Source organism: Macaca mulatta, chromosome 3 (genome assembly GCF_049350105.2).
Source record: "Macaca mulatta isolate MMU2019108-1 chromosome 3, T2T-MMU8v2.0, whole genome shotgun sequence".
In the NCBI taxonomy this organism is placed as follows: Eukaryota; Metazoa; Chordata; class Mammalia; order Primates; family Cercopithecidae; genus Macaca; species Macaca mulatta.
Genome location: NC_133408.1, coordinates 40,364,514 through 40,436,086, shown reverse-complemented (window position 1 = coordinate 40,436,086; position 71,573 = coordinate 40,364,514). Strand labels below are relative to the sequence as shown.

Sequence of the window (71,573 nt, the reverse complement as noted above, 5' to 3'; positions counted from 1 at the left end):
AATGACCCAGCTTTAATGGCATTATGTTGTATTGTCCATTCATTTTAATGTCCTAAAAGTTTAATAACCCTAAGGGGTCACCATTTTAGATGAAACTATACCAGGAGATTCCTCTAAGGCCAAGAGCATCCAACTGCTCCCCTGAGAGACTCTACCCCCTACCTCAGGCTGTCCTTGGCGATGAGATGACCCCGGGGCTGATACTCACTAGACCCTCCAATAGACATGGCCACAGTGGGTATCCTGGGTCATCCCCAGATCGTTCTAAAATGCCAGGACTAGGAAAAGACAGGAGGGTGGCTGAGGACACAACATTCTGTAATGTTTTCACAAGGGGACCTCAACTTAAAGATATTTTGGTAATATGTACACTTAGGAAAGATGGAAAGAAGAGAGGCACAAAGTTTTTTTTACAGTAGAATGACAGATGATTTATTCTCCGCTTTCCTCTCATGTAAAATGTTTGGAAACAGAAAAATATTTTGGCCAAAGTGGCTCACGCCTGTATTCCCAGCGCTTTAGGAGGCCGAGGTGGGCGATCAGTTAAGGTCAGGAGTTCGAAACCAACCTAACCAACATGCCAAAACCCTGTCTCTACGAAAAATACAAAAATTAGCTGGTCGTGGTGGTGGGCGCTTATTAGCCCAGCTACTTGGGAGGCTGAGGCAGGAGAATCGCTTGAACCCGGGAGTCAGAGGTTGCAGTGAGCAGAGACTATGCCATTGCACTCCAGCCTGGCGACAGGGCGAGACTCCGTCTCAACAACAACAACAACAAAAAAAAATATATATAATATACATTTAAAATTATTATATGTAGATAGTATTTGAAGTCATGGGACTGACTGTAGGTAGAAACAAGGGAAGGCAAGGAAAATTTTTATATTTATATTTATATATGATTATATAAAATTAATATACATAATTATAATATATAAACATATCATATAGGCTGGGCACAGTGGCTTACACCTGTAATCCCAGCAATTTGGGAGGCCACGGTGGGCAGATCACCTGAGGTCAGGAGTTCGAGACTAGCCTGACAAACATGGAGAAATCCCATCTCTACTAAAGATACAAAAATTAGCCAGGCGTGGTGGTGCGTGTCTGTCATTCCAGCTACTCAGGAGACTGAAGCAGGAAAATCACTTGAATCCGGGAGGTGGAGGTTTCGGTGAGCCCAGATTGTATCATTCCACTCCAGCCTGGGTGACAAGGGTTAAAATCCATCTCAAAATAAATAAATACATAAATAAAACAAGAAATACATATTTATGTCTAAGTATATAATTATAATAAATAAATGTGTATATGTATACATTTATTATAAATTTATTAATATATGAAATATGTTTATTTCTGAGCCAGGGTCTGGCTCTGTCACCCAGGCTGGAGTGCAGTGGCACTATCATAGCTCATTGGGGCCTTGAACAGATGGCTCAAGCGATCCTCCTACCTCAGCCTCCTGAGTGGCTAGGATTGCATGCACACACCACCATGTGTAGCTAATTTTCAAATTTTTTGTAGAAACAGGGTCTTCCTTTTTTGCCTAAGCTGGTCTTGAACTCCTGGGCTCAAGTGATCTTCCTGTCTCAGGCTTCCAATGTGTTAGATGTGGGCCACTGCATCTGGTCTAATGCATTTTTTAATTTGCGAGTTTATATTATTTAACATTTTGAAGTACTGAATGTGTTGAACAACCAACTTGCAGAATTCCCGAACAATGGACGGTCAGCTGTCATGTCCTGGTTCAAATCGTCCCAGCACACCACGGCTAGAAACCTTTCAGCCAACTTCCACTTATGTCTCCCGGGGCAGGACAATGTCACTTGGCCAATCCCCACTAAGAGGGACTCTGGAAAGGCAAGAAACTATTCTGTTCTCTATAATGGAATGTGACCAGGAAGAAGGCAGTTGGGAGGGCCAGTTGGGCCCTCTAACCAGCAGCCTCCACCATCGACTACCTTCCCTAGACTATACCACGCTGGGCATTTGGGACAGTTATGAGCAAGAGTTCCCATTTTTCTTCTCATGGGACTTTCATGCTAGTGGCAAGAGACAATTTTTTTTTTTTTTTTTTGAGACAGAGTTTTGTTCTTGTCACTCAGGCTGGAGTGCAATGGTGTCATCTCGGCTCACTGCAACCTCTGCCTCCTGGATTCAAGCAATTCTCCTGCCTCAGCCTTCAGAGTAGCTAAAATTACAGGATTGCACCACCACGTCTAGCTAATTTTTGTATTTTTAGTTGAGATGGGGTTTCACCATGTTGGCCAGGCTGGTCTGGAATTCCTGAGCCACTGCACCCAGTCAAGAGGGAGATTTTAAATCAATAAGTAGAATTGTGATGAATGCCAGAAGGAAGAATGTGTGTGATGGGGAGGACACCTAAGTTATTGTCTCATATTTTAACACTTTCACAGGCAATAACTGGAAACTTAGAAGCTTAAAACAACACACACCTTTAAGCTAATTTTGGCAAGCTAGGAGTTGAGCACATTTTAGCGAGTCCTGTGCTTGGGATCTCACTCTAAGCAGCTGGGCTGCATCCTCATCTGAGGCTCCACCAGGGCAGAATCCATTTCCAGGTCCGCCGAGGTTATTGGCAGAATTCATTTGCTCGGACCCGCTTGGCAAGGGCCTAGCTTTTTGCTTCCTTGCCTACGGGGCCCCTCTAAAGGTCCTTTCTCAGCAGAGCATCTCCCTCCTGGAGCGCCTGCAGGTGGAACCTTTCTCTCTAGTGTGCGAAGGTGATGCACTGTGACAGTGACATCCCATTGCTTTTGCCAGGCTCTATGGGTTAGAAGCCAGTCACCGGTTTTGCTCATACCCAAGGTCAGGAAGACTATGCAAGGGCATAGGTCATTGGGGGGTCAGTCACTTAAGGGTGTGGCTGCCACCACTGAACTTGGTGAGACTTTAAGGGCTGGTAGGAGCTGGCCAGGTACAGGGGTGAGGGTGTGTCAGGCAGGGGTGAGGGCATGGAAGGGGATGCAGAGGCCTGCACCCTGGAATGTCCTTTCACTCCCTGAGGTTTTGTTCTCCTTATCCCTGAGTACATCCCAGAACACGGTGGGGCCCTAGCAGGGGAGAGGTAGGGAAGCCTGTGTTGTTCATCTGGGGATATTTTTAGGCAAATCAGATTAGGGGCCAGGCTTTCTGTGACGGGTGCGAGCATCGGAGTGATGAGTGTGCAGGTGTGTGTGGGAAGAGCGATGGGGATGGGGTCAGCCCCAGCCACCATGAAGACCTTAACTGTGCATCCGCCCATCCCAGCAGCCTCCCTGAGTGAGTGCATTCAGGGTGCAGGTCCTGTTTTACACATGGAAGTGAATCAGAGTGGGACACTGCCTTGCCTTAGAGAGGTCACACTTCTCCTACTTCTTCTTCTTCTTCGTTTTTTTTTTTCTTTAAATTTGCAACAGAGTCTCACTCTGTTGCCCAGCCTGGAATGCAGTGCTGTGATGGTGGCTCACTGCCACCTCTGCCTCCCAGGTTCAAGCAATTTTTCTGCCTCAGCCTCCTGGGTAGGGGAGCTGGGACCATAGGCACGCATTACCATGCCTGGCTAATCGTTGTATTTTAGTTTCACCATATTGACCAGGCTGGTCCCAGTCTCCTGGCCTCAAGCGATCTGCCCACCTCAGCCTCCCAAAGTGCTGTGACCACAGGCGTAAGCCACCACAGTGGGAGAGAGGTCACACTTCATGCCAAGTGGGTGGCAGTGACTGAGACAGCACCCCAGCTGGTGCTGGAAGTGAGGGGTGCTCAGTGTCCTAGGAAGGCAGAGGGCTGCATGAGAGGTTTGGGGAGGAAGGACTGGAGGAGGATTTGAGATTTTCACCTGAGCAGCTGGGTGGATAGAGGGGCTGTTTACAATCACAAGAATGTAGATGAGCAGGTTAGGGCACTAATAAAGCACTCTGTTTTGGCCCACGGAAAATTTGAGATGCTTCCCTGTGTCCAGCTGGGGCTTTGGGAAAGGTCAGGGCTGGGCATCTGACTGGGATGGATGTCTCTAGCAGGCAGCAGAGCATGTGGATGGTTTGTGAAGCCCGGAAAGGCATCAGATTTCCTGTGGCAGTGCCCACTGCAAATGGAAGGGCATTTGGCCTGAGCCCAGATAAACACAAGTTTGGCAGAGCAGCTATGGAGGTACAGGAAAACCAAGGGTGTGGGGGCACATGAAGTAGGAAGCTCAAATAAGATGAGGAAAGAGGTTTTAAAGATAATCAGGGCTGGGGACAGTGGTTCATGGCTGTAATCCCAACACTTTGGGAGGCTGAGACGAGAGGATAGCTTGAGGCCAGGAGTTTGAGACCAGCCTGGGCAACATAGGGAGACCCCATTTCTATAAATAAATAAATACCATTGGTACTTGGCATTTCAGGTGGGGAACAGCAAACACATGAAAGCTCTGAGGCAGGAAAGGGAAGTGATTAGTGCTCGCTCCTGGTTCCTTTATCAGACCTTAAAGAGATGCAGAGACATTTCAGGTACTCCTTGGCCGAGCTCCTTCAGGGAAGGTCTAAGTTCGCTTCTACTTCCCATCTATTAATTTTTTTTTTTTTTTTGGAGACAGAGTCTCACTCTGTCGCCCAGGCTGGAGCGCATGCAGTGGCACCATCTCAGCTCACTGCAACCTCCACCTCCCGGGTTCAAACGATTCTCCTGCCTCAGCCTTCCCAGTCGCTGGGATCACAGGTACGCGCCACCACGATCGGCTAAGTTTTTGTATTTTTAGCAGAGATGGGGTTTCATCTTGTTGGCCAGGCTGATTTCGAACTCCTGGCCTCAAGTGATCCACCTGCCTCGGCCCCACAAAGTGCTGGGATTACAGGCGGGAGCCACCGCGCCCGGCCCTACTTCACTCCTAACGCCCACCATACGTGCTTCCAAATGTTTGCTGAATGACAAGGTGAACGAGTGAATGGGACTACGTGACTTCGGGCAGCAGGCAATCCTATTCCTTGGACCTCAGTTTCACTTTTTGTAAAGCAAGCCTGTCTCTCGCTCTCTGCCCTAAAAGCCTGAGTTCTGGGCTTGAGATGAGCGCGTCCTGTAGACCAGACTGCAGTGGACGTTGAGCTGGGTGTTCTAGGAGGCCAGAATCCGGCCAGCTCTTGGGTTCGGTCCTCCCGCGGGATCCGGTACGCCCAGTCCCAGCGCCGCCCCGCCCAACCTCCATTTGCTCCCCCAATCCCCGCCCTCTCAGCGCGGCTCGCTCTCCATTGGCCGGGGGTCGGGCCCTGGGCGCCCAGCTCCGCTGGGGACGGGGCGGCGGGCGGCGGGCGGGGCCGTGTGCATCTGCAGGGTGTGTGTCCCGGTCGCAGCCCCGCGCCAGCTGCAGCTCCTTGATCCGAGCCGGATCCTGAGCGGGAAACACGGGCTGAAGCGGCGGCGGCGGCCCCGCCCCGGGACTCCATTGTTGAGGCTGCCTCGGCTCTGTTGGCTGCTCAGCTGCGCTCCAATCACCCCAAGCGCCGCGGCGAGGAGCGAGTGCTGCGAGCCGGTGGCCTGAGGTGAGACCGGGCGACGGGGTCTCCGGAACGGGCGGGGGTCTCTGCCCCGGGTGTGGCGCCTCTGAGCTGGGTTCCGCAGGGTTCGAGGTCGGGATCTGAGGTTCCTGCGCCTGGGCTTTGTCTCGGCCTCGGGTGGCACCGGGGGCTTCGCGCCTGCTGCGATACCGCTTGGGCCCGCGCGGTGGTCCCGGTCGCCCTGCGGGTGGGGGCCGGTCCCCACTGCTCCCCGGCTCCCCGCGTCTGCCGCGGAGGGGACTGCATGGACCCGGGCGCTGGCTTCTGAGCCGAGATGGCGTCACTGCACTGTAGCGTGGGCGACCGAGTGAAACTCCGTCTCAAAAAAAAAAAAAAAAAAAAAAAAACCAAAAAAACCCTGGTACAGTATTTTACCCAGACTAGGTACGTGTAGTAGAGCCGAATGAAAGCTTAGAAAAAGATGACTTGAGAACTAGCCCAGCAGAGGAATCAGGTGGGATGTGTTGCTACTGAGTAAGTGAAATTTGCACCTGCTTTCTCCCAGGCCTCGTTGAGTTGTGTACAACAGAGAGCTCAGGTGTTGGGGGCAGTTGACCGGTTGAAGAATGCATTGCTATTATGTGAGGAACATTGGGCTTTGAAAAAGCAGAACTGGATCCACGTTCTTGCCTGGTAACTCTAACTATCATCTAGTTTGTAAAGGGGAATGCAGTTCACTGAAAAATTCTTATGACAGTGGGGAAAGGATTGGGGCGTCTGCATTGGTTTGTGTAATATAGGTCATATGAAAGAGCATTTAGGCTGGAGGGAGGCTTTTCATCTCTATAACTTTACTTTCACAGGACAATTCCATCATGATTTGAAGATTTTGGAGTCAAAACTACATTATTCTGCTATGTGTTTTGGGGCAAATTTATACATACAATTTGCTTAAATATTTCAGATGATACAAGAATGTATGTGTGGGGTAAAAAGCTGAAATTTGCATTCCCCCTTCTCTAGAAGTAGCCATTGTGAATAGTTAAGTCTGTATTCCAGCTATTTTGTATACTATAAATACACTGTGAACATTTGAGTGTATATAGACATGTATGTTACACACAGTTTTAGAGATGGAATATTGCTCTGTTGCCCATGCTAGTCTCAAACTCCTGGGCTCAAGTCACCCTCTCGCCTCAGCCTCCCAGAGTTTTGGAATTACAGGCATGAGCCACCGCGCCTGACCTGCATGAGTATATTTACTAATTGCTAAGTTACTCTGTTCAATATGTGTTTATTGAACTCCCCCATGTGCCAAGCATTGTTCTGAATACCTTATATGCACTAATTCGCTTAATTTTTAGAGCAGCTCTATTATTGTGGCCCTTTTACAGTGAGGAACCTGAACCACAGAGAGGCTGGGGACGTTGTCTAACATCACACAGCCAGTGCTGTTGGAATTCAGGTTTGAACCCAGACAGCTGGCTTCAGATCTCTTAGCTGGTATCATAGATGGCACACCCAAACCTTAGGGCCGCCTCCCAAGCCTTGCCTCTGATATGAGCTTGCCTGAGCTCTGCGAGAGCCGTGTATGTGAGGTTTCTTTCCTCTTTAAGAACACAAGTCTTGAAATTGTCCCAGACCCTGGTAGGACCTCTTGAGGACCAAAAACAGGGATTCTTCAAGCCTGCCCCAAGGGCCAGATCTCTGATTTAGCTACTTGGAAGGTAGACGTGGAAGAGAGTAATTTTGCCAGAACAAAGTCAGGATGGCTGGGCTGACTCGGCCAGATGCAGTGGCTTATGCCTGTAATCCCAGCACTTTGAGAGGCCGAGGCAGGTGGATCACCTGAGGTCGGGAGGTCGAGAGCAGCCTGACCAACAAGTTGAAACTCCGTCTCTACTAAAAATATGAAAATTAGCTGGGCGTGGTGGTGCGTGCCTGTAATCCCAGGTACTTGGGAGGCTGAGGCAGGAGAATTGCTTGAACCCGGTTGGTAGAGGTGGCAGAGAGCTAATATTACGCCACTGCACTCCAGCTTGTGTGACAGAGTGAGACTCCATCTCAAAAAAAAAAAAAAAAAAAAAGAAGAATGGGGAAGGGGAATGGCTGGGCTGACTCATAGGGAAGAGGCCCTACAGCAGCCGTAGGACCTTGGCCACTTGGGTGGAAAAGAAGGAAGGAAGAGCTTCACCCATGGCGGTGACCTAGACTGCAGAAACCACACTAAACATCCACATCCTGGAGCCTGGCCACCCCATTTGCTTCTCTTCTCCTTGGGTAGAGGGTGTGGGGAGCTTTCTACCCTGGAGGCTGAGCAGCGCGGCTTCTAACCAGGGTAGGCGTTGGTCTGTCCCTGGGAATACAGACAGCATTCTCATAAGCAGCCCAAATACTCCTGAACAGCTTTTTGTAGGGTGGGGCGGGGCGGGGCAGAGGGTGATTTTGACTCATAGGTACCTTTTCCACTTTCACTGTTGATAACTGTGTTACAGATTAAAGTTTTGTTTTTGATACTGAAGAGGGCTTAAGAGAGTGAGCTATTATGGCACATCTAAGTCTGCTAAAATAGAACCACGGGGTAGTGTAGGAAAATCTCTTCTAAATTATGGATGATATATGGTGAACGTTAGAAGCCATGTGTACCTAAGTTGAAAAATCAAAACATGTCTTGTATTTGGGTGACCCCGGTAAGTCTGGATGCCACTGCGCCTTGTGTGAACACAGGATGCTGAGGTGTAGGGATCAACAGGCTTTTTCTGGACGTCTTGCGCTTCTCCCTTGGGGTAAAGTGGGGTGGCAGTAGGAGCGCACAGCTGTTGGGCCCCTGATATTTGTCAGCTGGTTTACATGTGTGATTCCGTTTAATGCAATCTTGGAGGGAAAACTGTTTTATTGAAGAAGAAGATAGAGGCTTAGAGAAGTTAAGAAAATTGTTCAAGGTCACGTCATTTGTTTTGTTTTGTTTTGAGACAGAGTTTTGCTCTTATTGCGCAGGCTGGAGTGCAATGGCGTGATCTCGGCTCACCACAACCTCTGCTTCCCAGGTTCAAGTGATTCTCCTGCCTCAGCCTCCAGAGTATCTGGGATGTCAGGCATGTGCCACCACGCCAGGCTGATTTTGTATTTTTTTTTTTTTTTTTGAGACGGAGTCTTGCTCTGTGGCCCAGGCTGGAGTGCAGTGGCCAGATCTCAGCTCACTGCAAGCTCTGCCTCCCGGGTTCACACCATTCTCCTGCCTCAGCCTCCCGAGTAGCTGGGACTACAGGCGCCCGCCACCTCGCCCGGCTAGTTTTTTGTATTTTTTAGTAGAGACGGGGTTTCACCGTGTTAGCCAGGATGGTCTCGATCTCCTGACCTCGTGATCCACCTGTTTCGGCCTCCCAAAGTGCTGGGATTACAGGCTTGAGCCACCGCGCCCTGCCTGATTTTGTATTTTTAGTAGGGATGGGGTTTTTCCATGTTGGTTAGGCTGGCCTTGAACTCCCATCCTTGGGTGATCCATCCAACTTGGCCTCCTCAAGTGTTGGGATTACAGGTGTGAGCCACCACGCCTGGCCAAGGCCATGTAATTTCTTAAGTGGAAAGATGAAGTATTTGATGAACTCAGAAGTTTGACTTCAAGGCCCTTCATCTTTCCATAACACGTGGTTCCTTCCCTGGTTTGTGGGGAGTGACTGAAGAACTCAAGGAAGCTGTGTTTTGTGGAAAGAGGACCTGAGGGGTGTATGGTCTTTCCAGGCTTGGAATCTGCCATGCTGGGCTTCTGAATTGTATAGTTTGGCCATATAGAGAGAAGCCCCTCATTTAAGACTTATTCTTTGGGGGAAATAAAGGAAGGCCACCCGCATGAGACAGGCAGAGGCGACTTTCTCAGAGCTGCTGTGGCAAGGGAGTGGGCACCGTCACTTGCGTGTGGCAGAGACTGACATGCAAGTGAGTGGCGGATGAGGAGTGGGGAAACTTCAGGATGGAAAAGAACGGCTCCCATTGGAGGCTGTTGTGGGGGCTGGAGGCAGCTGTGCAGAAGTGGGGTGTCCTATATGATTGGTTAGGGGCATATTTGGCTTTCTCTGGATTATCCTAACTGGAAACAGGGGCCAAAATTAGGGTGGCTGTCAGTTTTGAGTCAAGTCCTGGCCACGTGGGACAGAGTTGTGGTTTAGTTTCTGGGTTGTGGAGAGAGAGCAGTCTGGCTTCCTGTCTGATGTGCTAGCCTGGCTGGCCTCCTGGCTGTTGACTGTAGATAGGGGATTGGTTTCCTGGGTGGGCAGCTACAGGTTGTGGTCTGAGTTCTGTCTTTATACATATGATCAGGCATGGTCTGTTTGTATATTCAGTCCCGCATTCTTCTTGTCAGTAAAAATATCAAATGACAAATTGGATACATTGGGAAGTTTTTAGATGTCTGTGTCCCCTGGAGGAAGTTTTCACGTTCACATTTAATCAGAATGAATATAAACAATTGGGCCATTGATCTTGAAGATTTAAAATAGGAAATCCTCAACAATACTACCTCGGCGCCATTGCCTCTCTGTCCACCGTTAGGGAATGTGTTTTCATCCACCGCCGGCTCATCGTCCACCAGTTTTGTGGTTGATCCAGTTCTCTATACGTCTTGTCTTGTGTGCATCTCATTGTTTGCTAGTGTTAGCTTTCCCCTTCGTCAGTGTAGTTTATTTGTGTAGCATCTGTTGGTAGGAAGTTATTTGTGGAATTTGTGAATGGAAGGGACCTTGGAGGTCTGCTAGGTCAGCCCAGTGATTTTCAAGATAAACGGAAATACAGGGAAATGTTCCATCTTTTTTGGTGGCAAAACCAGGAATAGAAAGCAGTGTCCTTTGTGCCACAATGTCATTGGAAGACAGCTCAATGCGGGCCTAAAATGCAGAGTAACTAACTTTCATTTATCTCTGCTTCTGACTCTTGTTATCAGATATTTTGAATTGACCTTAATGTGTTAGCAGAAATATGAAAAGTCCTGACTTGCTTACGTATAAGGTACTTCTTTGCCTACTCATTTGGTTGTTTTTTTCAACAGGATTGAAAAGACATTGTTCTAAACTGAATGTTTATGTCTCCCCCAGATTCTTGTACTGGAGCCCTAACTGCCAGTGTGATGGTATTAGGGGTTAGGACCTTTGGGAAGTCATTAGGGTTAGATGAGATCATGAGCGTGGGCCCTGGTCTGACAGGATTAGTGCCCTTAGAAGAAGAGAAACCAGGCCGGGTGTGGTGGCTCACACCTGTAATCCCAGCACTTTGGGAGGCCAAGGTGGGCAGATCACGAGGTCAGGAGATTGAGACCATCCTGAAACCCTGTTTCTACTAAAAATACAAAAATTAGTTGGGTGTGGTGGCACGTGCCTGTAATCCCAGCTACTCGGGCGGCTGAGGCAGGAGAGTTGCTTGAACCAGAGAGTCAGGTTGCAGTGAGCTGAGATTGTGCCACTGCACTCCAGCCTGGTGACAGAGCGAGACTCTGTCTCAAAAAAAAAAAAAAAAAAAAAAAAAAAAGAGAAAGCAGAGAGCTCCCACTGCCCTGGTGTGAGGAAACAAGAAGAAAGGTGGCTGTCTGCAAGCCAGGAAGAGGTTTCTGTCCTGGAACTGAGTTGGCCAACACTTTGATCTTGGACTTCCAGCCTCCAGAGCTGTGAGAAATAAACTAATGTTTAAACCACACAGCCTATGGTGTTTTTTCTGGTATTTGCCTACGGTATTATGGCCATCTGATTTGACTGATATAGAGATGGTTCCAGAATACTGTAGCCTGTATCTAAGTTGGTGATGCCATGAAAATAAATGTGGTAGTTCATTCCTTTATATAAAGATAGCGCTGTGATCCCAGGGCCTTTGCTCATGTCTTAGTTGAGCCTTGTTTTCTTATAATAGCTTCCTAATTTCTCTTTTCCCCCTCTAATTTATATTATATATCTTGATTAAATCATATATGGTATGAGTTTATACTTTATGTCTATACAAACTTTTAGTGATTTTATTTCATTTGATTTGATTTTTGAGACATGCCCTTGCTCTGTTGCTCAGGCTGGAATGTAGGCATGCCATGACAGCTCACTGTAACCCTAAATTCCTGGGCTCAAGTGATCCTCCCGCCTCAGCCTCCTGAGTAGCTGGGACTACAGGTGTGCTATCCTGCCTAGCTAATTTTTAAAGTTTTTGTAAGAACAGAGTCTTGCTGTGTTGTCCAGAGTGGTTTCAGACTCCTGGCCTCAAGCAGTCCTCTCGCCTCAGCCTCTGAAAGGACTGGATTACAGGCATGAGCTGCCACACCCGGCCCAGTGATTTTTCATTGTTAAGATCAAGGACGGGTTCCCTGGCTTGGCATTCAAGGCTCATGATCAGGGCGTGATATGCAAGTTTGGGTTTCAGTGTTTCCATTCCCGCCATCAGCCTTGCACTCCAGCTTGTTGCCTAAGCCCTGTTCTGAGGCCCAGCCTGAGAGCTGCACTTAGAATTTATACCTTCTCATCTCTTCATCGTCTTCGCCTATGTTCTTATCTCCATCTGGGACATCATCTCCACACTTCTGCCTCTTTAAATCTTCTCCATCCTTCAAGACTTGAAATACTCACTTCCTTTACATGATCCCCACTCTGACATCCAAGCTAGAATTAATCTTTCTTCCTTTGAACTCTGATAGTGCTTAATGTTTTTCATCCTTTAATTATACAGCAGTCCTATGTGTTAGATATTATTATTCTCCCAGTTTTTCATAGTTACTTTGAAAATATTTGCTGTAGTCATATATTTTGAATATGTAATATGACTGACATTCAAAAGGTCCTGGAGAGTGAAAGGCAGTCCTACTCCCATCACTGCCCTGTGACCACTGTTGCCAGTTTTTGTTTGTTTGTTTGTTTGTTTTTCCAAGGCAGTCTTGCTCTGTCACCAGGGTGGCGTGATGTCAGCTCACTGCAACCTTCGCCTCCCGGGTTCAAGCGGTTCTCCTGCCTCAACCTCCTGAGTAGCTGGGACTACAGGTGTGCGCCACCACGCCCAGATAAGTTTTGTATTTTTAGTAGAGACGGGGTTTCACCATGTTGGCCAGGATGGTCTGGATATCTTGGCCTCGTGATCCACCTGTCTCAGCTTCTCAAAGTGCTAGGATTACACACGTGAGCCACTGCGCCCAGCCTATGTGTCTTGTTTTTAAAAACACAGATGTTGGCATAAGATAAACACGGTTGTCCACCGGTAAGTATTTAGGTTGTTCCCAACCGTTTCTATTAATCAATGCTGAGTTGTGCATAATTCTTGCATATTTGCGTAAATATGTTCATAGGATGCATTACTAGAAATGCAATTGTGGGATCCAGGGTTCTGCACATTTTAAATATTGATGGGTGTTGCTGGATTCCATTCCGTTAGGTCCATACCGTTATCTCACTGTCAATGTGTAAGGGTGCCTATTTCTATTTCCTTGCCAACAGTTTCTTCTCAGCTGTTTTCTTTGACATCACACACACACAAATAGCCTCCTTGTTCCAAAAACATGGACATTTTACGTTTCTACTTAAAGTGTGCGCACACTGACTGAAGCTCTGTGTTGCAGTGATGTGTGCTGCTAGGACTGTGGCTCTGTTTCGAATAAGCTACGCAGGCTATGGCTTTCCAGTCAGGTGTTTTTTGTTTTGTTCATGCTGTTGCTGCTGTTGGGCTGTGTGAATTTCCCTCCACTGACCAGCCAGATTTCCTTTCCGGTGGATGGGCTTAGTGTCTCATCTGACGGACCTGTTTCCTGGTGATCTGGGCCGAGTGTCTCCATGAGAAGTTGCACCCATCTTCTCCAGTAGTGCATCTTTTCACAGCAAGCAAAACATTTTCACCACGTTTCCAGTGGGACAGGCACTAGCTCTTTTCTGCGCATCAGGAGACCTGGCTTTGTTCTGGTTCAAACAACAGCTGGTGAGTTACCAAAGACAAGTCGCATCTGGCCCCTGGTCCTTTGCTTTATAAGTAGAATCACAGTCCGAGTGGGCATCACTGCCCTGGTCTCTATGCGGTGCTGAGTGTTGTGGGGATGATGGCTAAGTGTCAGGGTGCATTTCCACCACTAGGGGATTACAGGCCAGCCAAAGACACAGGAGGAAAGCTAACAGCCCCGGGCAAGTACACACAACCAGGTACATTTTACCTTCTGTTTCCACCTTTTTCATGCTCCTACTTGTTTCTCCAGAAAAAAATGCAATAAATTCCTTTCAAAAACTTTACAAAAGCCATAGATGCTTATTGAAAATAGTTCAAATGACATGGAAGGCAGAAAGATACTGAGTGATTTTCTGTTGTGTGTTTGGATGAATGTGTCTTTGGGGTAGTCACTATTAACACTGGGTGTATTTCCTTCTAGATCTTTTCCAGTGTACCTACAAATATATATGTACACATTGTAAAAAACAAAATAGTACCTGATCAACATTGAGTCCCCCTACTCCCACTGCGCAGTCTACATGGACATCCTTTCATGGTGATACGGTGAGGCCTGATCGACTCCTTTTGTTCGCTGGAGTGGCAGGTTATAATAGCTAGAGGTAACTCACCTTCAGTGGGCATTTACCACGTGACAGAGTCTGTGCTCCAGACAGGCTACATGAAGTGGGTCTTAAGGCTTTTTATAAGAATGCTATGGGTGAACACAATATTTGTTAATATTTTGCAAATGATAGAATTGCAGTAGAGAGAAGCAAAGCTGCTTGCTCAAACTCATGGCACGATTCCTGAGAGAGAGAGAGAGAGCACTTTTAAAACAGTTGTTGTTATAATCAGTTGATTTACGATCATTCCAAGAAATAGTGCATTCAGTGAATACATTTCAGGGTCTGGTACAGTCTGGGAGTTGTTCCTGAAAATGCTCTGCGCTAGAGGTAAGGGAGTGGTCCATTGTCCCTGGGCTCCTAGTGCAAGGAGGGAAGTCCCGGGGAGAGGGGGCATGGAGAGGAGGTCTCTGAACAAACCTTGCAACATCCATTTCTGCTGAGTCTGGTCCGAGGTCTGGTTCTTGACATGTACACTTTTCAGAGATACTTGGTTTTGGTTTTTATCATGGCTCAGCTGAGCAACCATGGTTTCAAACTGCCTGGAGATGTGGTCTGACAGGCCAGTGCTATGCCCATCCCTCCCGCTCCTGCAGGAGGGGAGTCATCCTGGGACTAGAGGGCTTCGCCTGTAATCAGCTCTCTCATAATAAGTGGATTTGATGCTGGTTTCGCTAGGTCAGGAAATTTCCCACTTGGAAGGAAAACTGATACTTGCTTTTGGGTTTCGCTGAGCAGCCACAGGGTTTAGAGCAGGGACTGGAAGTTTGTTGAGACACACGTGAGTGCACTCAAATATCTTCCATGAAACGTGGAAATAAAGACAGTGTTCCAGAGAGGTCCCTGGCTTTGGGATATAAATATTTCTGTAACAGAATGGCACTGGCTCTCTGCTGTATTTTTTTCTCTGCTACTTTGGCAAGTTTTATTTGGGTGTGTGTCTCCTGTACAGAAGGTATGACATCAGTTTTTGCCACCAAGTATTTACAGCCGTTGGTGCCTCCATGTGGGTCACTTTTGTGCTGTGATTTCCTTCGGGAAAATTGTAGGTCTCCTACCCAAAGCACATTGCCCATTTCAAGGTGCTCCTGGTTTCTGAACACCTGTGGCAGTGCCTTCCATGTGGGTGAAGCCAGCCGAGAAAGTACCCCTCCCCAGGAGGTGGGGACTGGTGATTTCCTGAGTGAGGAGGCCAGGGATGAGCCCTGGACTAGAACTTGTGATCGACTGCTTTTCCTTCCTCTCCTCTCCCTCCTATTTTGCCACCACCCCCACTTTTTAAAAATTTCTTATTAAAAATTAAGCAAGTATTTTGGTTTCCTTTATTCACTATTCTTTGCTAATCGTATGCAGAGTGAGCCTGGGACAGTGGAAAGGAAAGTTGTACTTAGCTTCAGATGATCCTACCAGCCCCGCATTGAGGGGCTCCTGCCAGGTGGCATTGTCAAGTGGCGTTGTGGAGGTTCTCATTTCAGTCCTCAGCGTTAACCAGCAGAGGCAGGTGGTACTTATTCCTGGTTAATGTTGAGGAGGTTGAGCTCAAAGTGGCTAAGGGAACTTCCCAAAGTCACATAGGAAGTAGCAGAGTAGAACCAAACACAGATTGTCTCTGAATCAGGCAGGTCGTCAGATTCCAAAATGGGCTCTTAATTTTTGGAGGTCAAAAAGCTGAACAGACACAGGTATTTCTTTCTTCTTCTTCTTCTTCTTTCTTCTTTCTTCTTTCTTCTTTCTCCTTTCTCCTTTCTCCTTTCTCCTTTCTCCTTTCTCCTTTCTCCTTTCTTCTTCTTCTTTCTTCTTCTTTCTTCTTCTTTTTTTGAGCTAGGGTTTCACTATGCTGCCTAGGCTGGTCTGGGCTCAAGCTGTCCTCCTGCCTTAGCGTTCTGAGTGCTGGGCTTACAGGTTTGTGTCACCACACCCAACCGAACAGACATTTCTTTAAAGAAGATGTACAAATGGCCAAAAAATATGTGAAAAAAAATGCTCAGTATCACTTATAATCAGAGAAATGCAAATCAAAACCACAGTGAGGTATCATCTCACCTGTTAGGATGGGTATTATCAAAAAGACAAAAAATAACAAGTGCTGGTGAGGCTATGGAGACAAGGGAGCTCTTACACACTGTAGTGGGGTGTACACTAGAGCAGCTGGCTGGGCGCGGGGCGCACGCTGACATCGCAGCACTTTGGGAGGCCGAGGCGGGCAGATCACCTGAGGTCAGGAGTTTGAAACCAGCCTGGCCAACATGGTGAAACCCCGTCTCTACTAAAAACACAAAAATTGGCTGGGAGCGGTGGATCACACCTGTAATCCCAGCACCGTTGGGCGGCTGAGGTGGGCGGGTCACTTGAGCCCAGGAGTTCAAGACCAGCCTGGCCAACGTGGTGAAACCCCATCTCTACTAAAAAATACAAAAATTTGCCGGGTGCTGTGGTGAGTGCCCGTAATCCCAGCTACTCTGGAAGCCGAGGCATGAGAACCCTGGAACCCGGGAGGCGGATGCTACAGTGAGCAAGCCGAGATTACACCATAGTACTCCAGCCTGGGCAACAGTGAGACTCTGTCTATAAGAGAAAAAAGAAAAAGAGTAAGAGTAAGCTAGGGCACCCACTATGGCAAACAGTATGGAGGGTCCCCAGAAAACTGCAAATGAAATTACAGACTGATCCAGCAGTCCCACTACAGTGTAGATACCCAAAGAAAAGGAAATCAGTGTCGGAGGGGCATCCGCACCTCTGTTTCCTACAGCACTGTTCACCATAGCCAAGATATGGAATCAACCTCGGTGTCCAACAGCAGATGATGGATAGAGAAAATGTGGTGTTTATACACAGTGGAGTACTATTCAGCCATAACACAGGATGAAGTCCTGTTATTCTCAGCAACGTGGATGGAACTGGAAGATATTATGTGAAATAAGCCAGGGACAGAAAGTTACACACCACATGTTCTCTTATGTGGAAGGTAAAAAGGAGTGGATCTCATGGAAGTTGAAAGTAGACAGAGGATCCTAGAGCGTGAGAAGGGTGGGGGAAGAGGGAGATAGGGAGAAATTTGTTAAAGGATACAAAATTATACTTGGATAAGAATAAATTCTAGTGTTCTATAACATAGGATGACTATAGTTAACAAGAATATATAGTTTCAGGCTGGGAGCGGTGGCTCATGCCTGTAATCCTAGCACTTTGGGAGGCTGAGGTGGGTGGATCACCTGAGGTCAGGAGTTTGAGACCAGCCTGGCCAACGTGGTGAAACCTCGTCTCTACTAAAAATACAAAAATTAGCCGGGCATGGTGCTGGGTGCCTGTAACCCTAGCTATAAGGGAGGTCGAGGCAGGAGAATAGCTTCAACCTGGGAAGCAGATGTTGCAGTGAGCCGAGATGGCACCACTGCACTCCAGCCTGGGCAACAGAACATGACTTTGTCTCAAAAAAGTATATATTTATAGAATATATAGTTCCAGATAATTAGAGGAAGGATATTGAACGTTACCAACACAAAGAAATGATAAATGTTTGAGATGGTGGATATGCTAATTATGCTGATCACATACATTACATGTATTATAACATCACTATGTGTACTCCATACATATGTACAATACACAATTATGTATCAATTAAAAAAGAAAAAGCTGAACTTAGATTGGAATGGTTATGAAGTAGCTAGCTTTTTCATATTTTTGATATAGATCCTAGGCATTTATTTTAAGTAAACTACCCTTGGCTTCAGGAAATGTGTAGTATTTGAATTTTAGCCTTGCATTTTATAATACAGAGAAGTAAAACAGTAGGCTTGCTTTAGATACAGTCACAGGGGTTTGCAGTGATGACTTTTTTATGTAATAAGGGGGAAATATCCTTTTGTAGGCATACATGCTCATTTTTCTCCCTCTTACACATTTTTAGTTGTTGTCCAGGTATTATGATACTTATGTAAACAGTATGTGATATCTTAGGTAGGAATCAGAATTTTAAGGTAAGAGTACTTAGAGTTATGTATTTTTCAATCTTTCAAACTGGATATTTTACATGTCCATTATATAACTGAAATTAAATTTTCAAAAAGACAATGCCTGTCTTTAATATGGGTGATGCTCTAGCATTTTTTTTTTTTTTTGCTTTTTTTTTTTTTTTGGAACAGCATCTCACTTTCTCCCAGGCTGGAGTGTGGTGGTGTGATCATGGCTCACTGCAGCCTCAGCCCCATAGGCTTGAGAGATCCTCCCACCTCAGCCTCCCAAGTAGCTGGGACCACAGGTGTGCAACACCATGCCCAGCTAATGTTTAAAATTTTTTGCAGTGATAGGGCCTCCCTCTGTTGCTCAGGCTGGTCTGGAATTCCTGGGTTCAAGTGTATCTCCTGTTTCATCCTCCCAAAGTGCTGTGATTACAGGCATGTGCCACTGCCTGGTCCCATATAAGTGGGATGATGACTTGAGCCTAGGAGTTCCACACCAGCCTGGGTAACATGGCACAAGACCCTGTCTCTACAAAAACTAACAAAATTAACTGGGCATGGTGGCACCTGCCTGTGGTCCCAGCTACTCTAGGAGGCAGAGGCAGGAGGATAACTTGAGCCCAGGAGTCGAGGCTGGAGGATAACTTGAGCCCAGGAGTCGAGGCTGCAGTGAGCTCTGATCTTGTCATTGCATTCCAGTCTGGGTGACAGAGTGAGACCTTGTCTCTTAAAAAAAGTTACTGGCTACCTGATTATTCCTAGGAAAAAAACCTGAACTCTGATCTAAACCTCATACCTCATACAAAAATTAACTCAAAATGGATCATGGACTAAAATGTAAAATGCAAAATGAAGATGAAAAGAGGAGCTAGAGACTGGGAGAAACTATTTGCAAACCACATGTCTGATAAAGGACTCATGTCTATAATATATAAAGAACTATCCAAATTCAGCTGTGAAACCAAATCATCTACTTTGAAAATGAATAAAACACCTGAAGAGACATTTCAGATAACATATAAGCACATGAAAAGATGTTCAACATCATGAGCCATCAGAAAAATGCACACTAAAGCCACGTCACTACACACCTATCAGAATGCCTAAAATAAAAAGTAGTAACAAGAGCAATGCTGGTGAGGATGCGGGGAAACGGAATCACTCACACTTGGCTGGTGGGAATGGAAGATGGTACAGCCATTCTGGAAAACAGCTTGACAGTTTCTTAAAAAACTCAATGTGCAATTGCTGTAGGAGGCAGCACTCACATTCATGGGCAGTTATCCCAGAGAAATGAAGACTTATGTTCACACAAAAGCCTATATGTATCTGTTTATAGCAGCATTATTTATAGAGGCTAGAAACTGGAAACAGCCCAGAGACTGCTCAGCAGGTGAATGGTTAAACAAACTGGTGAACCTAGGCCCCAGATACCACTCTGCAGTAGTTAATGACATCCTTGTTCATCAGCCTTTCAAACTAGAAACCACCATCATGCTTAATCCCCTTTTATCCATCCTGGGTCTGAGTGGGTTTCATTTTGCATTTCTTTCCAGTGCATTTTGCCTCTGTCCTTTCTGGTTGCGCCTCAAGCCTCATTTGAACTGTTGTAAGAGCCACCGAATTGTTTCTCTGCCTCATCATGGAATCCTTTCTTCACTTCATGCCCCGCATTGCCATTGGAACAATCTTTCCAAAACATGAACAAACTAACTTAAAAGAAATATCCCAGGTAGCCTTCCAAATAAGTATAAGCTTTCTGTTAGAAGTTTGACTTCTTGTCTATAGGGAACCTCAGGACTGTAGAGAGATGGATTTGCTGTCTGCATTTTAAGATCAGGCAGAAATCCCTGGAGGCGCCCATGTGGAATAGTGGCACAAATACTGGTTCTAGAATCAGAAGCCCTCATCTCCTGGTTCTAACACTAGCTGGATGTTCTTGGGAAAGTTTTGGTTTCAAACCTCAGTATGAGGAAGCATCCTCAAGGGATCACACAAGGCTGCTGGGAGGAGCGGATGAGGGGCCATGGTGAACATGCTGTGTAATCCGTTGAAGCACGTCGTATGTGTGAGAAGTGGAGCTGTGTGGATAGCTGTTCTGGAATCAGTGTATGAAAACGATGGAAAGTACATTCGTAGTTCTGCCTGATGATACCACTGGGCACCTGGGTTGTACACGCCTGCAACATGGGTGAGGCCCGGGTCAGTACAGCTCACAGTTTGGTTTTCATTCAGTTTGAAAGACCCGAGAGGACCCTTCCCCCCTCCAGCTGTAGGAAGGAGGTGGCTGTCTCCTGCTTATATTTGTTGGGATTGTCTGTGGCTCCTTAGGGACAGGAATGCAGGAGTGGGGGAAGAAAGCCGGCCTGACTGCTCGCTAGTCAGCCTTCCCCCAGGGAGGAGTGGAGGGGTCATTTCGTGGTAACTTGCCAAGTCTTTCTTAACCCATCTGCTCTTAGAAATGACCAGCATGACAAGTAAAAGACCCATTAGAGACAGATGGGCTGTGTGTCCCGTGCGTTTATGGGTTTGTGGCCTCAGAGCTGCCCGAACTCGATAGCTTTCTGGGGAATGCTGGGTCAGCCAAGGGGCTGAAAATAGTGAGAGGAAGAAAATTCCCCCTCGTTGCTCTGGTCTGGGAGTGATGACTGAGTAGAGCGGCATGGAGGGCCCAGCCGTGGGGTCCCTCTCAAGCACGCCCTCACCACAGTGGGAATGCGGGTCTCAACCTCCCTAGGCCTCCGTGATTTTCGTCTGTCACATACTCACCTCCAGCAGGGATGTCTATGGTGATGAGATGAGGGAGCATCATAGCACATGTGGCACTTGGTAGGCTTGTGGTGAGTGGACGCTGGCGTCAGTGGAACAGGAGACTGGGCACTGCGTGTGGATGCACTCACGTGCTCATGGCATGGGTGGACAGAGGAGAGAGGGACGCTCTGCAGTTCTTCTTTTGGTCTGTCACCCCGCTGTTATGAGCAGAATCCGTGAGTGTATTCTGTTGCCCCAGTCAACTTGGTAGGCCGATTGCTCAATTTTCTGCTTCCACTTTTGATTTCTTAAGAATGGGAAAACGAATACTTCAGTACTGTTCTGGTTGATGCCATACATTCCTTGATATCACCTTAATGCTTTTTAATTTCTATGTATTTTGGATGTTGGAGTTTGCCTGACATCTGTGTTTTTATGCCTCATCCTCTTGCATAACTGTTGGCCACACCAGAACCAGAGAGAAGTGACCAGACTGATTGGTAGCAGGGCTAGGACTGGAATTCCCCAGGCTTTTGACGCCCAGCAGGCTCTGTTTTCTGTATTGCACTGCTCTTCTCTATTTCGACCCCTGTTAAGACAGTGGGTGTGAAATGTAGCTGGGCGCTTTTGGGGGTGTGTTAGTGAAAGGACACAAAGATAGATGTGTACCCGCCCCCCACCCGCTACACCCTTGTTCTGCTCTCTAATCTTTGCACATACCAGAGATTTCATAAGTTCTGTGAGTACCTGGTTTTCTGCACGTACCAGAGATTTTGTTTTGCACATACCAGAGATTTTGTAAGTTCTGAGGCAAGGTCACAAGACGTGTTTAAGTAAGATAAACTCTTGCTGCCATAAACCTGCTCTCCCGCCTCAAAGTTTGAACCAAAATATCAGAAATGGCAGGAACCAATCATAGTTAGCCAAACCGCCTTGTTCAAACACTAGCCAATCATATATCTGATTTGTATAATAACTCTATGCCCACTTTTCTTAGACTATCTAACATTGTTCGGAGCTGAGTGGGGGAGCTCTCCTGCCCGTCTCGTTTCACGAGCGAGGGAGAGTTCCAGGTTCGAACCTGTAATAAAGATCCTTGCTGCTTAGCTTTGACTCTGGACTCTGGTGGTCTTCTTCGGGGAATAAACGGTCTGGGCATAACAAATGGGGGCTCGTCCGGGATTTCCCCCAAGCCCACCAGACCCCCAAGTCAACGGATCTTAATCTGTAGGTAAGCCGGCTTTGTCACTGTCTCTGTCTTTGTCTCTGTCTGTCTCCCTGAAATTTCGCGAAATCCGTAATCTGTAATCTGTATTGGTCTGTTCTGTAAGTGGCACGGTCTTGGCGGACGCGCTAGAAGACAGCCACTCGGGACTGGTGGGAGACGTTCCCCAGTGCCCATCTGGGGGCCTCCATCCTTGGTTGCCCCGTCTGACTCAGGTCGGAAGTCCGACACGCGCTCGCGAATGCTCATCGTTATTACTGTCTGTCCGTTATTGTTAAGTGTTAAGTGTAAGCCCAAAACGAAACATAAAACCTTTTCTTCCCCTTCCAGGACCGGACCTGTCGGATACTCCCCTCTGCTTCACACTCATTTTCGTCCCCCCTTCTCTTTGTAGGAGCAGTCCAAAGATGGGCAACAACCAGAGCACGCCGCTCTCACTCCTTGTTACCAATTTTAAGGATGTGAAGGCTCGGGGGCGTAACTTAAGCGTAGAACTAAAGAAGGGAAAGCTAGTTACTTTCTGCCGTTCGGAGTGGCCCTCTTTCGGCGTAGGGTGGCCCTCCGAAGGAACTTTCTGTCTCTCTATTATTACTAAGGTAAAAACTAAGATTTTCCTGCCAGGGCAGTCAGGACATCCTGATGAAATTCCTTATATTCTAGTGTGGCAGGATCTTGTGGAAAACCCACCACCCTGGATAACTCCATTCATCCCTGAGCCCTGCAAAGTCCTAGTAACGCGACCTACAAGACAAAAGACTCCCTCTGCTCCCTCGGCCCCTGTGCTGCTGGACAGCCAGGACCCCCTAACGTTAGAACCCACATTTCCCCCACCATATCCGCACCTTATCCCGCAGGACCCAGTCCCCCAGGGTGGTGCTTCCGTAGAGGGAAACCGAGAAGCGGAAGCAGCTGAGAGCGAAAGTAACCTGGGGGGACCAGCTGGCCGAACACGAGGCCGCGTACAGCGGGACCAAGCTTCCCGACTCCCTGACTCCACTGTAGCCCTGCCTCTCAGAGAAATAGGATCACTCGATGATACCGGGCTCTCCCGTCTCATGTATTGGCCTTTTTCCACCAGTGATTTATACAATTGGAAGTCCCAAAATGCTCGGTTCTCAGATAATCCCAAAGATCTAACCTCGTTGTTAGACAGTGTCATGTTTACTCACCAGCCGACCTGGGATGACTGTCAACAGCTCCTCCGAATCCTGTTCACAACGGAGGAGCGGGAAAGAATCCAAGTTGAGGCCAGAAAACTGGTTCCAGGAGATGACGGCCAGCCAACTGCAAATCCTGACCTCATTAATGCGGCTTTCCCTTTGACCCGGCCCAGATGGGACTACAACACGGAAGAAGGTAGGGGACGACTGCTCATTTATCGCCAGACTCTAATGGCGGGTCTCCGGGCTGCAGCTCGCAAGCCCACCAATTTGGCTAAAGTATATTCTGTGTTACAAGGTAAGACAGAAAGCCCCGCTGTGTATTTAGAGAGATTAATGGAAGCCTTCAGACAGTTTACCCCTATGGACCCGGAAGCACCAGAAAATCAGGCAGCGGTAGTAATGTCCTTTGTAAACCAGGCAACACCAGATATTAAAAGAAAACTCCAGAAATTAGAAGGTTTAGAGGGAAAGCAGATTCAGGACCTCCTTCAGATGGCCCAGCGAGTTTATAATAATAGGGATACTCCAGAAGAAAAACAGTTCAAGACAACCAAAGAAATGACCAAAGTCTTAGTAGCAGCTTTCCCCCAGGCAGGAAATGGCCAAAACAGAAAGCAGAAAAAGCAAGGCCCTAGGCAAGGATTAGAAAAAGATCAGTGTGCTTATTGCAAGGAACGTGGCCACTGGATTAAGGACTGCCCAAAGAAACGGAGACCAGCTAACCCTACCTCCGTACTCGTTACCCAGGACTCTGACTAGGGAGGACGGGGTTCGGACCCCCTCCCCGAACCCAGGGTAACTTTGCAAGTGGAGGGGTCCCCGTTCGCTTCTTGGTCGATACTGGGGCGGAACGCTCAGTCCTAACCAAACCAATTGGAAAAATGTCTAAGAAAACATCCTGGGTGCACGGGGCCACAGGCATCAAAAAATACCCCTGGACAACCCAGAGGACTGTAGAATTAGGAACGGGAAAAGTTTCCCATTCCTTCCTAGTCATCCCAGAGAGCCCCTGCCCTCTACTAGGGAGGGACTTGCTGACAAAGATGGGGGCCCAAATCCACTTTGAGCCAGAAGGGCCCAAGATAACTGATTCCCAAAACAGGCCAATATCTATCCTGACTGTCACCTTAGAAGATGAGTACCGACTCCATCAAGAGCAAAAGCCCCCCGATCAGGGAATTGACTCTTGGCTCCAGCGTTTCCCTGAAGCGTGGGCAGAAACTGGGGGCTTGGGTCTAGCTAAACATCGACCTGCCATATTTGTGGAAGTTAAGCCAGGGACGGACCCGGTTCGGGTTCGGCAATATCCTATGCCCCTGGAGGCAAGAGAAGGAATTACGCCCCATATCCGCCGACTCCTAGACCAGGGAGTCCTACGGGCTTGCCACTCATCCTGGAATACTCCACTGTTACCTGTTCGTAAACCCAACAGTACGGACTACAGGCCAGTACAGGATTTAAGAGAAGTTAATAAAAGGGTCATGGACATACATCCCACTGTGCCCAATCCATACACCCTTCTGAGTGCCTTACATCCCAAAAAACAGTGGTATGCCGTTCTTGATCTAAAAGACGCTTTCTTCAGCCTTCCTCTGGCTCCCAAAAGTCAAGAACTCTTTGCATTTCAATGGACGGATCCTGAGAGGGGCATCAACGGTCAGCTAACATGGACCAGACTGCCACAAGGGTTCAAGAACTCGCCAACCCTGTTCGATGAAGCCCTTCATGAAGATCTGGGTGAGTACCGGCGGCAACACCCTGAAATAACTCTTTTGCAATATGTTGATGATCTCTTAATAGCGTCCAGGTCCCCGGAAACTTGTGTTCAAGGGACTGAGGACCTCCTGAAGACTCTGGGGGAGCTAGGCTACCGAGCCTCAGCAACAAAGGCTCAGATCTGCAAGTCGGAGGTAACTTATCTGGGGTACCTATTAAAAGGGGGGCAACGCTGGCTAACCAAGGCCCGAAAGGAAACAGTCCTATGCATCCCTAGACCCCAGTCAACACGGCAAGTGAGAGAATTCCTGGGGTCGGCAGGGTTCTGTAGGTTATGGATACCCGGATTTGCTGAGTTAGCCAAGCCCCTATACCAGGCAACAAAGGAACGGCAGCCCTTCAATTGGACGGAAGAGGCTGAGCTGGCCTTTCAGCAAATCAAAACTGCCTTGTTATCAGCCCCCGCGCTAGGGCTCCCTGATGTCTCCAAGCCCTTCCACTTATACGTGGATGAAAGTAAGGGTGTTGCAAAAGCCGTGTTAACACAGTACCTAGGCCCTTGGCAGAGGCCAGTTGCCTATTTGTCAAAAAAATTAGATTCAGTGGCTGCTGGCTGGCCACCCTGCCTCCGGATAATCGCGGCGACCGCCCTAATGGTCCGAGACGCTGATAAACTTATCATGGGGCAAGAGTTGCGCGTTATAACCCCGCATGCCATTGAAGGCGTCCTCCGGCAGCCGCCGGACCGATGGATGAGTAACGCCCGGCTCACCCACTATCAAGGACTGCTGTTAAACCCCCTCAGAATAACTTTTCTGCCCCCAACCTCTTTAAACCCTGCTTCACTGCTGCCAAATCCAGACTTGGACGCCCCGTCCCATGAGTGCACTGAGATACTGGCTCAGGTGCATGGGGTGCGGGAGGACCTGCAAGATCGTCCGCTCCCCGACACAGAACTCACCTGGTTCACTGATGGCAGCAGCTACATCCACCAAGGCCAGCGGTATGCAGGAGCGGCTGTAACGTCAGAGACTGAGGTAATCTGGGCGGAACCCTTGCCTCCAGGGACATCGGCCCAAAGAGCCGAACTGATAGCCCTTACACAGGCCGTCACCCTAGGGGCAGAGAAAAAACTAACAGTGTACACGGATAGCCGCTATGCTTTCGCTACTGCGCACATACATGGGGCCATCTACAGAGAAAGGGGACTATTAACAGCCGAAGGCAAAGAAATAAAAAACAAGCAAGAGATCCTAGCTCTATTAACTGCTTTGTGGAAACCAAAGAAATTGGCTATCGTACATTGCCCTGGGCATCAGAAACCAACTACGCCAATTGCTCGAGGCAACTTCTTAGCCGACCAAACCGCAAGGAGCATAGCAAAAGCTCCCAGTCAGCTCCTCGCGCTCCAGCTCCCCGATCCTGGCCCGCGAAATTTGCCATGTTTTCCCGACTATACCGAACAGGATCGCGAATGGATGAACACGCTTCCCCTAAAACAGGTTAAAAATGGGTGGTGGACTGATATAAATGACCAAACCATCCTACCAGAAAAATTAGGATGGCAGGTGTTGGAACACATCCACCGGACAACCCACCTGGGTGCCTGGCGAATGATGGACTTAATCAGGCACGCCAAGTTTAGAATCAGGCGCATAGCTGAACTGGCCAGCGATGTCACAACAAATTGCAAAGCCTGCCAACTAAACAACGTTTGCCCCCAAACCCAGACCACCGCAGGAATTAGGTGTAGAGGAACTAGGCCTGGTATCTATTGGGAAATAGACTTTACTGAGATAAAGCCTGGAAAATATGGGTATCAGTACTTACTTGTCTTTGTAGATACTTTTTCAGGATGGACAGAAGCGTTCCCAACTAAGAGAGAAACTGCTCAGGTTGTAGCAAAGAAAATTTTGGAAGAAATCCTCCCCAGGTATGGCTTTCCTGTCCAAATAGGGTCAGACAATGGACCAGCCTTCGTTGCTAAGGTAAGTCAGGATTTGGCTTCCATTCTGGGGGCAAATTGGAAATTACATTGTGCTTATAGGCCCCAAAGCTCAGGACAGGTAGGGACAGGTAGAAAGGATGAATCGGACTCTGAAGGAGACCTTAACTAAATTGACCATGGAGACTGGCGCTAATTGGGTAGTACTTCTCCCCTACGCTCTGTTCCGGGCCCGAAATACCCCTTACAGACTAGGCCTCACACCATATGAAATCATGTATGGCAGACCCCCACCCCTGGTCCCCAGTCTAAAAGATGACTTACTCAAACCTGAAACTGAAAATGTCTCTGAGCTCCTGTTCTCCTTACAAGCCTTACAGAAAATTCACCAGGAAATTTGGCCCAGACTACGAGAACTGTACGAGGCAGGACCTCCGCCGACGCCTCATCCGTTCCAGCCGGGAGACTGGGTCCTAGTCAAGCGCCACCGGCAAGAAACTCTTCAACCCAGGTGGAAAGGACCACTGCAAGTACTCCTGACTACTCCCACCGCTCTCAAAGTAGAAGGCATCGCTTCGTGGATCCACTACACACACGTCAAACCAGTGGACCCAACATCCGACCTTCTCGAGCCGTCTGGAGCACCGGTTACATGGACTATAGACAAAGCTAAGAACAATCCCTTAAAGCTAACCCTGCGCCGTCATCCCCATAGCCGTAACCATGTCTAGCTTACCTATGCTTTTATGCCTTATGCATCTGACTCTCCTCACTGCTGCGCCATCTAATCCCTATGTCTGGAGGTTCTGGCTCTATGAGAACAAAACTCACCCCGGGGAAACCCCCCAAGCGGGTAAACTGCTAGCTAGCGCAGACTGCCCCCCCTCAGGGTGTAATACTATAGTTTACCTCAATTTCACTAGGTTCCAGATTGCCCAACCAGCAATACCCATGATCTGTTTTGAATATGATCAAACTGAATATAATTGTAAAAATTATTGGTGGCACCAGAGTGCAGGTTGCCCATATAGCTACTGTAAGACGCACTCTGTCCGATACTGGAGAGAACGACAAGGGTGGTATTTTTACAAAACTGAGTCTCCCGTCACTTACACTTGGATAATTAGAGACCCATGGGACTCTCGGTGGACAACCCCACAACATGGGGGAGTATATTACTCATCAACTAGTACCTGGCCCAGTAGCCATTTATATCTGTGGAGAAGTCTAGTCCAGATTCAACCCTTAATCCACACACAAATCCACAGGCAGGAAACCAAGCTATCACAAGACTTGCAGCCCTTCTCCTGGCTAACTCTATTACGGGAAGGGCTAGCATTCGCCAACCTCACTGGTTTAGGCGACCTGTCCTGTTGCTTTATGTGTGCAACCCTAGGAAGACCACCATTAACGGCTGTTCCTCTATCCTCCCCTCCCACAAACTATACAGGTTTTAACTCATCGATAGTCACGATACCCGATGTGGCCCTGTACCGTGACCCATACCAAGAGAAATACCCCTATTGTTATTCGGCATTTAGCAACAGCCTCTGTAACCAATCGGCTACATACCCTAATAGTCCCATACATGCTCCCCCTGGTGTGTTCTTCTGGTCTAATATGACTCTGTTAAAAACTCTGTCCAAAAGCATCTCTGACGGACAGTTGTGTATCCCTGTTACCCTAGTTCCCCGACTGACACTGCTAACCCTGGCAGAGTTCATAGACTGGGCAGGGACCGCCCCAACTAAAACTGCGCGACATAGACGAGCAGTTTTTCTACCACTAATTGCCGGAATATCCTTAACCACCTCTGTCGTCGCAGCGGGGTTAGCAGGAGGGGCCCTACAACACTCCATGATAGAAAACGACAAGCTGTTACAACAATTCTCTGTTGCTATGGAAGACTCCGCCTATTCCCTAGCCTCCCTTCAGCGGCAGCTCACCTCCCTAGCACAGGACACCCTTCAAAACCGCAGAGCCTTAGACTTACTCACGGCTGAGAAAGGAGGTACCTGTATGTTCCTCAAAGAAGAATGCTGTTTCTATATAAATGAGTCAGGGTTAGTTGAGGAAAGAGTCCAACGCCTACACGAACTAAGCTTAGAAATGAAAAAGCAACAATTCACTACAGCCGCTAACAATTGGTGGAGCTCTTCAATGTTTTCCCTTCTGGCACCCCCTTTTAGGCCCCCTAATGTCTTTACTACTTCTATTCACTATAGGCCCCTGTGTGGTAAATAAAATTTTACAATTTGTCAGAGAAAGGTTTGATACCATCCAACTAATGGTCCTCCGTAGCCATCACCAGCCTCTCCTGCACCCAGAAAGTGAGGCTATATTATAAGACTCTGGAAATCCAAGATTGGACATCCAGTTGCTTATGAGAAGGGGGAAATGAAAGGACACAAAGATAGATGTGTACCTGCCCCCCACCCGCTACACCCTTGTTCGGCTCTCTAATCTTTGCACATACCAGAGATTTCATAAGTTCTGTGAGTACCTGGTTTTCTGCACGTACCAGAGATTTTGTTTTGCACATACCAGAGATTTTGTAAGTTCTGAGGCAAGGTCACAAGACGTGTTTAAGTAAGATAAACTCTTGCTGCCATAAACCTGCTCTCCCGCCTCAAAGTTTGAACCAAAATATCAGAAATGGCAGGAACCAATCATAGTTAGCCAAATCGCCTTGTTCAAACACTAGCCAATCATATATCTGATTTGTATAATAACTCTATGCCCACTTTTCTTAGACTATCTAACATTGTTCGGAGCTGAGTGGGAGAGCTCTCCTGCCCGTCTCGTTTCACGAGCGAGGGAGAGTTCCAGGTTCGAACCTGTAATAAAGATCCTTGCTGCTTAGCTTTGACTCTGGACTCTGGTGGTCTTCTTCGGGGAATAAACGGTCTGGGCATAACATTAGGAGTGTGGCAGATGCCTCAGACTGGCATTTTCCCCTGATTCTGAATTCTCATGGCTCAGAGTCAGTCTCTAGGCTACTGACCGGGAAGATACAGGAAGCTGTTCTGTATGGCAAACTATGCCAGGGCATTTTTTTCACCTGGCAATTTATTTGGTTTGGACTGGAATAAATCTCTGATATTGGTTTCTTTGCCAACAGTATTAGGGAGTGGAGCCTGACTTGTTAACTTAGCCCGATTCATAATGCTTAGAATCTCAGTGAGTGTGTGTTGAACTGAGCGGAAGTGTGAGAGCATCTTGGACAGTGGTTTGGAAACCTAGCTGCATCTGGGGGGCTGTGAAAAAAGCATGCGTGCTTACTCCCGACCAGTTGAAATAGAATCCGCAGGAATGGAGCCTACGCAGCTATAGTGCTGTTAAAAACCCCCAGGTGGTTCTGATATACCATAAAGGTTGAGATGCTCTGATCCACAGTGAATTGGAGTCCTGGCTCATAGACATGCCTTACGCTTTCACCAGCTTAGAATGGCTCTTGTGCTTTAGAACTGTGAAAAAAAAAAGTGTTATGCAAACAAATGTGGAAATAGCCTAAATGCCACATCCTGTTACTACCTGTCATCAAGTATATTTCCCAGTTATTCACTCTATTCTGATCTCTACCCATTCCACCTTTTCTTCATGGAACAATAATTTGACAGTTGGTTATGCAGAACCAGAGTAAGTCTAGTTTGATTGGCGGGAAACGATTTTGGGTATGAAGTACTCTTTAGGCATTTATTGAACTCTTGTTTGTACCACCGCTGTGCTGAACAGTTTATAAATATTACTTCTTTAAGCAAGGCCTATGGAGTCAGGCTGCCTGGGTTTTGCTAACTAGCTGTGTCATTTGGGGCAAATTTTTAAGCTTATAAAAACCTGACTTTCATCTATGAAATGGGATGACAAGGGGTCATTATCATCCCACAGGATCATGCAAATGTGTGTGTAAAGTGCTTAGTTTTGTGCCTAACACATAGTAACTACTTAATAAAGTTATTATTACACCATCATCATATTTAAATGTAAATATTAGGAGCCAATAAATTTGTAAAAGGTACTATACCTTTACCCCTTGAACCAAAGACTACTTTAGTTTTAAGTGGTTGGGTTAATTTATCACTTAAATATTGGCCTCTTGAATACCTTGAATTTCAATTGAATGTATCCAGAGAATTTCATAATTGGACCATTTCCTCTGGAATTTGGAGCTTTGTTTGTTTGTTTGGTTTCATTTCCTACACTAAGCATGGGGCTGTGCACACCTTTGTGGTGACTTCTGCTACTGGGGAATCAAAGCTTCGTTAGCTTCTTTGGAGGAGATGATCTTGCGCTATATGAAGCACTCAGACTTCGTTAACTATGTACCATCCAGACAAGACCAGGTGCTTCCCATGGCAGCCTGTCCTTTTCTTAGCTCTCTCATCAATCTAGCCTGTTCCTTCTATTCCTCTTTATACTAGAAATTCTCTTTGAACAAGGAATGTTGTTTTGTCACTGCTAGGTCCCCAGCAATTAGTAATGCCTAGCACATACTAGGTGCCTCCTGAATGTTAATAGGTGATAATCTAGCAGAACACAAGATAAACCCGTTGGTTGAGATTTAAGCTGTGTGGTATGAACGCTGCATTGGCAAACTTATTAAATCAATTTTGTTAATACAAGTTTAACATATCTTAGTAACTAACTTAGTTCAGGAATCATTTACTGAGTGTCTTCTAGGCCAGACATTGGGGACAGAAAGGTAATAATATATGATCCCTGCCTCATGCGCAGGAAGTCTAGTGCGATGGAGACACACGTCCCAATGGCTGCCATGGAATCTGGTGAGTATTAAGATAAAGGGGCACCCTGTGTGCCCTTGGAGCACAGAGCAGGGCTTGTGTTCTGAGAACATGGGCTCCATTTGAAAACACAGTTTAAATTAGTTATTATTATTATTATTTTTTTGGAGACAGAGTCTTGCTTTGTCATCTGGGCTGGAGTACAGTGGTGTGATCTCGGCTCACTGCAACTTGCTCCCCCCAAGGTTCAAGCAATTCTCATGCCTCAGCCTCCCAAGTAGCTGGGATTACAGGTGTGCACCACCACGCGTGGCTAATTTTGCATTTTTAGTAGAGATGGAGTTTCACCATGCTGGCTGGGCTAGTCTTGGACTCCTGACATCAGGTGATCCTCCCGCCTCAGCCTGCCAAAGATCTGGGATTATAGGCATGTATGTATTCATCCTTTTAAATATCTGCGGGTAGCACTTAACTTTAAATGGGTACTAATTAAACTATTGAATGGCTTTAGTATGGATTGAATGGCTTTGCTGAGGCCTCATTTTTAATTTCCTTCATTAGAGGAAAAAAAAAAATGCAGGTTGAATGTCCCTCATCCAAATTGCTTGGAACCAGAAGTGTCTCAGATTTTTTTACATTTTTGGATTTTTGTATATTTGTATTGTACATGCTGTTTGAGCATCCTGAATTCAAAAATCCAGAGTCTGAGCTGTTCCAATGAACATTTCTTTGAGCATCACATCGACACTCAAAAAGTTGTGGATTTCAGAGTTTCTGGTTAGGGAGACTCATCCTGTATGGGTGCTGGATTATCGCAGGAGTTCTGGACCAGAGGTTAGGTGACTAGACTTTGGTTTTCACTTTGTTACTAAACAGGCTGTTTTCTTCCATAATCTCAGCTTTAGATCTCCCGGTTGTCAAAGAAGGGGATGGGCCATCTGATGTTTAAGGCCTCTGTTAGTTCTGACTTGGAGACACCTGGCTTCAGTTCATCTTCCTTAGGAGTGGACAAAGAACATGGGAATTTTGAAATTGTTAGTCAACATTTACGGGGTCTTTGCAGCCTGGTTTTGGGTAAAGGTCATCTTTAGTGAGCCCAGGGAGAAGCACTGGTTTAGCTGTCAGCTGAGAGGGGTAAGTGGTCCTATTAATTTTCCTCTCTGTTAGTGGAAGCATTGTTAAGGGTCAGAACGTTAGTGGAGCTGGCTGGAAAGAGGAGAGGAACTCACTGTTACAGGTTATATTGAAAGTCTTTACAGTCAGTAAATGATTTTTATGATATGTTTTTCAGGATTTCAGTGTTGTATGATTTCTCTGTGTTAAGCACAGGATCATGAACATCAGCAAAAACGAATGCTCTTTTTTTTTTTTTTTTTTTTTTGAGATGGAGTTTCGTTCTTGTCGCCCAGGCTGAAGTGCAGTGGCAAGATCTCAGTTCACTGCAACCTCGGCCTCCTGAGTTCAAGCGATTCTCCTTCCTCAGCGTCCCGAGTAGCTGGGATTACAGGTGCCCGCCAGCTTGCCCAGATAATTTTTGTGTTTTTTTTTTTTTTTTTTTTTTTTTTTGAGACGGAGTCTCGCTCTGTCTCCCAGGCTGGAGTGCAGTGGGTGGATCTCAGCTCACTGCAAGCTCCGCCTTCCGGGTTTATGCCATTCTCCTGCCTCAGCCTCCCAAGTAGCTGGGATTAAAGGCACCGCCACCTCGCCTGGCTAGTTTTTTGTACTTTTTAGTAGAGACGGGGTTTCGCCCTGTTGGCCAGGATGGTCTCAATCTCGTGACCTCGTTATTCACCCGTCTCGACCTTCCAAAGTGCTGGGATTACAGGCTTGAGCCACCACGCTCTGCCTAATTTTTGCATTTTTAGTAGGGACGGGGCTTCGCCATATTGGCCAGGCTGTTCTTGAACTTCTGACCTCAGGTGATCCTCCTGCCTTGGCTTCCCAAAGTGCTGGGATTACAGGCGTGAGCCGCCACGCCTGGCCTTGAATGTTCTTTCTATGGGAATCTACAAAAGCCAGCTTTTGAGTCTAGTGGCAGAAAACCTCTTCATTGTTTAGCTGTGCTGTGAGCTTGGAGGGCTTCAAGCCCAGCTGAAAAAGCTGTAGTATTTTAGGTCAGTTGGCTGTCTTGGAGAACTTAATGAGCACTGGACTGGAGTGATACTGTCAGAGTTCATGAGCGGTTTGAGGCTCTCAAAGCTTAGATACTGGGGTTGCCCAAATACATCGGCTGGCCTCACTATTTCTCTCGGGAGTCGGGAGGTGGAAAATGCTGTGATCTTACCTCTGCTCTTAATTTTACAGTGCTGTTACTAATGGTAAGAATGATTTCATATGTTTGTATTTTACTTCGTAACTCACAGAGAATTTTAAAATCCATGATCTGATTTTATTCCCTCAGCAGTTCTGTGAAAAAGGCAGAGCAGTTTTCATATCTTCTGTTTTCCCGTGATTCTCTTGTGGCTCACAGAAGCTAAGAGCCTTCACCAAGGTCATAGGGTGAATGAGTCGCAGAGCTGGGAGTAGAGGCTCAGGCTTCTAAGGACCCTGTTTCTTCCTTGATACCTCGCTCTGGTGGCGCTATGCTCAGGTAACTGCGCATGCTGGGTTTGGTCTTTTGTAAATCCCTGCCCCATTTCGGGGGAGGTTCTTCGGAGGCTTCTATTCCTTTTGGAGCATTTAAGTATCTTGTCCTCTCTCCCGCCTCCTAGATGCATGGGCATTTCTGCAGGCCCCCAGGCTGGCCCTTGTGCGTGGGGGCGTCTCCTGCCTCCACGTTGTTTGCACGCCCCCTTCTGAAGGTGCTCTTCCTCGCATGGAGCCCCCTCGTGCCTGCCTCCACACTGCAGGCTGTTCGGTAAATGTTACTGACTCAGCATCGTTGTTTTCTAGAAATGGGACAGGGTATGGATGCCACGTTCTTTTCTGTGTGAAGTCTGCGATTGTATCCTCTTGCCTTCCCCGTGTGTGCTCCTTCCCCGTTGTCGCTGTGCTGAGGTCATCTGTGTTCCCTAGGGCGCCTCCCTTGCAGTCCGGGCCGTAGCAGACATGCAGCCAGTGCTCATGGCCTAAATGAGAGGAAGACCAACAGAGCCATTAAATCTGGAAAATGACAAGCGAGGGAAAGGAATTTTTATTTAAGGCATGTGAAAAAGAAATCTTTTTAGAAAAATTGACCTGCTTCTCAACTGGAGTTGAATTTCAGCTCAGAAAAGCAGCTGTGTGCCCAGAGGGCTTTGGGATTTCAGTTTGTGACAGATGAATTGAATTTGTTGTTGTATGAATGTATTATCCTTTTGTGGTTTTATTAGGCCTTTCTCCCAAATGGAATCGATTTTTCTATAAAAGTCACACTTTCTTTTTGAGAAGTGTAACACTAATTGTATGGGATGGTTTCCCAAAAGATTACCTGCCAGGAACCAAACACACTGCCTCTGACTCACGGCCCCTGGTTTCTTTTTTTGTTTGTTTGTTTGTCTCTTTTTCTTTTTTTTTTTTTAATTTATTTATTATTATTATACTTTAAGTTGTAGGGTGCATGTGCATAACGTGCAGGTTTGTTACATATGTATACTTGTGCCATGTTGGTGTGCTGCACCCATCAATTCGTCATTTACATCAGGTATAACTCCCAATGCAATCCCTCCCCCCTCCCCCCTCCCCATGATAGGCCCCGGTGTGTGATGTTCCCCTTCCTGAGTCCAAGTGATCTCATTGTTCAGTTCCCACCTGGTTTCTGCTTGTGCAGCTGCAGGGCAGAGAGATACGCTCGAGGTGAAATCAAGACGCGTGTCTGCATCTTCTCTTTCTTGACTGCTGTTTCGTCTCTGAGCTGGCCTGCCTTCAACATCTAGGAGCTTGATGGGTGTAGACACATTACGATATGGAGGAGGGATATGGTGTTGCCACAGCCAGAAGACTCGCTGAAGTCTCTGTTCTCTTCCTGCTCACTGCTCTGACTTTGTATGAGTCACATTTGTAGGGCTGTGCACAGCGGCTTACACCTGTAATCCCAGCACTTTGGGAGGCTGACCTGGGAGGATCTCTTGAGCCCAGAGTTTGGAACCAGTCTGGGCAACATGGTGAAACCCCATCCCTAGAAAAAATAAAAAATTAGCCAGGTGTGGTGGCTCATGCCTGTAATCCCAGCTACTGGAGAGGCTGAGGTGTGAGAATCACTTGAGCCTGGGAAGTCAAGGCTGCAGTGAACCATCATCACGCCACTGCACTCCAGCCTGGTCAGAGCAAGACCTTGTCTCAAAACAAAAACAAAAACAAAAACAAACAAACAAAAACCCATTTGTAATAGTGGCAGTGGTTAACTTTTGAAAGTTTGGAGAAAAGTTCCTAAATAACCTGTGACCATGGACAACTTACTTAGCCTTTCTATGCCTCAGTTTCCTCATCTATGAAAAATGAGAGAATATGGTACTGATCTTACAGGATTTCAACAAGAACCAAACGAGATCAAACTCAGAGCCTGAGTTTGTGAGTGCACACTCAATGTTATTATTTCAACATTTTAGAGGAAAAAGAATGCTAATGGGTCATTATGACTAAACATAGTCTATCACTGGCGTTACTCATAGTATTGGAAGGAACTTGAATTCCATATAGATAGTGTGATGGAGAAAGTATTTTGGGCATTGGCAGTATTTATTCAAAGAACAAAGGACGTGTCTGTCCTGTGTGGAGAGCCGTTTCCGCTTGTTTCTTTAAATGCTATGGGAAAAGCAGTCGACCTTGTGCTCTCTGCCAGACAGCTTCAGTCTCTGGGTATTGATTTGGCCAATTGTCACTCGCTGTCATCATGGCAACAGCAGTGGAAGGAACAGTTTGTCTTGCTTTGCATTTTCGTGTGTTTGTGCTATTTATAGACAATTAAGACATGGAAGCCTGTTTATGGCAAGCTGGCAAATTCAGCAAAACATGGAAAAACCTGTTAGCACAGTTTGCACGTGTGCGGGCACAGAGCAGCCAAATAAACACATACATTTTCCTGTATTTTAAAAACTCTCTGGGGAAAAAAAAAAGAAAAAGACATTAAACCATTGCCCAGATGGCTTATAGAGCTAGAGCTTTTTCCTTGAAGTACATGAGTATGGCTGTCAGACATCTGAAACCCCAAGCCATCTTAAAACATCATTTTGATGCTACCCCCTACCCACTCTTTTTTTCCATTTGTAAGGGACAAGGATCCAGGAAGGAAAGTATCAGCTTACAAAGGCTTTTGTTACAATTAATCGTTCATGTTCTTTCATTTGGTATCATATTCTCTGTTTACATTTTATTTTTATTTTTATTTATTTTTTTTTTTTTGAGACAGAGTCTTGCTCTGTCACCCAGGCTGGAGTGCAGTTACATGATCTCGGCTGACTCCAACCTCTGCCTCCCAGGTTCAAGTGATTCTTGTGCCTCAGCTTCCTGAGTAACTGGGATTACAGGTGTGTGCCACCACGTCCAGCTAATTTTTATGTTTTTAGTAGAGACAGAGTTTTGCCATATTGGTCAGGCTGATCTTGAACTCCTGAACTCTGGTGATCTGCCTGCCTCAGTCTCCCAAAGAGCTGAGAATACAGGTGTGAGCCACCGCACCCTGCCGCTGTTTCCATTTTGTAAACACTAGCGTCACCCCAGTGTAGGGTGGCTAGGGGTATTCTTCTTTCCTGTTTCCTGGTGTATTTTCCTCTATAGCATGGATCACTCTTTAACATACTTTTTGGTTGTCTGTCTCTACCTACAAAAATATATGTTCCCTGTTATATCACCAGTGCCTGGCACGTAGATAGTCAGTCAATATTTGTTGAATGAATGAATGAATGAATGGGCTGAAAGAACCTTATTCTTCTTTCTTCTGTCACTTCACACCATATGCTTTTGGAAAATGCTATGTGAACAGGGATCGTAAGCAGCAGAGGTTACACACATGGCTGTGGGATAGCCCATCATCCTCAGATACTTGTCTGGAAGGAGGTGGAGTACATGAGTAGAAATGATACAAGATAACTTCTTCAGGAAATCAGCCAAGTGTCACAGCTTTTCACATAGGCATGTGATGTTTGTGTGTGTGTGTATGAAGAGCTGTCATGGCCTAGAATCACGGGCCTTTAGATCCCTTGTACAGATAGAAAAGTAAAGGCCGAGGCCCAGGAGTGCTGCAGGCCACCGAGGTAGAGTCCCTGTCTGCCCTTCTCAATGTCCGGTCACTTCTCAGTGCACTCCCCTCTTTACTGCTAAAGCCACTTTCCCTGACTCTGAATGTGTAACCACGAGGGGGAAAATGTCCTCCAGGCTCACAGTTTGTGGAGAAAAAGCCCAGCAGCTGAAAATAATGTTCACAGAGTTTGTACCTAGAAAAAGTGGCCATTTCTATCATGTCTTTAAATTTCCCTGTTTCTCATACATTTTATAAACAAGACAGTAGAAGGAGATTCGGGAAGAGCAACTTTAGAACAAGGGGGAGAAAATCAAATCTAGAACATTCCAGTTTCTGTTTTCTTCTCAGTTTAGGGCTGATGCACTTTAGCTTCCTATGTAAGGGACTACTCAAATCTGATTAGAAGCTATTGTGGGCTGGTAATTATCCATAATTTTAGGAAGACAGATGCAGTACCAACTCTGTTCTCTAATAGCAGGCTTATTAATTTTAAATTTACATGGCAGGAGAAGCAGATGTCGAGGTGGGATAAGAGTTCAGATGCTTGGTCATTGATAGCTTTTTACTTCCACGTATCACATGGGGATTTGGGACCCAGGAAGCCCGCTGAGAACTGATGACTATCTGTCCCCTGAACAGCTGGGTTCTTTTTCATCCTGAGCTCAGAAAGATTGCTCCTACTGCAGCCAGGGAAGACAGGTTGTTGACTGGTTAGAAATCATGGCAGGTTATTTTCTCGACCCGCAGTTCGCAGTTGGAAAGCAGAGCTATCAAAAAGTTGTCTTCTCTATTGTATTTCAAATCTGGGTGTTTAAAAAATTATGTTAGCAAATTAAGCATTTCTTGAATGGTAGTTGTGTGTGTTCTTGATGCGAATGAGAGGTGCATTCCCTTGTAAAATCCCTGGGACTTAATAGAAGATGTGAGCCTTAGAACAGAAGTTGGTTTTCTAGATGATCACGTAGACATGATGCTGAGCACCAAAGATGTTGATTGAAACGATTGAAAAAGAAATTTGTCTGAGTTCAGATTTTACACCAATATTTAGAAAATCAGCAAAAGAACTTGGAGGCATGTTCTCAGGCATCCTGTTCAGCCCCATGCCCACATTGTCATAAAATCCGAGTGTGCGTACAGGCAGGCGCATTCCTTTCTGTTCTCATCACAGGTCCTTCCCTGGCTCTGCACCTGCCTGTCATGCGCCTCCATGTGAAGAGACCACCAAACAGGCTTTGTGTGAGCAATAAAGCTTTTTAATCACCTGGGTGCAGGCGGGCTGAGTCCCAAAAGAGAGTCAGGGAAGGGAGATAAGGGTGGGGCCATTTTATAGGGTTTGGGTAGGTAAAGGAAAATTACAGTCAAAGGGGGGTTGTTCTCTGGCTCTGGCGGGCAGGAGTGGGGGTCACAAAGTGCTCAGTGGGGGAGCTTTTTGAGCCAGGATGAGCCAGGAAAAGGAATTTCACAAGATAATACCATCCCTTAAGGCAAGGACCGGCCATTTTCACTTCTTTTGTGGTAGAATGTCATCAGTTAAGGTGGGACAGGGCATTTGCACTTCTTTTGTGATTCTTCAGTTACTTCAGGCCATCTGGGTGTATACGTGCAAGTCACAGGGGATGCGGTGGCTTGGATTGGGCTCAGAGGCCTGACATTGCCCTCTTCTCTACCTCCCCTACCTTTTCCCTCCTGTGTGGTTCTCTCACAAAGTGAATGGCCTCAGCCACAGCTTCTCTGCAGCTGCATCAGACTGTGGCGACAGGAGTGGCTGTCCCCACGGAGCCCAGTCTTGCTTGCAGCTGCAGCCTGGTGATCATTTTGTACCTCAAGTACGTAATTCTACAGAACGAGAGCCAACATGCTGGGGATGGAGGCGTCTTTATCACGGTGCTCTGCATATTTTAATCTTGGGTAGAAAGTATGGAAAAGTATGGGATACATGTGGTTTGATGTCAGAAGGACATTGTGAACTTGACGTGGACTGAGGATGTTCAGGTGCAACAGGCACCGCGGCTTCATTAAGTGAGACTTCTCCATCTCCCTGCCAGGCACGCACAGGTGTATGGCCACATCTTATGTGTTATTCTTATCTAGAGTGCGCCTTGTCGTCATGCTTAAAGTTCCATGGTGATATTCTGCCTCATAGAGTAGTGTTATGCCCAGACCGTTTGTTCCCCAAAGAAGACCACCAGAGTCCAGAGTCAAAGCGAAGCGGCAAGGATCTTTACTACAAGTTGGAACTTGGTCCCTCCATTCCACAGCATACAAGAGGGCCTCGAACAATGCGAGTGCTTGCTTTTTATAGCCCGATGTAAACAGGATATGTAAAGTTACAGGGAACAAGGTAATTCTCTTGGTTACAGCATTACAATTGGTTAACATTATACATTTAGCATTCCTTATCGGAGATCTCCCAGGTGATGTTTTTCTGAAGTTTGAAAGAAATATGGAGGAATGTGTGCTGGGCTCAGGAAGTTGGGAGATATATGGGGGATGTGCCTCATTCCTTTCAGTAGGTCCCAAACCGCATTCAACACAGAAATGTACTCTTGCTATTATACTAGAAAGTGCTTTCATATACCAAGTGGGAGAGCAGTCCTAAAATCTGGGCTGGAATCACAGAAGGAAGGCTTTGGGAAGCAACAGATTCCCTAGTCCAAAGCTGGTTTTTGATGAACCTAGAAACAGGACCAAGAGAAGTGAATTTGCCTAAGGCCCTGACAGTGTCTCACGGTAGCATTTGAACCTAGCAGTTTCTTTACCTATTTCTTTAAATGTTTAGTAATGCTTCCTCTGATTCCTATATAAAAGTATTCCTCATTCATTCTTTTGTTTCAGTGAATTATTGCGGTGCCACCCCGTAACAGTATTTGAGTCAAAATGTGGCAGTGCTTATCCCTTTCCAAGGTTTTTAGTTGCACAGGTTTTCAAAGTTCTGCTAACAGTTTCTTGTTGGTTGCAAGGTGTCCTTTCAGAAGCCAATTGTGTGGTGTATTGATGTTGATTGTTGGAGGTAGTTTGGTTAGAACGTACTTCGAGTGGCTGGTGTGGGCCTGGGGGACAGTGACAGCTGCCTGCCTCATGGGCAGAGATGAAGTAATTGCTTCCTGGGAAGTACCATCCTCCTGGCCACACTCTCCAGCCCATTTCATTTGTGTTGGTTTCCTCGCATCTGCACGTTTCTGGTTTCATGTGAGTCTCATTTATTGTAGCATATGACTTCAGGCTGTGGGGAAGAATGGCCATTTTAGCACAGAGATGCACACAAAGGAACAACTGGCTAAATGTGAGAGAAGACATTCTTAGGGGGGGGTTTCATTTCTTTTATTCTGTAACAGGCAGTCTGGGAAGCATTCTGGACATGTGGCCTGCGCTGTCACAGTTCCTCCTTGCAGGATCGCAGATGTTTGGAGATTGTAGTGATAACTGTTATCATTGAGAAGGTCATTCTCGCAGGCTCTAATAAGTCAGGATTTATTCAGTGTTAATTTGTTAAAGACAACTGTATTTCTAGCCAAATCCATGGGAGACGTTTCTCCTGGCAGTGTTGCTGGGGGTATTCCGTGGCTTAGTCTTAGGGAAGCACACGCCTTTGAATACTGCTGAAAAGAACCCAAAGCGCACCAGAGCACTTTTGCCTTACGGGGTGTTAGTCACTGATACGCATCTCAGTCAGACCTGATGGATTCTTGACCCCTTCCTTTCTTAATTTTTTAGTTTTATGTTTAATTTTTGTTTTTTAAGAGCACAACCCCTCAGGTGGCCACCATGAATCTCTGGTGTCTTCAGCTGGTTGAAGCCTATTTGCCGTCTCTGGTTCAAACATATTCGAAGCCTGATGATGCTTCCCTCGGTTGTTCTGCTGTGTGACCTCCGCGCCTGCAGGGTTCAAGAGTGTCAGAGCTGGGAGCTGCCTTCACAACTACCAGGGTTTCCGGAACCTCCTTTATCTAGCCCTGGGGATGGAAGAGATGTCATCACAGGTGAAGGCTTATTGGTTTACATGCCATTGATAATGAACGAGGAGGTTTTCTTTTATATAAGGGGAGCTTCTTATAATGTGCTTTAGTAGGGTAAAGAAGCTTTTGAGGTTTGCTTTCTCTGGAAAGATAATTTGTGATCCTGCCCTTGCTTTCAACAAAAATATAATTTGCATACCAGTGCATGTTGTGTTACTGAGCGCTGGCTGACAAATGGTTCTTAACTCGTCATTCACTCCGCCACTGTTTCTTGAATGGCATATGTGTTCCAGCTGTAGTAGGAACTTGCTAGGCTCTAGGACTAACCCTTATGAATCGGGGGCCCTGGGGGAAGCAAATGCATATAACTATAAACATTTGTGGGGATATCAGAGGGGGTGACTACAGGTGCAAAACTTCGTTCATTCATTGCCCCATCTAGGAGGTTTTGTGTCTTAGCAGCGTGTTCCATAGCAACACATCCCTGTATCAAAACATTCATCATATTATTTTGAAATTCTCTGCTTAGGTATGTATTTTTCCCACTAAGTTTAGAACTGGTTAAGGACAGGCTATGGGGTATGTAATATATGTACACACACACACACAGATATACATATTACCATAGTAAATATACAATATAGATTTATATATATACACACGTATATATTTCTCCCTCTCTATATATACACAACACACACACATACATATATACACACACACATATATATGAAATACACACACACACACACACACACACACTTCTGCCAAGCACAGAAAGTCAAAACTAGGCAAGGGTTCTTTTAGTGTTTATGAAAAAACAGATGTGTTAGTTGAGAGCGTCCTTAAGTTGCCAGGGGAAAGACAGGATGGATTCACAAAGGGAGATAGTGTTGTTTTTTTTTTTTCTTTGTTTAACTCTTGAATTCTAAATAATCCAGACTTATAGAACAGTTGCAAAAATAGTACAGAGAATTCCCGTATGGTCTTCCCTCAGATTCCCCAAACATTTCACCCCATTTTTACTTTCTTTTTCTCTCTCTGTGGATATAATTTTTTTTTTTCTGAAATGTTTGAGTGGAAGGTAGAATGCTCTGAGGGATCACTGAGCTGACATAGTCTCCTAAATCCATGCTGTCAGGTGGGTGACAAAGCAGGACAGGAGGGTGATTTTGTAGGAGAGTCGGGCCACGGGCCCGAGTGTTCTCTCTGTCCCCATAGTGCCGGAGTTTCTACGTGCTCCAGGCCCGGGTTTGCATTGCACATAATTCTCAAGGGCTCATGGCAAGCTGCGCCAGAGACACAGAGGGTGGGGATGTGGGGACCCTGCCCCCAGTGGACAAAGGACTCACTGCTGGACTCTAATTTGTCTAGGTGTTTTTGTGACTTGCAGAAATACCTCCACCTTGCCTGGGCCTGGAGCCACAGGACACCTTGCCGAAGGTGAAGAATGTTCTGGAACAATGCAAGACCTGGCCAGGCTGTCCCCAGGAGCCAGCGTCCTGGGATCTCTGTGCAGCATCCAGCAACGTGAGCTTGCAGGACCCCGAGGAGCCCTCCTTCTTCTTGGAATCTGAGGATGACTGGGAGGACTCAGAGGCCCTGAGCTCACTGCTGCTGTTCCTGAACGCCCTCAGGTACAAGGCCAGCTTCCGTGGCCTGTACAACTTGGCACTGCTATGGCTGAGCAGCATGTTCTGCAGCTTTAGCGACAAGGAGGAGCTGACTGGGTGCCTGGCACAGGCCCGAGGGGCAGCCAAGAAAGCTGGCCTCTTGATGGCCCTGGCCAGACTCTGCTTCCTCCTGGGGCGGCTGTGCAGCAGGAGGCTCAAGCTGTCCCAGGCCCGGGTGTACTTGGAGGAAGCACTGGGGGCCCTGGAGGGCAGCTTTGGGGACCTGCTCCTGGTGGTGGCTGTGTACGCCAACCTGGCCAGCATTTACCGGAAGCAGAACGGAGAAGTGTACACAGGTGGTTCCCAAAGCCATGACTCTGCTTCTGGGGACGCCCGGCCACATCTGCAGCACCGAGGTGGAGGGAGAGCTCCTGCAGCTGGCGCCGCAGCAGGCGGTGGGTGGCCAGAGCCTGCAGGCCGAGGCCCGGGCCTGCTTCCAGTTGGCCAGGCAGCATGTGCACCTCAAGCAGCCCGAGGAGGCCCTGCCCTTCCTGGAGCGGCTGCTGCTTTTGCACAGGGACTCGGGAGCCCCAGAGGCTGCGTGGCTCTCAGACTGCTCCCTACTCCTGGCTGACATCTACTCCTGGCTCCTACTCCTGGCCGCAAGTGCCTGCCCCACCTGGTGCTGAGCTGTGTCAAGGTGGCCTCATTGAGGACACAGGACTCACTGGCCGGCTCGCTGAGAAGCGTGAACCTGGTGCTCCAGAACGCCCTCCAGCCCCACAGCCTCCCCACCCAGACTTCCCACTACCTCAGGCGAGCGCTGGCCTCCCTAACCCCGGACACAGGCCAGGCGCTGCGCGGCCTTCTTCACGCCAGCCTGGCCCAGCCGTACAGCCACCGTGGCTACCACGGCCCAGCCGTCACCTTCATGACGCAGGCTGTGGAAGCCAGTGCTGTTGCCGGAGTCTGTGCCATCATGGACTGCCTGGTGGCCCTGGCCTGGCTGCACGTGCTTCATGGACAGAGCCCGGTGGCCCTGAACTTCCTGCAGTCTGTCCAGGATGCAGTGGTGGCCAGCGAGGACCAGGAGGGTGTGATTGCCAACATGGTGGCCGTGGCTCTGAAGAGGACGGGCCTGACGAGGCAGGCAGCCGAGGGCTACTACTACGCCTTACAGGCGGCTTGGGACCTGGGCCAGCGGAGGAACCAGGCAGTGGTGCTGGCCAACTTCGGGACCCTGTGCCTGCATGTGAGTGCCAGCAGGCTGGCCCAGCACTACCTCCTGGGGGCTGTGCGGCTGTTCTCGAGGCTTCCCTGCAGGGAGTGTGGCCGGGACTTCACCCACGTACACCTGTAGCTGGGCCACCTCTGCACCCGCCAGGGCCCAGCCCAGCAGGGCAAGTGCTACTACGAGTGGGCTCTTCTGGTCACCGTGGAGATGGACCACGTGGAGAGTGAGTGCCCCAGTTCCTCTTGTGAGCCTTCTGGGGCCACATGGGTCAGGGCACACCTGGGGTTTGTGATTCGGAAACAAGTGGTGGTTTTTCCACCATCGAAAGTGCTGAGTCATGGTCAGTAGGAGATGTTGGCAAGCGCCCTGGAGACAGGCGGTTCCCATGCAGGGCCAGGACCTCTGTGCCCTACTGAGGCAGCCAGCTCTTCCTGGTTTGCCCAGGGACCATCCTGCCTTGAGCATTGAAAGTCCTGCGTGCTGGGAATCCCTAGACATAACCCTGGGATCAAGGCAGGCTCTGCTACGCTGGGACTTGGGGCCCCTCCATGAGCCAGGCCCTGAACACCAGTTCTTGTGCCTGTGTTATCTGCTTGGTATCTCGGCAGCCTGCGCACCTGTCATCCCACTTCACAGAGGACACGGGGCGGGTGATTGCCCAAAGCCACAGAGCATTTCATGCAAAAGCAGCTTGTTGTGCAGAGTGTGCCAGGCCCCACCCACAAATGGGGCTTGTGGGGTCCTCAGGTGGCAGAGACTGAGCGTGGGAATGTGAGCTTCAGGCCACAGAAGCGACAAAAGGGTGAGTGGCGTGATGGCGGGGCAGCACTTGGCCCCGGGTTAGGGAAGCCTCTTTAGTCTGGGACCAGAGGGTTGAGAGGATTTAGTCAAGTAATAGGTGGTGGATGAGGGGCTGGTGGTGGTGGAGGGGCTGGAGGTGTAGCCTGTGTGAAGGCCCAGGGGTGAGCGAGTGGGGGTGAGTGAGCGGGGATGAGTGGGGTGTGAGTGGTGGTGAGTGAGTGGAGGTGTGATGGGCGTGAGTGAGTGGGAGTGTGAGCGGGGATGAGTGGGGTGTGAGCGAGGGTGAGTGAGCAGGAGTGTGAGCGGGGATGAGTGGGGTGTGAGCGGGGTGTGATGGGTGTGAGTGAACGGGAGTGTGAGCGAGGATGACTGGGGTGTGAGCAGGAGTGAGTGAGGGGGTGAGTGAGCGGGAGTGTGAGCAGGGATGAGTGGGGTGTGAGCAGGGGTGAGTGAGCAGGGCTTATGCAGGGAGGTGCAGAGTTGGGAGTGGGTGGGTTAGGTGCTGGATGGTGAGAAGCTCTTCTGGAGAGCTAAGCAGGGCCTGGGGCCTCAGGCTGTGGCTTGGCCTTTTCCCCAAGAGCACTGGGGAGCCATGGGGTGCTATCGAACAGTCACTGCAGACTGAGCAGTGAACGGACAGCAGGTGGGCAGGGCTGTCCGAAATCTAGGCCGCAGAGGATAGATGAGGAAGTTGAGTCCAGGGAAATGGCTGAGACAAGGGATACTGTTGAGTCCCCTCTGCCTTGCAGCGCTTTGTCATGGCATAGTGAGACCACTCAGAGGTGCCTCCTGTGGCCTGGACCAGAGCCCCAGGGGCTGTGACCAAACCTGCCCATTTCCCAGCAGAGGCCTGGCACCCACTCCTGGCCCTAGGAGGGATGAGATTTTGGAAAGGACCGTGTGAAGGGGCCCCGGTCCCACACATCTGCCTAAGGAGGGTTGGGGGTTTCAGACCCAGGCTTCTTCCCCAGGGGCATTCTCTGACTGGAAGGAGACCCTCCAGGAACCCAGCGCCCCAGCCCCCACTGCAGCCTCCTGTTGCTCCTGGCACAACAGCCTGTGGCACCTCCTCCTACGAGGCCCTCCCCGGCGTGCTGGGGGATTCAGACTTGGAAATGCAGGCCAGGGAACGGGAATCATGCTTCCCTGTCTCCCCACCCTGAGCTGAACGGTCGAGGAGACCGAGGGTGGGGTTGATACCCCACATGCTTACTTGGGGTCATTTTTGAGTCATTTTCGGTAGTTTGTGTCCTTCTAGGAGTTTGGCTGTTGTGTCTAGATGGTCTGATTTCTTGGTGTACAATTGTTTGTAGTGTTTTCATGGAATCTTTTTATTTCTGTCAGGTTGGCAATAATGTTTCCTCTTTCATTTCTGATTTTAGAAACTTGGGTTTTTAATTTTTTATTTATTCATTTTTATTAGAGATGGGGTCTCATCATGTTTCCCCAGGCTGGTTTTGAATGCTGACCTCAGCGAACCTTCCAACTCGGCCTCACAAAGTGCTGGGATGACAGGCCTGAGCCATGGTGCTCAGTCTCTGATTTTAGTCATTTGTGTCCCATCTTTCTTTTCTTGGTCAGTCTCGTGAAAGATTTGTCAGTTTTGTTATTATTTTCAAAAAATCCACTTTTGGTTCTGTTGATTATCTCTTTTGTTTTTCCATTCTCTGTATTTTCACTTCCCATTTCCACTCTCACGTTTATTATTTTCTTCCTTTTATTCACTTTGTGTTTAGTTCTTTTTCTAGTTTCTCAAGGTGGAAGGTTAGGTTTTTGATTTGAGATTTTTCTTCTTTCTTTGAATGTAGACATTTACAGTTATAAATTTCCCTTTCAGCGCTGCCTTAGCTGCATCTTGGAATTTTTGATACACTGCTATATATATATATTTTTAAGGCAGAGTTTTGCTCTATTGACCAGGCTGGGGTGCAGTGGTGCAATCTTGGCCCACTGCAACTTCTACCCAGGTTCAAGCCATTCTCATGCCTCAGCCTCCCGAGTAGCTGGAATTACAGATGTGCACCAACCCACCTGGCTAATTTTTGAATTTTTTTTTTTTTTTTTTTTTTTATAGAGACAGGATTTCACCATGTTTCCCAGGCTGATCTCAAACTCCTGGACTCAAGCGATCCTCCCACCTCGGCCTCCCACTGTGCTGGGATGAGAGGCGTGAGCCACCGCGCTGGCCCGGGCTGTGCATTTGTTTACATTCTTCTCAAATTAGTTTTTGGTTTCCCGGATGGTCTCTTTGACTCACTGGTTGTTTAGGAGTGTGTAATTTTCACATATTTTTGAATTTCCCACATTTCCTTCACTGTCGATTTCGAGTGTTCATGCCAGTACAGCTGAAGAACACCTCTGCTTTGGTCTCAGTCCTTCTCCATTCACTGAGGCTCATTTTGTGACCTGGCACATGGTCTGTCATGGGGAATGTCCCATGGGTGCTCGAGAGGACTGTGTATTCAGCAGTTGTTGGGGGGTGTGTGTGACAGATGTCCATTCGGCGTACCTGGTTTCCGGTGTTAATCTCCGGAATGTTTCTGACGCTAGAGAATCAGAAGCTTTCCACCGTTCCCAGTGCCCTGGCTTTGGGAGGAGCCTGGTTGCATGAGAGAAGCATGTGTGGGAAGACCAGGGGCCGACTTTGAACCCCATTCCCCCAACATGATGCCATGTGTGGCAGACATGACGCTTGGCTTTGCTCTCAGGGTTCCATCTGCGATAGGGGCTACTTGTGCCCCTGGCCTCATCAGCTCAGGCTGAAGGCGGCCCTGGTCCTGGCCAGAGGGGCTTTGTGAAGCAGAAATAGATGGCCTGGTGCAGGGGCCGAGCCTGGCCAGGACCTCGGCCCTGGGAATTGTAAAGAAGGCCGGCCTGTACCATGAGCATCTGCACCAAGGTGTGCCCATGTCACGGTGTGCTCGGCATCTGCCCTGGCACGGGTGCATGGCCTGTCTGCGCTCAGGCTCCCCGCCTATGGGGCCCAGGCTCACAGAGGTGTGAAAGAGGCAAGCAGGGGCCTCCAAGCACAGCCAGCCTCGCTTCGATGCTGGGAGACTAACGTCTTCCATTTTGTCTTCTGCCCAGGCCAGCTGCCGGCCATCCAGTGGCTGTGCTATTTATACAGCGCCGTCATGCCCAGCGAGGCCCAGTGTGTCATCTACCACGAGCTCCAGCTCTCCCTGGCCCACAAGATGTCTGACAAGGTGCTGGAGGGGCAGCTCCTGGAGACCATCAGTCAGCTCTACCTGTCCCTGGGCACGGAGTGGTAAGGGCTGGCTTTGCAGTGGTGGAGGTGGGGGCGGGCAGGGCAGGGAGAGGGGCACAGGGAAGCTGGCCCAGGGCGCCAGCAGCCCCTCTCCTTTTGATCATTTGGTTCCTTGGCATCAGATGCTCTGAGCTGGTGGGCCTGGGGTCGTCCCAGGGCTGCTGCTGGCCCGTGAGTCCCAGCTTGAGCCTCCCTTGTTGGGTCAAAGGTCATCTCAACCCCAGCAGAGGCAGTAGGTGCACTCTGGGCTGTTCTTCCTACTATAGTGACTTTTGTCATCTGACCTCTGCCTGCCTCGAATCTTCATTCCTGGTCTTCATCTGTCCCCTTAAGTGTGACCACAGCAGCCACCTGTGGCTTCTCTTCCACAGAAGACAGAGCCAGTTATGTCACCTGCTTCCCTGGGGCAGGGTTTCAAGGTCTCACGTCCCATATGTGGCCTACTCAGCTTCCCTCAAGCATCCTGACCTGGTGGGGTAACCATGGCCCTGGCCACCCCACCCACAGGGCCCAGTGACATTGCTGCAGTCACACCCCCTCGAGTGTTGGACTTACTGAGAGAGCAGGGAAGGATCAAGATTCCATGGGGACCCGGGAGACTGGCTCCAGTCTTGGCCTCAGGTTCACAGAAGGAAAATGGGCCAGTGGGCTAGAGCCATGCTTCTCAAAGTGTAGTCCCTCGACCAGTAGAGCAGCATCCATGTCACCTAGGAGCTTGTGGCAAGTGGGAGTTCTAGGGCCTGCCCCAGGCCTGTGGAGCCGGGAGCTCTGGGGGCAGGGCCAGCAAGCTCTACAGTCAGGCCTCCGAGTGACTGTGATGCCTGCACACCTTGAGAACCATCGGCCTAGATAGCCTCTGAACACTAACGGCTCCTGGTGCATCTGGAGAAGACACAGGCCATGTCTGGGAGGCAGGGGAGATGGACTAGCACACTCCTCCTGCCACAGGGCAGCATGATGCTTGATTCCCTCAGATGATGTCCTTCATTTTTCCATGCCGTGTGAGTTCACCCTGGCCCTCCCAGCAGCCTGGGAAGAGCAGAACACTGCACACACGAGAGGGCCTTTCCCAGTCCCCACATGCCAGATTCATCTGTCACCAGACCCACGGGAGGAGGCAGACTGGTTCCAGGAGGATGAGAGCCCTTGTTCTGACACCTGCGTCTGATTCCAGGGCCTACAAGTCCGCTCTGGACTACAGCAAACGAAGTCTGGGGATTTTCATTGACCTCCAGAGGAAAGAGAAGGAGGCACATGCCTGGCTACAAGCAGGGAAGATCTATTACATCCTGCGGCAGAGCGAGCTGGTGACCTGTACATCCAGGTGAGTGACAAGGGATGCAGGAGGACCCCTGTGCTGTTCACTCTCTGTCCATCCACCCATCCATTCATCCTTCCATCATCTGTTTACCTGTTCATCCTTCCATCCATCCATCCATCCATCATCCATCCATCCATCATCCATCCATCCATCCATCATTCATCCATCCTTTTATCATCCATCTATTCACCCGTCTATCCATCCATTCACCTGTCCATCCACCCATCCATTCATCCTTCCATCTATCTTTCCATAATCCATCCAACTATCTTCCATCCATCCATGATCCATCCATTCACCTGTTCATCCATCCATCCATTCATTCATCATCCATCCTTTTATCATCCATCCATCCATTCACCTGTTCATCCATCCCTCCATCCATTCTTCCATCCTTCCATCATCCATTCACCTGTTCATTCTTCCATCCATCCATCCATCATCCATCCATCCATCATCCATCCATCCATCCATTCTTCCATCATCTTCCCATACACCTGTGTGTCCTTCCATCCATCCATCCATCCATCATCCATCCATCCATCCTTTCATCCTCCCATCATCCATCCATTCACCTGTTCATCTTTCCACGCATCCATCCATCCATCTATCATCCATCCATCCTTTTGTCATCCATTCATTCGCCTGTCCATCCATCCATTCACCTGTTCGTCCATCCATTCACCTGTTCGTCCGTCCATCCATCCTTCCGTCTAACTTTCCATCTTCCATCCAACTGTTCATCCTTCTGTCCATCCATCCATCCATCATTCTTCTGTTCACCTCTTCGTCCATCCATTCACCTCCTTGTCCGTCCATCCATCCATCCTTCCATCCATCCATCCGTCCTTCCATCCGTCCTTCCATCCATCCTTCCATCCATCTTTACATTATCCATCCAACCATCTTCCATCCATCCATGATCCATCCATTCACCTGTTCATCCATCCATCCATTCATTCATCATCCATCCTTTTATCATCCATCCGTCCATTCACCTGTTCATCCATCCCTCCATCCATTCTTCCATCCTTCCATCATCCATTCACCTGTTCATTCTTCCATCCATCCATCATCCATCCATCCATCATCCATCCATCCTTCCATCCATCCTTCCATCTATCTTTCCATAATCCATCCAACTATCTTCCATCCATCCATGATCCATCCATTCACCTGTTCATCCATCCATCCATTCATTCATCATCCATCCTTTTATCATCCATCCATCCATTCACCTGTTCATCCATCCCTCCATCCATTCTTCCATCCTTCCATCATCCATTCACCTGTTCATTCTTCCATCCATCCATCCATCATCCATCCATCCATCATCCATCCATCCTTCCATCCATCTTTCCATAATCCATCCAACCATCCTCCATCCATCCATGATCCATCCATTCACCTGTTCATCCATCCATCCATTCATTCATCATCCATCCTTTTATCATCCATCCGTCCATTCACCTGTTCATCCATCCCTCCATCCATTCTTCCATCCTTCCATCATCCATTCACCTGTTCATTCTTCCATCCATCCATCATCCATCCATCCATCATCCATCCATCCATCATCCATCCATCCTTCCATCCATCTTTCCATAATCCATCCAACCATCTTCCATCCATCCATGATCCATCCATTCACCTGTTCATCCATCCATCCATTCATTCATCATCCATCCTTTTATCATCCACCCGTCCATTCACCTGTTCATCCATCCCTCCATCCATTCTTCCATCCTTCCATCATCCATTCACCTGTTCATTCTTCCATCCATCCATCATCCATCCATCCATCATCCATCCATCCTTCCATCATTCATCCACTCGCCTGCTCATCCTTCCATCCATCCATCCATCCATCCATCCTTCTATCATGCATCCATTCACCTGTTCATCCTTCCATTCACCTGTCCATCCATCCATCCATCCATCCATCCATTCGTCCATTCATCATTCATTCATTCCTTTATCATCCATTCATTCAGCCACCATCCATCCACCTGTTCGTCCATTCATCCATCCATCCTTCCATCATCCATCCATCTTTCCATCATCCATCCTTCCATCATCCATCCATTCATCCGTTCTTCCTTCCATCCATCCATCATCCATCCAGCCATCATCCATCCATTTGTCCATTCATCCATCCATCCTTTTATCATCCATCCTTCATCCATTTATCATCCATCCATTCACCTGTTCATCCATCCATCCGTCCATTCATCCTTCCATCAACCATCCATTCACCTGTTCATCCTTCCATCCATCCACGATTCATCCATCCACCATTCATCCATCCATCATTCATCCATCCATCCATTTATCCATTCATCCACTTATCCATTCGTCCATATATCCATCCATCATCCATCCATCCTTCCATCAACCATCTACTCACCTCCTGTTCATCCTTCCATGCATCCATCATTCATCCATCTATCTATTTATCCATTCATCCATCCATCCTTCCATCCTTCCATCATCCATCCATTCATCTGTTCATCCTTCCATCCATCCATAATCCATCCATCCATAATCCATCCATCCATCCATCCATCCATCCATCATCCATCCATCCATCTATCATCCATCCATCTGTCCATTCATCCATCCGTCCATTCATCCATCCATCATTCATCCATCCTTTTATCCATCCATTCACCCGTCTATCCATCCATTCACCTGTTGTTTCATCCATCTGTCCATTCATCCTTCCAACATCCATCCATTCACCTGTTCATCCTTCCATGCATCCATCATACATCCACATATCTATTTATCCATTCATCCATCCATCCATCCATCATCTCTCCATGCTTCCATCATCCATCCATGCTTCCATCATCCATCCATCCACCTGTTCATCCTTCCATCCATCCATCATCCATCCACCCATCCATTCATTCATCCTTCCATCATCCATCCATCCTTCCATCATCCATCCTTTCTCCCATCCATCCACCGTTCGTCCATCCATCCATCATTCATCCATCCACCCATCAATCTATTAATCCATCCCTCCATTCATCTATCTCTCCATTTGTTTACCCATACATTCGTCTATCCACCATCTATCCATCCACATGTACATACATCATCTACCCTCCACCCATCCATACATTATCTACCCACCCATACATACGTACAGACATACACACATCATTCCATCCATCCATCCATCCATCCATCCATCCATCCAAGCATTAATCTAGCCACACGCCCATCCATCCATCCATGTGTCTACATCTCCTCATCCATTCATCCATCCATCCATCCATCCACTCATTCCTAAGCCACTGCTGAGCACCTGTTGTGTGCCTTTTCCCTCCCTCCAACTGGTTCCCTCACATCCTCCCCCAGTGGCCAGCATCTTCTCCCTGAGGGCAGAGGCGCGGCCCCTCACAGTGCCCAGCACCTGCTGGTATACAGCACATGCTCAAATAATGTGACCACTCAGTTAACACACAGAAGAGCTTGCTCCAAGCGACACGTGGCAAATCTCCTTACAAAATGAATCTATCATAGCGGCTGTTTTCAGAGGCTTTCCCAAACACAGTGTGATCTGGAACAAATTGTGAAGCCCACGAGCCTGGTGAAGCTTTCATTATTGAGTACCTGCTGTATACCTCCTTGAGCTGAGGAGAGGGATCAAGAGCTCATGGCCAAGAGGGGACCAGGCCCACCCACAAACACTGCTGATGTGGCAGGGATGTGGCAACGCAGAAAGGAGCCAGGGGCTGGGCTCCCAGCAATCTGGGGGCCACGGAGACTGTTTTGAGTGCAGGGGGAGTGGGCTAGGGCTAGCCCTGGTGGTAGGATTCACAGGTGTCGGGCTCCTGGGCTGCAGCTGCTCAGTCACCTCCTGGCACTCAGGTGCATCAGTTCATTGTCCTCATGCCAGTGGTGGGGGCAGCCCTCATGCGCAGGGTCTGAAAAATACTCAAGTGTACCTGTAGTGTGTGAGAGGAAGGAGGCTGGCAAAGGTGCGCGTGGCCACCTCGCTAGGTGTGGGTCTTGAGGGAACTTCTGTCTCCTTTCAGGTGGCACAGAATGTGGACCTGTACACAGGCGACCCCAACCTGGGGCTGGAGCTGTTTGAGGCAGCTGGAGACATCTTCAATGGGGCCTGGGAGCGGGAGGAAGGCATGTCCTTCTACCGGGTGAGCTGGCCTGTGGGCTGATGTGGGTGGGCCTCAGTGGGGCACCTGGAGGCTGAGGTACAGGTGTGGCAGGGTAGAGGCCTCCCACCTGGAGGCAGGGCCACCCATATACATGATTAGTTTCCAAGTGGTCTCACCAGGAATATTGACCATGCCCCTGCCCGGGACAAACGCTCGGGGCCTGGACGTGACAATGGCTCTACCCATCTACCTGATGACCTCAAGCAACCATGAGTGGGAAGTCCTGTCCCCATCTTCCAGATGAGGAAACTGAGGCTCAGAGAGGCACAGGGACATGTCAAAGGACACACAGCATCGGTGGGAGGCCCAGGTCTGCATGCACCCCGAAGTGGGACGGCTTCTCCCTTCCTCTGAGCTCACGGTGTGGCTCAGCCCTGGACACAGATAAATGTGGTGTTTTTAGAGCAGAGAGGAGTGCTGGCTCCCCCCAGTCAGACCCCCGGTGCCCAGGTGGGAGAGGCTGGTCTGAGGCTGTTGGGTGTAGCTGGATGGGCCTCAGGTGACTCTTCAGCCCCCAACTTGGGTGTCTGAACTGTGTGTTATCCCAGAGCACAGAGCTGTGTTGAGGTGCAGAGGTAGCTGGGGCGTGGGAAGCTCCAAGTACATGTTTGAGCTCTGAGGAGGGCTGTGGGCAAGGCGGGTGCTGCGGGAAGCCTGACCCCACCTGCCTGTGTGGTAGGACCAGGCCCTGCCCCTGGCAGTGACTACGGACAACCACAAGGCGGAGCTGCAGCTACAGCTGTGCAACAAGCTGGTGGCACTCCTGGCCACGCTGGAGGAGTCCCAGGAGGGCTTGGAGTTTACCTACATGGCCCTAGCACTCAGCATCACTCTGGGTAAGTCCCCTGAGCCCCACCCTGCCAGGACCCACACTTTGCCAGAGCCCAGCCTCCAGGTCTGCAGGCCAGGAGCTGAAACAGCTGCTGGATTTTCCTGGTCTCCTGTCCAGGCAGGCAGATCTGCCCAGCTGGCTTCCCCGTCCGGCTGTGGGGCACAGCCCGAGGTCTCTCACGCAGTGCAGAGCTCCCTGCCTGACTGAGCTCTGCTTCCTCTGCCTGTTCCCGCTGCTGACCACAAGGGCCGCCCAGTGTGCCCTCTGCCTTCCAGACATGCCAGGCATCTCGTTGGTCCCTGTATGTGCCAGGCTGAGTGACACATTCCCTTTCTCTTGTGCCCTTCCCACCCTCATCAACCACACGGCTCTCTGGCTGATAAAATCCCAGTTCCCCTTCCAGCAGTCTGCCCCTTAAGGCCAGGCATCCCCTGGTGCTGTGCCAGGGTCGTCTGTCCCCCTCCAGAGACAGGGAACCCTAGGCAGGCCACATGCCCCAGTGCCTTGTGCCCCGTAGCCCAGTACACAGTAGGTGTGCAGCTGACTCCCCAAGGTAGGGGGCTGTGATCGTGCCACACCCAGGAGGAGTCGGATGTCACATCTGTGGGTTGTCTGGAGCCGGGGTGTCCGGGAGCACCTGGACAGCATGGCTTTTGGGCTCCCCTGGTTAAACCCAGTGAGCAAAGGCAGGTGGCTATGTGTAGGTACAGAGCTGGGCCATCCAAGTCCGACTTTGCCATAAGCCTCACAGTAGACAGGGGCAGGCCTTATTAGTTCTGCTTTGCAGATGGGAAAGTGAGTCTGGGAACCTGGAAGGGACTGGCCAGAGCTGCCCAGGTGACCACAGGTGCCTGGAGGCAAGCCAGGTGTGCTGCCTAGGATCTACATACCTGCTCCTGAGGGGCATGTGTCCTCCCTGCCCCAGGGAGCCACATCCTCACACCTGCCCCTTTGGCCTGCACCCCAGGGGACCGGCTGAACGAGCACATGGCCTACCACCGGCTAGCTGCCCTGCACCACCGGCTGGGCCATGGCAAGCTGGCGGAGCACTTCTACCTCAAGGCCCTGTAGCTCTGCCACTCGCCGCTGGAGTTCAACGAGGAGACCCTCTACTACGTGAAGGTGTACCTGGTGCTCGGTGACATCATCTTCTACGACCTGAAGGTGGGTGGGAGGGGCAGGGCTCGGGGTGTTCCCGGCCTCCTCGGAGTTGGATTTCCACCCACACCCCAGAGGCCTGGGTTCCAGCCTTCCTTAGGAATGACCCAGTGGCCTCCCTGGAGCCCTGCACCCAGCTGGAGGAGCCGGCAAGGTTAGCAGATACAACCTAGCTCCCAAGCTGGCCAGGCCCCACCCTCAACAACTCAGTCTCAGCCAGGGAGGCTGACACATGAGTGGGCAACGGTGGCCTCTGGGTAAAGAAGGGGGATTGTAGTCAGGGGGGCCCTCCTGGAGGAGGTGACAGCAAAACTGAGACTTGACAGTCAAGTGTCAAGTTGCATTTAACAAAGAAAACAGGTCGGGAGAAGGACATTTCGGAGGACGGCATCATCCTCACATTGAATCCACGTTGCAAGATCCAACCCAAATCCTGACACCTCCTCTAGGAAGCCTGCCCAGGGTGCCAGCCTGCACTGAGCAACTCCTTCCTGGAGTCCCGAGACACCTTGAATCTTCACACCACCCAGGAAGGGTCGGGTGGGACCAGTGTCTTACCATTGGGTTCACAGACAGGGAAACCCCAGCTCAGGGCAGGGGCAGTGGGGTGGGGCTCCTGCCAGCCAGGCTGAGGCCTTGCTGGGTCGGGTGTGTCTCGAGGGGAGGTGCTGTGCTCCCTCTGCCCCCAGCCCTGCAGGGGTGGAGAGCTGGGACTGGCAGACTCAGACCTGGGGTGTCTCCACCCGTCTGCCCAGCAGGCGCGACCCCTCCTCAGCATCGCACCGGCGTCGCGTCAGTGCTCCTTATGGGCTGAGGGGCCAGGGCGCTCCAGTCCAGGGGCCAAGATCTTGTGGGCCTTAGAACAACATGAGGAGGTGGGGCAGCCCTAAGACCCTGCCCCGTATTCCCCACCGCAGGCCTGGGGCTGTCTGGGAGGCCTCAGCCCAGTGCTGGTGACACCTGGTGGTGAGAAGTGGTCCCCGTGGCCTCCCAAGTCCCAGCCAGACAGGGAGGTGCCAAGTGTCAGGCCCAGAGGGACGCTGCTCACTGCCCAGGGGCTTGCCTGGGACCCAGGGGAACGGGCCTCCCAGAAGAGGCCTTTATCTCTCTTGGTCAAGCCTGCCGCCCACTCCGCCTGTCCAGGAGAAAGGAAAGGGCCAAGTAGTACCTGAGAGGCCAAAGTCCACGGTTGGGGTCGAGGGGCAGAGGCCTCCTTCACCTCCTTCCCATGCACAGCCCTCTGGGCCTCATCGTGACTATGCTGTCAGCGCGGGCCAGCTTCCCACAGGGAGGCCCCCTTGGAATTCCCCAAGGGCGGCTGTCTTTCCAAGGCTACACCCTCCTCCTTGTATAGGAGACTCTGGACCCAGGGCCCAGAGGAGTGGGAGAAAAAGCCGGGCTGGATGGAGCCTGGAAGGCTGAGAAGGCAGAGAAGCAGAGGTAAATGGGCATCTTTGCCAATTGCCTCTAAAATGGGGTCCCCTTTAGTCTACACGTGAGAGTGAGCCCTGGAATAGGGTGGATTAGATGTTTACTGGCTCAGCCTGCCACTCACTAGCTGCTGCACACACTATAGGCACATGGAAATGCACAGGGAAATTCACACAAGCACAGGCACACGCACACACAGGCACAGGCATGCACACAGGGAAATGCACACACAGACACAGGCACACGCACACACACATGGACATGCACACACAGGCACACAAACACGCACAGGCACATGCACAGGCACACGCAGAGACATATGCTTTGGCTGGCTCCTTCCTGTTTAGTTGGGAAGCCCCCACCCCTTCAGGAAGCCCTTGCAGCCCACCCCGGCTGAGTCTGGGGCCTCCTGGGCTTCCCTCTGCCACAGCCCGGGCCACCCTGTGTGGTCAGTGTTCGCTCCCAGGTCCCTCAGACTGGGAGCGAGGACATTAGGCTCCGCCATGCACCCAGCACAGAGTCCAGTGTTCGGCTGGGCTGGGGGGCATTGGATGAGCAGTGGCGGTGACTCGGGACCTTCTCACGCCCCTGTTCCGTGTGTGGGGTGGGGCAGTGAGGGAATGGACTGCTGCATCTTGGACTTTCTCATTGGCCCTGGGAGCCATCTTGAGATGGTAAAGAGGAACAGGCCAGGCATGGGTCTTAGAGAGGTCCCTTGGGTGACCCCCATGTGGAGGAGGTGCCTGGGGAGAAGCCAGGTGGGGGATGGGAGGGTCAAGGAGGAGATCTGGGCGATAGCATCCCAACCCAGGGATGGTGAGTTTGAGCCAAAGATGCATTGAAAATGGGAGTGGATGTCTGGGGAGTCACACTCCGTCAGTATTTCAGGGAACATTGCCAGAGAGGACACCTGTGAGATGGTTTTGTACCTGGCCTGGCCCGTGGAGGGCCTGGAAATGGTCAGCATGGACAGGGGCCAGAGGGGAGCCTGGGTCACTCAACGCTGTGCCCCTGCTGTGGCTTGGAGCCACGGGTCCTGCATGGAACTCTCAGAGCAGGCAGGATCTGCCCTGACCTCAGCCCATGGGGAAAGCAGCCACTGCCTGCAGAGAGGGTGGCACTGGGGCAGGAGGCTTGGGGTGAGTGGGGCGTAGGGACACTCAGGAAGGCTTCCAGGGGTGTCAGGGTCATCCCCACCTCCTGCAGCTGAGACCACAGCAGTGTCACAGGCTTCGGGGCTCATGGGGTGAGCCAGCATTGGCTGGACATGTGGAATGACCTGGAGACAGGAACGGCCTCTGGGAAGACGGGCTCCGAGTCCCCCTTTTGCTGACCATGACCTGTCCCCTTCAGGACCCGTTTGATGCAGCCAGGTACTACCAGCTGGCACTGGCAGCTGCCGTGGACCTGGGCAACAAGAAGGCACAGCTGAAGATCTACACGCGGCCGGCCACCATCTCCCACAACTTCCTCCTGGACCGCAAGAAGTCGCTCTTCTTCTACCAGAATGCCAGGACCTTCGCCACAGAACTCAACGTCCGCAGGGTCAACCCACCTCCTCTGCCACTCTGCCGGTGGGCCCCCTGGTTGGCCCCCAGCCACCCTCGCTGAGGACAGCATCCGAGGGAGCGGGTTTTGTGCAAGGAGGATGATCTCCTGCCTCTCCTGGTGTCTCCCGTGGCTCATTTTCTGGGAAATGGAGGCATGAAAGCAGAGTTCAAATAGCAATAAATTTTTTTTTGCAATAACATACCGAAGTCCCCAGGGCATCCTTCTCTGTGTGCTTCCTGGGCTGTGTCTAGGGGCCAGCTCCTTCCCTGGTGGCAGCCCTCTGATCTTAGGGATGAGAAGGACCCTGAGTCTAACAGACCTGGGCCAGGTCACCATGAGCCTCGGTTTCCTCGGCGGCCAGACGGGAGATGGTGGTGGAACTCCCTGGGCAGCTCCCTGCTCTCCCTGCTCAGAGCTTTTGCTCTAGGTCTCGTGCCGCTGTTGCCTTTAACCTTCAGGCCACTGTGATCAGGTGTGGGGGCTGCTAGTGTCCCTGTTCGCCATTGAAGAAATAGAGGCACAGAGAGGTTAGGTGTCTGGCCCACCGTCACACAGCAGGTAGGGGCGGAGACACAGAGCCCAGTACACTGACCACCACACCACCCTGCCAGCCTGCAGCCAGGAAGGTGTCCCCCATTAGGACCCCAGGTCCTGGACCTCTCTTGTGGTGTCAGGAGAGCCACAGGCCAGTGAGGGTGGCCCCTGGGATCCCTCACTCAGTGTCCTCTGCTCCCAGACTTGGTTGGGCCGAGCCTGGCCAGTCCCACCTCTGGCCACTGGTCAGCCCTGCGGGAAGTGAGACGCTGGGATCTCTGCCTGTGTAGACGCTGCTACCCTGTATTGAAAGCCTTATCTGGGCTGCCCCCCAGCCCTCCCTACATGCCCCTCCCCTTCCGGCCCCCCGGCCCTCATCCCAGTCCCAGGAATCCCAGGTTTTCCTTCTTGGAATCTCATGGCCCCAGGGAACACAGCTCACACGGTCTCTTTGCCAGTTTACGGCAAGGAAACCGAGGTTCAGAGACTGTGGGTGTCCCACGTGATTCTCACGTACACTGCACTCTCCCAGGCCCCTCTTAAACACTTTAAATGAGGTGACTTTCACATCGCATGCAATTAACTATTTCAACGCGATTAATGTGGTGGCATTTGTGCATTCAGATTCCTGTGCAACCACTCACACCATCTAGTTTCAAAATGTGTTCATCTCCCCAGAAGAAACCTCCCATCCTCACTAAGCAGTTACCCCTCCTTGGTATCCCCCAAGCCCCTCGTTTAATGGAAGGGGAAACTGAGGTCCGGAGAGAGACTTGCCAGTGGGCGGAGCTCTGATAATAAGGAATCAGGCACCCATCTGCTGGTTCAATCCTGGGTTGGTTTTCCACCCAGCAGAGGTGACAGAGCCAGGAGGTTCTGCGAGCGCCACAGGTGTCACTGGTTCAGTCCTGGGTTGGTTTTCCACCCAGCAGAGGTGACAGAGCCAGGAGGTTCTGGGACCCCATGCTTGCAGCCAGAGCCCTGCCCCAAGCCTCCCCACCAGGGGGTATCAGCTTTACAGAACCAGCCGCGGGGCTGGCGGGAAGCAGCGGGTCAGAGCTGCTGACAAACCTCATGTAGACCCCAGATCGCTGTCTGTGGGTTGGGCTTGGGAATTGGAGAGGAGGCCGCATGATTGGAAACGTGAAGACAGCACGGCCTGGATGGAGGAGTGGGAAGCGCTGTCACGTTGACTGAGGACACAGACCTCCTGCCCGCTGGGCCAGGTCTGCAGCCATTCTTCTCGGGGTGGGGTCCGCGGGTCTGGCTTGCTCTCGGCCCCCGACCTGCCTCAGAGTCCGGGGGGCTTTGGAACTGTGCCTCCCCATCTCCACCCACCCTGGCTGGTGCCATGAGGGGCCGGGATCCTGGGATCCTGTTCCTCTTGGGCAGCAGAGACTGGGGGACCAGAGGAGATGATGGGTCTTCAAGCCCCACATTCAAAGCCCAGCCCACCACTGACAGTCTGGGGGTTCGGGATGAGGGAGTTGATGTCTCTGAGCCCCAGTTTTGCCACCACTAAAATGAGGCCGACATACTGGGGCAGAGTGCCAGTCCCCGGGCTAACAGAGGCCTGTTTCCTACTGACAATCCATCTTACTGCTAGGAACAGCTCCAACAACCACACACTAGAGAACACTCTACCCAGGCCAACTTGTCAGAGGCACGAGAACAAGAGCGACTCCATCTTGAATGGGGGCTGGGTAAAGGGAGGCTGAGACCTGCTGGGCCGCATTCCCAGGAGGCTAGGCATTCTTAGTCACAGGATGAGATAGGAGGTCGGCACAACATACAGGTCATAAAGACCTTGCTGATAAAGCAAGTAGCAGTAAAGAAGCCGGGCAAATCCTACCAAACAGAAGATGGCCACTAGAGTGACCTCTGATTGTCCCCATGGCTCATTATGTGATAATTATAATGCATTTGCTGCTACAAGACACTCCCACCAGCGCCATGACAGTTTACAGATGCCATGGCAACATCTGGAGGTTACCCTACATGGTCTCAGAAGGGAGGGCAGAAACTCTCAGTTCTGGGAATGGCCCACCCCTTTCCTGGAACACTCATGAAGAGTCCAACCCTTGTTTAGCGTATGATCAAGAAATAATCATGAAAATGGGCGACCAGCAGCCTTTGGGGCCACTCTGCCTATGGAGCAGCCATTCTTTCTTTTCTTTTCTTTTTTTTTTTTTTTTTTGAGATGGAGTCTCGCTCTGTTGGCCGAACTAGAATGCAGTGGCGTGATCTTGGCTCACTACATCCTCTAACTCCTGGGTTCAAGCGATTCTCCTGCCTCAGCCTTCCTAGTAGGTGCGATTACAGGCACCTGCCACCACGCCCAGTTAATGTTTTGTATTTTAGTGGCGACAGGGTTTTGCCATGTTGGACCAGGCTGGTCTCGAACTTCTCACCTCAGGTGATCCACCTTCCTCGGCATCCCAAAGTTATAGGATTACAGGAGTGAGCCACTGCGCCTGGCCAGAGTAGCCATTCTTTTATTCCTTTTCTTTCCTAATAAACTTGCTTTCACTTTATGGACTCGTCCCGAATTCTTTCTTCTGTGAGATCCAAGAAACCTCTCTTGGGGTCTGGATCGGAACCGCTTTCCAGTAACAAACTTGCTTAAGCTCTCAGACCCTTCGTCTCTTCATCTGTAAGCAAAGACAAAGCCTCCTCCGAGGTTCCAAAAGTGTGGAGAGAACGCCTGGGAAACGAGGGGCACAGAGTTGGTGTGTAGAACCAATATCACAGACTGGGTGTCAAGCCACTGTCATACTGGAAGTAATATCATGCTCTGCCTCACAAGTTATGAGGAACAATATCACAGGGGGGTGTGTACCTTCTCTGGTAGTGGGAGTAGTATCATCATCTCTTCCTTTAGATAACAGGAACGATGTCACAGGGTGGGTGTACACCCCGTGTGTTTTTGGAAGCAACGTCATTCTCTCTTCTTCTAGGATTTACGATTCACATCACAGGCGGTGTGTACACCACTTGTTATACTGGATGGAGTCTCATCCTCTTTCAACTTGTAACTTTAGAACAATATCCCATGGGGGTTGTATATCTCTTCAATATTGGTACTAATACCATCTTCTCCTTTCCTGGATATGAGAAGCAATATCACAGGAGGTGTGTACACCCCTTGCGATGTTGGTAGTAATATCACCTCTCCCCTGTGGTTATTAAGGACAAAATCCCAGGGCGTCTGTACGGTTCCTACTTTATTGGGAGTAATATCATCCATTCACCCCCTGGATATCAGGAACCATATCACAGAAGAGTTGTCCACCCCCTTCGATATAGTCAGCCATGTCATCTTCTTCCCGCCTGGATATTAGGAACGATACCCGAGGTTTGGGGGCGGTGTACACCCACTGCGATATCGAAAGTAAAATCAGCCTCTTTCCCGCTGGATATTAGGAACGATATCACAGGTGTGTGTGCAACTTCTGGGATATTGAGAGTACTATCAGCCTCCAACCCGCTGCATATCAGAAACAACATAAAGGGGGCAGGGTGGTTACATCCCCTGTGATATTGAGAGCAATACTCTTTCCCCTGTACATTAGGAACTACATCACAGGGGTCTGTACACTTTCAGCGATATTGGGATTCATGTTATCCTCTCCCCCATTGAATGTCAAAAAGGATATCACAGAAGGGTGTACACCCCCTGCAATATGGCCAGTAACATCATCGTGTCTACCTTTGGATACTAGGAACAACATCACAGAGGGTATGTACACTCCCCTGCAATATTGGGCATAATGTTATCCTCCCTTCCCCTGGATATTAGAAACGATATCCCTGGTGGAGGGAGGTGGAGTACATTAAGAACAACATCACTGGGTGGGTGTAGTCCCCCTGTGATACTGTGTGTAGTATCTTCCTCTCTTGCCTAGGATATTAAGAACAATATCACAGGAGGGGTGTACAGCCACAGTCCCTGCGTTATTGGGAGTAGTAGCGTCTTCTCCCACTCTAGATATAAGGAACAATATCCCTGGGTTTGTGTACATCCCTTGCGATATTGGGCATATAGTCATTGTCACCCAACGTGGATATTGGGTGAAGTGTCTCAGCGGGGTGTACCCCTTCTTCGATATTCGGAGTAATATCATCCTCTCTCCTCAGAATCGTAGGCTAAATGTCGAAGGGGTTTTACAACTCGTGCGATATGGGCAGTAATATCATCCTATCCCCACCTGGATGTCAGAAACTATATCACAGGGGGCTGTACACTTCTTGGCATATTGGGAGTCTTATCATCCTCTCCCATCTTGGATATTATGAAAAATATTAGAAACGAGGTATACACCCGCTGAGCTATGGAGAGTAATATTACGCTCTTCTCTTCGGGATATTAGGAACAATATCGCAGGAGGTGTGTACAACCCCTGTGATATTGGGAGTAATATCATTCTCTCCCCTTGAATATAAGAAACCATATCACAGGAGGATGTACCCACCCCCGGTGATACTGGGAGTCATATGATGTTATTCGGAACAATAGCACAGTGGGTGTGTACAATCCCTGCGATATTGCCACTAGTATTATCTTCTCCATCCCAGGGTATAAGGAAAAATATCACAAGGGGATGTACACCCCTGTGATATTGGGGATAATATCTTCCTCTCCCCGGCTGGATGTGAGGGAAAATATCACAGTGGAGGTCGACGTCCTTTGTGATATTGGGAGTAATATTAACCTCTCGCACCTTGGATAGAGGGAACAAGATGACCGAAAGGATGAATACACGCTGCGGTAGTTTCATTAATGTCAGCCACTACCCCCTGCTTATTAGGAATAACATCATAGAGGAGTGAACACTTTCTTCGATATTGGGAGGAATATCATCTTCTCAAGGCCGGATATCAGGAACAAGCCTATTAATTGTTAATATTAATAAATACAATAAAAATTGATACTAATCATCAACATTAATAATGACAATAAAGATACTAAATATTAATATTGATTCAAAATGTTAACGATTAGTATTAATAATTAATAATCATAAAACTATTAATAATAATATAATGATATCAATAACTAATGATACTTAAAAGAATCCAAAGTGATACTGGCAAAAACACAATAATTAATATTAAGAATTAATATTAATAAATGACATAATTATTAAAAATTAATTTTTGGCATCCATCATCATCTATTTAAAATAATTATCAATATTAATGAGAAAATATTAATTGATAATAATATTGATAATTATTATAATTGATTCTACATATTTAATAAATAATTCTATCATTGTTCCCTGAGCAATATTCTGAAGATACACACCCGTCTGTGAAAGAGTTAATCATTTCCAGAGAGAGAACCGATACTACTCACAATATCGAAAACAGGATGTGAGTCCACAATGGCTCCCAATAGCCAAGGGGGGGAGAGGGGGTGGCTATTGGTCCCCACCTCGCGGGGGGTGGCTCACCCCCCTGCGAGGTGGCTCCCAATAGCCAAGGGGGGGAGAGGGGGTGGCTATTGGTCCCCACCTCGCGGGGGGTGGCTCACCCCCCTGCGAGGTGGCTCCCAATAGCCAAGGGGGGGAGAGGGGGTGGCTATTGGTCCCCACCTCGCGGGGGGTGGCTCACCCCCCTGCGAGGTGGCTCCCAATAGCCAAGGGGGGGAGAGGGGGTGGCTATTGGTCCCCACCTCGCGGGGGGTGGCTCACCCCCCTGCGAGGTGGCTCCCAATAGCCAAGGGGGGGAGAGGGGGTGGCTATTGGTCCCCACCTCGCGGGGGGTGGCTCACCCCCCTGCGAGGTGGCTCCCAATAGCCAAGGGGGGGAGAGGGGGTGGCTATTGGTCCCCACCTCGCGGGGGGTGGCTCACCCCCCTGCGAGGTGGCTCCCAATAGCCAAGGGGGGGAGAGGGGGTGGCTATTGGTCCCCACCTCGCGGGGGGTGGCTCACCCCCCTGCGAGGTGGCTCCCAATAGCCAAGGGGGGGAGAGGGGGTGGCTATTGGTCCCCACCTCGCGGGGGGTGGCTCACCCCCCTGCGAGGTGGCTCCCAATAGCCAAGGGGGGGAGAGGGGGTGGCTATTGGTCCCCACCTCGCGGGGGGTGGCTCACCCCCCTGCGAGGTGGCTCCCAATAGCCAAGGGGGGGAGAGGGGGTGGCTATTGGTCCCCACCTCGCGGGGGGTGGCTCACCCCCCTGCGAGGTGGCTCCCAATAGCCAAGGGGGGGAGAGGGGGTGGCTATTGGTCCCCACCTCGCGGGGGGTGGCTCACCCCCCTGCGAGGTGGCTCCCAATAGCCAAGGGGGGGAGAGGGGGTGGCTATTGGTCCCCACCTCGCGGGGGGTGGCTCACCCCCCTGCGAGGTGGCTCCCAATAGCCAAGGGGGGGAGAGGGGGTGGCTATTGGTCCCCACCTCGCGGGGGGTGGCTCACCCCCCTGCGAGGTGGCTCCCAATAGCCAAGGGGGGGAGAGGGGGTGGCTATTGGTCCCCACCTCGCGGGGGGTGGCTCACCCCCCTGCGAGGTGGCTCCCAATAGCCAAGGGGGGGAGAGGGGGTGGCTATTGGTCCCCACCTCGCGGGGGGTGGCTCACCCCCCTGCGAGGTGGCTCCCAATAGCCAAGGGGGGGAGAGGGGGTGGCTATTGGTCCCCACCTCGCGGGGGGTGGCTCACCCCCCTGCGAGGTGGCTCCCAATAGCCAAGGGGGGGAGAGGGGGTGGCTATTGGTCCCCACCTCGCGGGGGGTGGCTCACCCCCCTGCGAGGTGGCTCCCAATAGCCAAGGGGGGGAGAGGGGGTGGCTATTGGTCCCCACCTCGCGGGGGGTGGCTCACCCCCCTGCGAGGTGGCTCCCAATAGCCAAGGGGGGGAGAGGGGGTGGCTATTGGTCCCCACCTCGCGGGGGGTGGCTCACCCCCCTGCGAGGTGGCTCCCAATAGCCAAGGGGGGGAGAGGGGGTGGCTATTGGTCCCCACCTCGCGGGGGGTGGCTCACCCCCCTGCGAGGTGGCTCCCAATAGCCAAGGGGGGGAGAGGGGGTGGCTATTGGTCCCCACCTCGCGGGGGGTGGCTCACCCCCCTGCGAGGTGGCTCCCAATAGCCAAGGGGGGGAGAGGGGGTGGCTATTGGTCCCCACCTCGCGGGGGGTGGCTCACCCCCCTGCGAGGTGGCTCCCAATAGCCAAGGGGGGGAGAGGGGGTGGCTATTGGTCCCCACCTCGCGGGGGGTGGCTCACCCCCCTGCGAGGTGGCTCCCAATAGCCAAGGGGGGGAGAGGGGGTGGCTATTGGTCCCCACCTCGCGGGGGGTGGCTCACCCCCCTGCGAGGTGGCTCCCAATAGCCAAGGGGGGGAGAGGGGGTGGCTATTGGTCCCCACCTCGCGGGGGGTGGCTCACCCCCCTGCGAGGTGGCTCCCAATAGCCAAGGGGGGGAGAGGGGGTGGCTATTGGTCCCCACCTCGCGGGGGGTGGCTCACCCCCCTGCGAGGTGGCTCCCAATAGCCAAGGGGGGGAGAGGGGGTGGCTATTGGTCCCCACCTCGCGGGGGGTGGCTCACCCCCCTGCGAGGTGGCTCCCAATAGCCAAGGGGGGGAGAGGGGGTGGCTATTGGTCCCCACCTCGCGGGGGGTGGCTCACCCCCCTGCGAGGTGGCTCCCAATAGCCAAGGGGGGAGAGGGGGTGGCTATTGGTCCCCACCTCGCGGGGGGTGGCTCACCCCCCTGCGAGGTGGCTCCCAATAGCCAAGGGGGGGAGAGGGGGTGGCTATTGGTCCCCACCTCGCGGGGGGTGGCTCACCCCCCTGCGAGGTGGCTCCCAATAGCCAAGGGGGGGAGAGGGGGTGGCTATTGGTCCCCACCTCGCGGGGGGTGGCTCACCCCCCTGCGAGGTGGCTCCCAATAGCCAAGGGGGGGAGAGGGGGTGGCTATTGGTCCCCACCTCGCGGGGGGTGGCTCACCCCCCTGCGAGGTGGCTCCCAATAGCCAAGGGGGGGAGAGGGGGTGGCTATTGGTCCCCACCTCGCGGGGGGTGGCTCACCCCCCTGCGAGGTGGCTCCCAATAGCCAAGGGGGGAGAGGGGGTGGCTATTGGTCCCCACCTCGCGGGGGGTGGCTCACCCCCCTGCGAGGTGGCTCCCAATAGCCAAGGGGGGGAGAGGGGGTGGCTATTGGTCCCCACCTCGCGGGGGGTGGCTCACCCCCCTGCGAGGTGGCTCCCAATAGCCAAGGGGGGGAGAGGGGGTGGCTATTGGTCCCCACCTCGCGGGGGGTGGCTCACCCCCCTGCGAGGTGGCTCCCAATAGCCAAGGGGGGGAGAGGGGGTGGCTATTGGTCCCCACCTCGCGGGGGGTGGCTCACCCCCCTGCGAGGTGGCTCCCAATAGCCAAGGGGGGGAGAGGGGGTGGCTATTGGTCCCCACCTCGCGGGGGGTGGCTCACCCCCCTGCGAGGTGGCTCCCAATAGCCAAGGGGGGGAGAGGGGGTGGCTATTGGTCCCCACCTCGCGGGGGGTGGCTCACCCCCCTGCGAGGTGGCTCCCAATAGCCAAGGGGGGAGAGGGGGTGGCTATTGGTCCCCACCTCGCGGGGGGTGGCTCACCCCCCTGCGAGGTGGCTCCCAATAGCCAAGGGGGGAGAGGGGGTGGCTATTGGTCCCCACCTCGCGGGGGGTGGCTCACCCCCCTGCGAGGTGGCTCCCAATAGCCAAGGGGGGGAGAGGGGGTGGCTATTGGTCCCCACCTCGCGGGGGGTGGCTCACCCCCCTGCGAGGTGGCTCCCAATAGCCAAGGGGGGGAGAGGGGGTGGCTATTGGTCCCCACCTCGCGGGGGGTGGCTCACCCCCCTGCGAGGTGGCTCCCAATAGCCAAGGGGGGGAGAGGGGGTGGCTATTGGTCCCCACCTCGCGGGGGGTGGCTCACCCCCCTGCGAGGTGGCTCCCAATAGCCAAGGGGGGGAGAGGGGGTGGCTATTGGTCCCCACCTCGCGGGGGGTGGCTCACCCCCCTGCGAGGTGGCTCCCAATAGCCAAGGGGGGGAGAGGGGGTGGCTATTGGTCCCCACCTCGCGGGGGGTGGCTCACCCCCCTGCGAGGTGGCTCCCAATAGCCAAGGGGGGGAGAGGGGGTGGCTATTGGTCCCCACCTCGCGGGGGGTGGCTCACCCCCCTGCGAGGTGGCTCCCAATAGCCAAGGGGGGGAGAGGGGGTGGCTATTGGTCCCCACCTCGCGGGGGGTGGCTCACCCCCCTGCGAGGTGGCTCCCAATAGCCAAGGGGGGGAGAGGGGGTGGCTATTGGTCCCCACCTCGCGGGGGGTGGCTCACCCCCCTGCGAGGTGGCTCCCAATAGCCAAGGGGGGGAGAGGGGGTGGCTATTGGTCCCCACCTCGCGGGGGGTGGCTCACCCCCCTGCGAGGTGGCTCCCAATAGCCAAGGGGGGGAGAGGGGGTGGCTATTGGTCCCCACCTCGCGGGGGGTGGCTCACCCCCCTGCGAGGTGGCTCCCAATAGCCAAGGGGGGGAGAGGGGGTGGCTATTGGTCCCCACCTCGCGGGGGGTGGCTCACCCCCCTGCGAGGTGGCTCCCAATAGCCAAGGGGGGGAGAGGGGGTGGCTATTGGTCCCCACCTCGCGGGGGGTGGCTCACCCCCCTGCGAGGTGGCTCCCAATAGCCAAGGGGGGGAGAGGGGGTGGCTATTGGTCCCCACCTCGCGGGGGGTGGCTCACCCCCCTGCGAGGTGGCTCCCAATAGCCAAGGGGGGGAGAGGGGGTGGCTATTGGTCCCCACCTCGCGGGGGGTGGCTCACCCCCCTGCGAGGTGGCTCCCAATAGCCAAGGGGGGGAGAGGGGGTGGCTATTGGTCCCCACCTCGCGGGGGGTGGCTCACCCCCCTGCGAGGTGGCTCCCAATAGCCAAGGGGGGAGAGGGGGTGGCTATTGGTCCCCACCTCGCGGGGGGTGGCTCACCCCCCTGCGAGGTGGCTCCCAATAGCCAAGGGGGGGAGAGGGGGTGGCTATTGGTCCCCACCTCGCGGGGGGTGGCTCACCCCCCTGCGAGGTGGCTCCCAATAGCCAAGGGGGGGAGAGGGGGTGGCTATTGGTCCCCACCTCGCGGGGGGTGGCTCACCCCCCTGCGAGGTGGCTCCCAATAGCCAAGGGGGGGAGAGGGGGTGGCTATTGGTCCCCACCTCGCGGGGGGTGGCTCACCCCCCTGCGAGGTGGCTCCCAATAGCCAAGGGGGGGAGAGGGGGTGGCTATTGGTCCCCACCTCGCGGGGGGTGGCTCACCCCCCTGCGAGGTGGCTCCCAATAGCCAAGGGGGGGAGAGGGGGTGGCTATTGGTCCCCACCTCGCGGGGGGTGGCTCACCCCCCTGCGAGGTGGCTCCCAATAGCCAAGGGGGGGAGAGGGGGTGGCTATTGGTCCCCACCTCGCGGGGGGTGGCTCACCCCCCTGCGAGGTGGCTCCCAATAGCCAAGGGGGGGAGAGGGGGTGGCTATTGGTCCCCACCTCGCGGGGGGTGGCTCACCCCCCTGCGAGGTGGCTCCCAATAGCCAAGGGGGGGAGAGGGGGTGGCTATTGGTCCCCACCTCGCGGGGGGTGGCTCACCCCCCTGCGAGGTGGCTCCCAATAGCCAAGGGGGGAGAGGGGGTGGCTATTGGTCCCCACCTCGCGGGGGGTGGCTCACCCCCCTGCGAGGTGGCTCCCAATAGCCAAGGGGGGGAGAGGGGGTGGCTATTGGTCCCCACCTCGCGGGGGGTGGCTCACCCCCCTGCGAGGTGGCTCCCAATAGCCAAGGGGGGGAGAGGGGGTGGCTATTGGTCCCCACCTCGCGGGGGGTGGCTCACCCCCCTGCGAGGTGGCTCCCAATAGCCAAGGGGGGGAGAGGGGGTGGCTATTGGTCCCCACCTCGCGGGGGGTGGCTCACCCCCCTGCGAGGTGGCTCCCAATAGCCAAGGGGGGGAGAGGGGGTGGCTATTGGTCCCCACCTCGCGGGGGGTGGCTCACCCCCCTGCGAGGTGGCTCCCAATAGCCAAGGGGGGGAGAGGGGGTGGCTATTGGTCCCCACCTCGCGGGGGGTGGCTCACCCCCCTGCGAGGTGGCTCCCAATAGCCAAGGGGGGGAGAGGGGGTGGCTATTGGTCCCCACCTCGCGGGGGGTGGCTCACCCCCCTGCGAGGTGGCTCCCAATAGCCAAGGGGGGGAGAGGGGGTGGCTATTGGTCCCCACCTCGCGGGGGGTGGCTCACCCCCCTGCGAGGTGGCTCCCAATAGCCAAGGGGGGGAGAGGGGGTGGCTATTGGTCCCCACCTCGCGGGGGGTGGCTCACCCCCCTGCGAGGTGGCTCCCAATAGCCAAGGGGGGGAGAGGGGGTGGCTATTGGTCCCCACCTCGCGGGGGGTGGCTCACCCCCCTGCGAGGTGGCTCCCAATAGCCAAGGGGGGGAGAGGGGGTGGCTATTGGTCCCCACCTCGCGGGGGGTGGCTCACCCCCCTGCGAGGTGGCTCCCAATAGCCAAGGGGGGGAGAGGGGGTGGCTATTGGTCCCCACCTCGCGGGGGGTGGCTCACCCCCCTGCGAGGTGGCTCCCAATAGCCAAGGGGGGGAGAGGGGGTGGCTATTGGTCCCCACCTCGCGGGGGGTGGCTCACCCCCCTGCGAGGTGGCTCCCAATAGCCAAGGGGGGGAGAGGGGGTGGCTATTGGTCCCCACCTCGCGGGGGGTGGCTCACCCCCCTGCGAGGTGGCTCCCAATAGCCAAGGGGGGGAGAGGGGGTGGCTATTGGTCCCCACCTCGCGGGGGGTGGCTCACCCCCCTGCGAGGTGGCTCCCAATAGCCAAGGGGGGGAGAGGGGGTGGCTATTGGTCCCCACCTCGCGGGGGGTGGCTCACCCCCCTGCGAGGTGGCTCCCAATAGCCAAGGGGGGGAGAGGGGGTGGCTATTGGTCCCCACCTCGCGGGGGGTGGCTCACCCCCCTGCGAGGTGGCTCCCAATAGCCAAGGGGGGAGAGGGGGTGGCTATTGGTCCCCACCTCGCGGG

General features: G+C 51.1%; 1 protein-coding gene across 1 annotated transcript; it reads left to right on the top strand.

Moving 5' to 3' along the window:
- The first annotated feature begins 41,379 nt into the window (after window positions 1-41,379).
- Window positions 41,380-59,240, top strand: LOC106995504 (SH3 domain and tetratricopeptide repeat-containing protein 1-like). Its single transcript, XM_028842938.2, is given in 11 exon segments — window positions 41,380-41,666; window positions 43,036-43,594; window positions 43,596-43,914; window positions 43,917-44,712; window positions 48,378-48,558; window positions 49,733-49,863; window positions 49,866-49,882; window positions 53,929-54,048; window positions 54,749-54,905; window positions 55,869-56,065; window positions 58,844-59,240. Coding segments are annotated over 11 exon segments (2,880 nt in total). The 5' UTR covers window positions 41,380-41,521; the 3' UTR covers window positions 59,102-59,240.
- Window positions 59,241-71,573: the final 12,333 nt, after the last annotated feature.